At 48.1% G+C, this 72,089-nt stretch overlaps 1 protein-coding gene across 1 annotated transcript; it reads left to right on the plus strand.

The window, feature by feature from the left end:
• Nucleotides 1–18,350: 18,350 nt before the first annotated feature.
• LOC146788798 (putative G protein-coupled receptor 34) lies at nucleotides 18,351–55,484 on the plus strand. The gene is made up of 2 exons (XM_085629937.1): nucleotides 18,351–19,515; nucleotides 51,548–55,484. The coding sequence occupies exon 2, from the start codon at nucleotides 51,556–51,558 to the stop codon at nucleotides 52,576–52,578; it is 1,023 nt and encodes a 340-aa protein (XP_085486063.1). The 5' UTR covers nucleotides 18,351–19,515; nucleotides 51,548–51,555; the 3' UTR covers nucleotides 52,579–55,484.
• Nucleotides 55,485–72,089: the final 16,605 nt, after the last annotated feature.

The following is a 72,089-nucleotide window of genomic DNA, read 5'->3' on the forward strand; positions in this document are numbered from 1 at the left end:
TTATTCGACAGTACATAAATGCAATAAATATACTTTCCCCAACCCATACCGACTCATTCTCCTTTCATCCATTCTCAAAACCATCTCACCTGTTATACTCTTCCCCCATTCACTCGGTGACCTCCTTCCTCTCCCCATCACTTGCCCTCCAAGCATCCTCAGTGTAATTTCCTTCATTGGTCATTGCTTCCCGCGCCCGCTATCAGTCACCTGTGTACCGTTCTCCCCTCCCGAGGGGTGGATCCGCCCGTATGTGACTACCCACCCCTCCAAAGTACCGCCAACCAGGGAAACCCCCGGAGGGCGGTTCCCTGCCCCACCCCCAGTTCTAGTGCGCCTTTCGCCTCCATCCAGTCTACCTTGCGGCACCCTGTGGATGACCCCCCATCCCCTAAAACCTGCATCCCGTACAACGTTCTCTCTCGCCAGGACACCCCAGACTGCGAAAGGCGCGCCTAGTCGAAGTAGGACCACCGGTCCCCCCAGGTTGCCCATCCTAACGCTCCAGACACCAGGTGGATGACCATCCACCCCTGAAACTATGTCCTGCGGCAACCAGCAGCTTTACCCACACGAACCCCGCCCGTGACAAAATTGTACCATCGCAAACAACCACCTGTCTTTCTTCCCTCCGTCTCCTTAACCGCGGACCGTCCCCCTGTAATCCTGGTCCATCGCCCCCAAACTCCCTTCTTGGCAAGGCCCCGTCGGTGGATGACCATCCACCCATACAGCCAGTATCCGTTGTAATCCAGTAACCTTCCAGCCAATCCCCCAACCCTGAAGAGCGTCCCAGCCCCAACAAGACCGCCTGTGCCTCGTCCAATAGTCCTATTACCTGCGGGCCGTACCCCCGTAAGCATTTCCGACAGCCCTCAAAATCCATCCTCTGCCAGGCACCCTCGGTGGCCTACCATGCCCCCATACAGCCAGCACACCTTTCCGACAAGGTACATTTCCAGGGCAATCCAGCCATGAAAAATGCTCCACCCCAAACCCAACCGTCCCCTCAAACAGTCCCCCCGACCTGTGGGCTAGTAGCCGTAAAGCATGTTTAACCGCCCCCACAAAAGTTCCTCCTCTGCAATGCACCATCGGTGGATGCCCATCCACCCTTACTCCAGTGTCCCTCGTAAACCAAGAAACCTGTCCAGGAGCCTTCCCATCCATGAAAGCGCCCCCCCCCTCCCCAACCAGGCCACCAGTGTCCCCCAAACAGCCTCATTCACTGCAGCCTGACTCCTTGTAAGCATGCTAGAAGTCCCCCAGAGACCCGTCATTGCACTGCGCCGTGCTGCTTCCTAACCCGCTTCCCAAGTTCCCCGTCATTGAACCATATCCCTAGCCAAGTCTCTTGGAATAAACCAGACCTGCCCTGTTCCGAATAACCTTCTCCCCAATGCTTTTGCTTGTAGTGGAGCCATTTCCCATATCGTATGGCACAGTCACCCACTGGCCGCCACGCTCACCCCGAGTCAATTCCCCCGTTCCCCCACAATCAAACATACATCCCAAAATGACTGCGTTCCCCCTGCCAGATGACATCCGTACACCCGCTATGTCGCCTCTGGTGCTGCCCAACGTTCGGGAGAGTGTCCGCCTGTCCATGCGTCCACACTGGATCCCAGGCCACTCCCCCTACCTGCAGTAGAAAAATAATAATTAGTCCCGCAAGTATTATGTTTCTGTCCTTTCCATCCCCAATCTCTCCAAAACCCTCGCCCAAACCCTTCTATTCCCTACAACGGCACCACACACCCTCCTATGCCGCCATCTCCCCAATCTCCGACTTCCCCCCGCCACCCCTGAACAGCCCTCCTGCTGACACCTCTGTGCCCGCCCTCAGGCGTAAGATTCGTGCCACTCCGTAAAGGAGCCACTTCCCGTCGGCTCCAGTCCTTGAACGAAACCGAAACAGCCTGTAGCGCCGTTAAACTACCGTCCACTTTTGGCAACCCCAAATCCCCAGCCATAGGCCTCCCTTCGCTTACCACCAATCACTGGTGCCTCATTTCCCCCCTTCCCCCCCCTGCGCTCCCCCTCACCACAGCCACTGCGCCCATGTCCGCTGCCCCACCGGTACCACGTCATCTCGTCTCTTGTGCCCTGCACTACCATACTCCCAGATGCCCCCGACGAAATCGCCATATTGTCAGTGGTGTTACGACACGACCACCGCGTGTTGGCTCCTCGCCCCTGACACGTAACACATCCCCTGATGTGTAAAGAAGAGTGTGACAGTTACCACCTTACAACACCGACAGCGTGTGCGGAACTCGAACCCCAGTCCTGCGAGATCCTTCACAATTGTAGGCTCAAGACTTACCATTGAGACACCGGTCCTGGCCCCCTTACCTAAACTGCGCCCTGCAAGTCCGAATCCCTGCTTCCAACTTATTGCCAGCAACAACCCTGGTGACGATCCCCAAACGCAACGTGCCGTGCCCGAAAAACCCCCGACCCCGTCCGGTTTCCTCACGCAGCGGCCCCAGCCTTCCCCGTCTCCTCCGCTACCCCTCCGGCGCACCCCCGCAGCCCTTTACTGCGACGCCTACCGAGAGGTGAATATCATACCAAGTGGCCCACAAACTACCTCCACCAGTCCCCATGCAAGTCCCCACCAGCAGAAAACTGCCCTCGACACGTTTCGCGACCCTCGCGCGCCAGATACTGCAGCCCCCCAGGCCCCTGCCTACCCTGCATGTATCACCACCGAACTCCCCTGCCGCCTCTGCTGCGCGTCAGTCGGGCCCCGAGTTCACCAGGCCCCTAGCATCGTCCCCCACCGTACTGAAGGACTACCAATGCAGACACTGAGGAAAGAGCACCCGGTGCCAACCAGGGCGTGAAACCTAAGCTTCCAAGTACAACTCCGAGACATTCAACCACCCCCTTCATTTACCTGAGCATCCGTCCAGGACCTCCTCTGCCAAACCGGAGCCGCCATCCCCCTTGGATCTCCTTGCCCCCAGCACCGACTGCGGCCGCACTCGCCTGAAACAAACAACAAAATGGACTGGTTACCTGCCCACACCCCCCCCCCCCCTTCCAGGGCAATCCCCCACTCCAAGGTCCATTGGCGACATACCAACCCTTGCATGTATCACCCCCGAACACCCCTGCGGACCAGCTATGCGTCACGTGGGCCCTGGGTTCCCCAGGCCTCCAGCATTGTCCCAACCTTATTGAAGGAAATACTATTGCCTACACTCAGAAAATGAGCACCCGGTGACAACCATGGCGTGGACACGGTATCGGCAACGTACGACCAAGACTTAAACCCCCCCAGTCATTTACCTGAGCGTCCGTCCAGGACCTCCACCTCCAGCCCGGGGCTTCTTGCCCCTGCGCCGTCGAAAGGCCGCACTCGCCTGAAACAAATAACAAATGGACTGGTTACCTTGCTCCCCCCCCCCCCCGCCCCTGGCAATCCCCCTCTCCAAAGCCCCATTGGAGACGCATGGCGCTCCTTGCACTGACCGAAACATTAGCACCCGGTGCCAACCAGGGCGTGAACACCTAAACCTCACAATATAACGCCCCGCCATCGGACATCCTGCCCATCGCACTGCATCCGGCACACCAACTCCTCTTCCGTCGCACACCGTCACAGGCTTCCATCTGTACCCCCAACCCCAGCCATACCACCCATCACACCGCACATACTCGGAACTCAGTAGGATTCACAAGGTTGTGTTGCTCAATGCGCGAATCCCTCGAAGGAGGGCAGGCCGCCGCGGACCCCCCTACTGCTTCTGGCCAGCGTCTCAGAGCCGTTGTGCGCCCCGCTGGCAACACCCCTCATCTGCCGGCCTTCTCCGCCGGTCCTGGATCCCCCCCCCCACTCGGTCGCTAAACTGAGTGGGTCCCCAGCACCACCGGGTCTCATGCCGTCCTGGCAGTCCCTCATCCGGACTCCGATGACCTCAGCCACCACTGCCTGCTGCTCCCTGACTCCCCTTGCACCTCCTTCCCCGGCAGCAGCCTACGCAACGCCCTGCCCCGCTGCTCCTACACTGCCCAGCTCCCGCCTCCCCCCCCCCCGGAACCTATGCCGGACCCTACCTAGCTGTGGTTAAAGCCGCTGGGGTGAGCCCCACTATCCGCCACCGAGAATAGGCTCCACAAATGCTGGGCAAGCCGAAAAACAACCACCCGTGCCGCCACCCCACCCCGCACCACGTCCCTCTGACCCCCGTGGGCAATGTGCAGAGCCCATGTCGCATATTAATGGATAGCGCGACTCGCCATAAGGTAGTGGGGCGCTTTCCCAGGCCCCGTCCCGCATTGCCCATTCCGTACGGGGGGATGAAGTGATGTGCCCCAGCATCCCAAGGGGGGGGCGCGACCGCGAGGCTCGAACCCATGAGGACTGCGCGCCGGGCGACACACGCATACCCCGCCCTCCCTCGCCTCAGTCCCGCCCTGAGCCGCCTGAGAAGATCGCGCTGCCGAGCGAGCCCCCCTGCCCCCCCGCCCCCTCCTGCATGGATCTCCACAGCACGCTCGCGCAAACGACAGACACGCCCGCATGCAGAGCCCCTCCCCCCCGCCTCCCGGACACCGCGATAGGGCAGCCCCCCCGCCCCCTACCTGAAGAGGACAGTCGACTCCGCCAGCCACGCCGCCCCAGGACGTAGAGTATCCGCCCGGCCGGCCCAGCCAAGACCCCCATGCCGCTCCAACGTCCGCCGCACCGAAATCACCATGCCGTCCAGCCAGTTGTGGCAAATTCACGGTCCCCCGCCCTCCCAACCAGTGTCAGCCCCCCCCGCCGATCGACAAATCGGCAGATGGCCTAACCCGATACTAACTCTCCACAAACTTTTTTCCTCCCCCCGGTGGTGCTCAGGTGTCAGGAAGAGGCCGGATACTCCTCTCCTGACACCTATATACCCTCCCAACTCCCGCCCCTCTCCTTCCTATGATCCCACCATGTCCTTCCGGTCGTTGCGCGAAATCCCCGGGGGAAGACTGGTCTGCGACCTTCACTTCCCCCGGGGCCCGCAGTGCCATGCTGCAGGCGTCTGTAGTACGAGTCACGGTTCCGCTGACCTGCCGCATCGCCGAGACTGCCTCGATCACGGCGGATGGTCCCGGGGGCTGTACAGCTCTGGTTGACTCAGTGGCAGCGGAATTTGCGGAGGTATTAGAACTAGCAAAAACCGCAGGATTGGCGCCGCGGAATCAGAAACCAAGGTAGCACAGCGAGTGGACTATGGTCACCCGGGGGCAGAAGAAACCTAAAACTAAAATGGCCCTGACAGAAGGAGGTGTGGAAAAGACGGATCCCCACTCTAAAGGTAAACAGGAACTTGGGGCCGTAAAGAAGATGACGGGGAAGCTTGGGGGAGGCAGCGCATTGAAAGAGGGTGCTGGGGGTGGAGTGGGTCTATCACCCTCCATCAGCAAACATTTCCCCATAGTTAAGGCACCCTCTATAAAGCCGGAAATAACTTTGCCACCAGTGCTTGATCTTGATAACCCACCAACACCGAGCCAAGTGGAAGGGGCCCCATGGCAGATGGACGCTTCCCAGACGGACCCTCTCGCAGTACCACAGACAGGGGGGGTTACGACACTAAGGGACTTGCATAAGGATCAGGACCGGCAAATGAGAGATAATAGTGGAACTGACAGCCTTGCTTCCCCTGCACCGAGAATAAATAATGCTTTGGGAGATCTCAGGCCGGCAATCACAACATCTCCAGCCCTGGTCCCAGAGCCTCTTGCTTATGTCTCGGCTGCCACTGCTGTCATGGCTGAAACAGACTCCCAGGTTGGCAGGGGTGAGGAAGCTAATCTAGATCTAGAAGCGAACCCTGGGTCCCTGGCCCCTCAGACCCCGGACCCCGCTGGTGAATATTTCCATTCTGTATCCGATGGCTTCATGTCCAGCATTGAGAATGAAATAATCAGCTCAAGCGAAGGTAGCGTCACAAATGAGAATGAATCGGATCCTTCGGTTACCACAGGAACAATCCAGCAGAAGAAGAAATCACACAGTAAAAGGCGTAGTCAGCTCAAATGGGACTACTCAGACTCCTTAACCTCTTTTCCCCTTGGGGAAGAATCCTCCAATATTCATCATGGGAAGAGCCCCACATCGGAACATCTGGCAGAACCCTCTTTAACTTCTATACTGAGGACAATAAAGCAGTTTCAAGAGGAAGTTCGATCGTATGGCTAAAGGGGCTGCAAAAAAACTTCAAGGGGACATAAGGAAGCTGAACAAGATTTGCACAGATATCGGTGACCGGGTTACAGTGGTTGAAGGACGTACAGAGAATTTGGAGACAGAGTTACCATCATAAAAGACCAAGTTGCCTTCCATGCGGCATGCCTAACAGACCCAATGACTAAAATGGAGGAACAAGAAAATAGACAACGGCGGAACAATCTTCGCCTTCTGGCACATCGCTTCGCCTTCGACCTAAGACAGAGGCAAGATGGTAGTAGCTTTGGCAGTGAGAAACCTAGGGTCTTTTTAGTCTTCTTTGGGAACTTTCTCCTTAGGCAGATGGTTTATGATCAGGCGAGACCGAATTCCCAGAAAGAAGTTGATGGAGTAAAGTTTTTCACCAAACCTGATTTCAGCCACGCAACCATGGAGCGTAGGTGGAGACTCCAACAATTGATATCTCCTTTTCATCAGCAAGGTGCCCAGGTGTACCTACTGAACCCAGCCAGATTGAAAGTTATGTTTGATGGGTCCACTTGGGTCTTATTGTCGGAAATAAAGGCTGGAGAATATCTGAAGGACGTCACCGGGAAAAAAGGGTCGAATTAAGCTGGGTCCATTATTTAGGCCAATGTGCCAAGCCTCGTAGTGGTTGTAGTACCAAGATTTGCTATTTTCTTCTCTCTTCTTTTTTCCTCTATTTTCTTTTTTTTCTCACATTCATATTCACTTATTAACTCATGTCTATGTCGCATGGTCATGGTTGCAACGGCATTTTGTACACTGTCTGTAGGCTGGCTAGCCCTTTAGAAATATGCCGACTTGCAGCGAGGATTTACGTGGCCTGGCGGTTGGAACTCACACATGCTCACCATCATTCCCTGATTGCTCTAATTTTGGGAGGGGAGAGGGGAAGAGGGGCAAAAGGTGTGCAGTGGGAGAAAATGTGGTGCTTTTTTTAATCCACGGGTACAATGCAGTCAGGAATAGGGCATGGGAGACCTAGTACAGCTGACACAGAGGCAGCAGGGAGCAAGGAGAAAACCGAGCCAGAAAAAAAAAAAAAGGAGAGTACGAAAAAAATAAAGAAGGGGGGAAAATCAAGTATAAAATATTATGTGGCTGTTAGAAAAGAAAAATGTATTTCTTTGTTGATTCTAAAAGTATGATCTTTTCTATGTTTTGGTCTGCTGCTGAAATCTTTGCTGGACTATTTATAGGTTTTTTTTTTTTTTTTTTTTTTGAAAGACCTTTATTCAGAGATTCACGGTACACAGCAGAGAGCCTACAACCCTTATGGGCCGGCCGCGGAGACTATACTTGCATATGTCTCGGATCACACAGCCCTGTGCCGTCAACCCGGAGGTACGGCGGTGTTGAAGGATGCAGGTGTACCAAGGTGTAACCAGAATGTTGCAGGTCTAGTGTCCCTCAGAACATCCACAAAAGTATGGGCATAGTGCCCCAATAGGCATTAAGGTGCCAAACAATCAAACTCCCCCCCCCCCCCTCCCACCCCTTAACTACCGGTCAACACTACGCTCGTCTTACGTGTCCATGGCTCGGGGCTGCAGCCTCCGCCCCCCTCCCCAGCACCCCAAGCCGCAGCATCAGGATACTAGACATCTCCGGGTTCTTCCTGCGCGATGGCAGGAGGCTCACAAATGCCCCCCCTAAAATCGTTCCACTTGGCCCATACCTCAACCCACTTACGAGGGCACCCTCTCGCCACATACACAGTTCTTTCCTGCAGCATGCACCAATCCATATCGTTGTTCCAATCTGATAGTTTTGGTGGAACAGCGCTTCCACAGAGCCTGGCTATGTTCCTCTTCGCAACCATTTGCCCGAGTGTGACCCAGACCCTCCCTTTTGGCGGCAGGTCAGTTGGTTCCCATATATTGAGGAGGCACCTTTTAGCCTCCGGGCGAATCTCCACTTCCCACACCTCCTCCATACACCGCACCACTCTTCTCCAATACCTCTGAATCTTCGGGCAGCCCCGCACTACGTGGAAAAAGGTTCCCGTGTCCCCACAACCACTCCTACAGAGCGCTGTGTCTGCCCTCCCCATCATGTGTAGTCTCGTGCAAGAGATGTAGACTCTGTGTAGAATCTTCAGTTGAATAAGCCGCAATCGGGCCGATATCGCGACTTCACGCGGGGAAGCCAGGGCATAAAGCCACTCCTCGTCATCTATCTCCAACCCTTCAGCGACCCACTTTTCTTTGAGGGGAAGAAGCATATCTGGGGGGTTATTGATAAGTTTTTTGTAGGTGAGGGATATGGCGCGCTCCGCGAGATGTCCATCCAGCAGCCTATCTTCAAGGGGGGAGGCCGGTGGCAGTTTGGCCTCCGGTGGGATATTGGCCTGCAGGGAGTGACTTATCTGCAAGTACCTAAAATATTCGGTATCCGCCAGCTCGTATGCTTCTCGCATTTGGGCGAACGTGCGGATCCCGGCAGGCCCCCAGATATCTTTGATCTGGGAGATGCCGATCAGGTCCCAGTTGCGGAACCCCTTGGTGCGTCTTAGATTGCCCAATGCTTCGGAGGCCCAAAGTGGCGTGGCCATCGTGAGGACGCCAGACCAACCGAGCTTCTTCTGGGCGATGTGCCATATCTGCACCGAGTGGAGCGTCGGTCCGGTGAGTCGGCTCACCCCTCTTTTAGAGTAGAGTGCTATTTCATAGTCCCCCCCGGGAAGCAACCACCTATCCATACCATATGCTGGGTCGTTCCCGTCCCCGTATGTCCCTTGGTTAATCGCGGACAGGTGGGCCGCCCAGTAGTATTTACGGATGTCGGGGAGAGCAATTCCACCATCGTACCACCCCAGCGTGAGCTTAGCCAGCGAGATACGGGGCATCCCGGCCCAGAGGAGGGTGTGTACCGCGGTCTCGATCGCCAGAAAGTAACTGTTCGGAACCAGGTCTGGGTAGTTTTGCAGCGCGTAGAGGAATCGTGGGAGTGATAGCATCTTAAATAGCGCTGCTCGGCCCAGCAAGGACAGTGGGAGGTTCTGCCAGGATTTCGCCTCCCTTTGGAGCCGGAGCAGCGGCGGCTTGAGGTTGTGCTCGTACAGCAGGGCCTTATTAACGGTGATATACACTCCGAGGTACTTAAACCCGTCCTTCGCCACCCGAATAGGGCAAGTGGCAGGGAGTCTGGGAGGGTCCCCACGCAGGACGTAGAGATGCGATTTAGCCCAGTTGACTCGGAATCCAGAGTTGCGACCAAAACTAGCCAGTATGTCCAGCGCCGCGATCATAGATCCACGCGGCTTAGAGAGGTAAAGAAGTATGTCATCAGCATACAGAGATATTTTATCCTCCCACCCCTCTGCCCATGCTATGCCCTGCACGGTGGCAATCTGTCTTATCCAGGCCGCAAGCGGCTCCAGGGAGAGGGCGAAAAGAAGTGGCAAAAGGGGGCAGCCCTCTCGAGTTCCTCTAGCCAGCGTGAAGACTTCAGACACCTTGTTGTTTACCAGCACCTGCGCCAGGGGTTCCGCGTACATTAAGCGCACCCACGCGATGAAGCGAGGTCCAAAGCCCAGCTTGCGCAAGACTGCGAACATATACGGCCATTCCAAGGTGTCGAAGGCCATGGTGGCATCCAATGAGACCACCACCGCATCCTCCTGCAGCCTATGGCACTGCCCTAGCACCCCATGGAGTCTCCTGATATTGAGGGCCGTGTTGCGGCGAGGCATGAACCCCGATTGGTCGGGGTGGATCAATGAGGATAGCACCGGCTTAAGCCTATTGGCCAACGTTTTAGCCAGTATTTTGGGTTCCGCGTTTAGGAGCGAAATGGGTCTGTATGATGCACATAGGTCTTTAGGTTTTCCCTCTTTCGGTAGTGCCACTATGGTCGCTATGCGCTGATCCCGGGGCAGTAGCCCCACTTCCCTACTACGGTCGAACATAAGTTTAAGGTGCTTACTAGTGACGTCTGGCTGGAGCTTGTAGATCTCTATGGGAATGCCGTTTGGACCGAGCGCCTTACCCGGGCGGAGGTCCATTTATAGGTTTTTTAAATGTCTTTAGAGCTATCACTTTAATAATTCGAATGGTTATTAGACAAGGGCAATCCACCCAGATTATAAAATGAGTATGATGAATATTCTCAGAATTGTATCTGTAAACATCTGTGGCCTAAACGATGCCACAAAGAGGCAAAAAGTAGCACAGGGGTTGCGCTCACTGCAGGCCGACATTGTCTGCCTCCAGTAGACGTACATTGAAGGAGCACAAAAACACCCGCTGAGCTCACTGGGGTACAAAGTCATCGAGGGAACCTCTCAGGGGGCACAGGTTGAGGGAGTTGGGATTATGGCACAGAAAAAACTGCCTATAAAAATTAATAGAGTAAAATCTGATTCCCTCGAGTGGTGGGTGATCGCAGGATGCGCTCTACCCCTTAATCATGTCTTTACTATATGCTCCATTTATGGGAGCAATTTAGACGATCCGGGGATAATCAATTGGGCAAATGGGGAATTAGCACATTCGCCGCTCCCTATAATTTTCTGCGGTGATCTAAACATCAACTTGCCTAGCACTTGGAAAATGAGTGACCAATGGAACTACAGATGCAGGAAACCAAAGGTATTTCAGGCTATACATAACTTAATGAATACTCATGGTCTAAAGGATGTATGGGCCGAATTAAAAACCAAACAAGACAGTTTTACTTTTTTTTTCAGCTCGCCATCTCTCACTGGTAAGACTTGACTACTTTATGGTTCCTTCCTCTCTGGGATTGCTCTATTGACATTGCACCCCGATTCATGTCAGATCATAATCCACTCCTTTTAAATATCGGAGGGCTGGGTTACAGAGGAGAAGGCTTGAACTGGAGTTTTGAAATGGCGCTCCTATTTGACAATGGATACTGGGAACACATGCAGGATTGGATTCAAGAGATTCTGAGTATAAACATTGGGTCAGCCCCGACCATGACGGTGTGGGACGCCTTAAAGGCAGCCATTCGTGGTGAAATGCTGCAATTCTCCATTATGAGAAGCAAGAAAGAGAAAATGCAGGTTTCTGTTCTTCAGGATAAAATGAAAAAGCAGAAGAGAAACTAACACAGGCCATCCAGCTAGGGGAAGAAATTGAAGTCGCACAGATTGAGGTAGTTGCTGCTAAAGCTGAGATTGGTGCTGTATACATGGAGAGAACGGCTGCAAAGTGGGTCTTGGCCCGGGAGAAGATATATGAGTGCAGCGAACTTATTGGTCATCAACTAGCCATCTCTACTAAACAACAGGCTACCGCCAATGTAATATCCTCAATCCAAACTGTTACAGGAGAGATTACCAACGACCCGGATAAGATACAGGTGGCGTTCCGTGAATTTTATAAAATTCTTTACCCAGAGGAGAATACTAGGCCCTTCGAGATTAGAGAAAGAGAAATTGCTGAATACTTTGAGACAATACCACTGGCCCAACTCAGCACGGAGAGTCATGATCAAATGGAAAATCCTCCGACCTGGGAAGAAATCGCAACAGCACTTGCAAGCCTGCCAGATGGCAAACCCGCTGGTATGGATTGCATCCCAGTTGAGTTTTATAAAATCTTCTCCCTGCAAATCAAAGATTTTTTTACGGAAGTGGTAATTTCCATTTTTAACGGGGCTTCTCCATCTCACTTTTGGTCCACAGCAAAAATTTTAATATTTCCTAAAAAAGATAAGTCACCACTAGAGATGATCGCATCTAGACTATCTACCAGCATTGAGTCTCTTGTTTCTAAATGGCAGCATAGGTTTATTTCCAAAAAGGGCACCACAGAACACATTTGCCGGACCATCACTCTATTTGACGCCGCTAAGGTGACGGGAGACCCGATCTCATTAATCTTACTTGATGCTGAAAAAGCCTTTGATCGAGTTTCCTGGAAATTTCTATGGGACGTCATGAGGCGGATGTGCTTTGGTCCTAGGATAATTCAAGCCCTTCAATCCTTATATCAAAATCCCACAGCCAGAATTTCAATCAATGGGCAAATGACGGAGCAAATAGAGATCTCATGTGGGAAGAGACAGGGGTGCCCTTGCTCCTCGCTGCTTTTGACCTTTTATATTGATCCCCTTATTAAAAAAATCGAACTCAATCCTGACGTTTCGGCGTTGAGCAGGTTTGGTATGGACACTAAGATCGTGGCCTATGCTGACAATCTGGCAGCGGGGAACCCGGAACCTGAACCGGGCAATAAGGCCTTGGAACAAGAGGCTCAAAGGTTTGAGAAGCTGTCTGGATACGCGCTTAATGAAACAAAAACACAGATTATTTTAAATGAAGAAATAAACTGGGGAGCTAGCAGAGTAGTCCATAAAGCTAAATATTTAGGGGTCAATATCGTCACCGATATAGACTCAATAGTAAAGGAAAATTTGACTCCGCTAGTGGTTGATACAGAATCAACAATTTACATTTGACCATAGTGGGGCGGCGTAATGTTTTAAAAATGATTTTCTTCCCCAAACTACTTTATTTTTTTAGGGCAATTCCTTTAGAATTCACCACGAGTATGCTCCAAAAGTTGGAACAAATTTTCTCCCAATTTTTCTGGGCCTACTCTCAGGCTTTTAAACTGCTCTCTCCCCCTAGAGATAGAGAAGGGTGGGCGCTCCCTGACCTAAGATTGTACTACGGGGCCGCAGTATTGCAATATTGTACTGAATTATTGCATGAACATCCTGACGTGAGCCTCTCGGGACTTCCATCTCCCTATACATCACTACTTGGGGAGGCAGCGCATGGCTGTCTTTGGAGACAACTAGAATTCGGCTACTATAAGCGGGTCAGATTTAAGACTCTGACGAATGCGTACAGGGTCTTTACCAACATACGCAGACTCTTTGGATTGGGTAGACTAAACTATTATACACCTATTAACAATAATTGTAACTTACCAATCATCTTTGGAAAGACGTATCTTCAAAAGTGGTATCAATCTGGTACTTTAAAGTTGGGGGACTTGGTGACTTCTGAAGGTGTTCGGCTTTTCAATGACCTTAAAACTCATTACAATCTGAATGATAATCAGACCTTTTTATACCATGCTATAAAAGATTTCTTGACCTGCAAATCGGGAGGGCTGGCAGGTTTTGCAAAGCTTGATTTCATCGACTAACTGCAGGGTTTAGCTCCGCCACGGATTGGGTACATCTACTCAATATGAAATAACCCAATGCCCGATGACCTGGGAAAGGTAGATGAAAAATGGCGACAGAAGCTGAATGTCCCCTGTTACACCTTTTGCCTTGCACTGAGCTTCGCTCAGAGCAATCTGCTGTCAGCCAAACTACAGGCACAATTTTATAAGACAGGATTCTTCTTAAATATAACTCCCAGCAGGATTGCTAAATGGGGAACTGGTAGAGGAACATTGTGTTAAACCAGATTGGTCGCACACTGCTACACCTACCAGGCGTGTTCCCCCAATGAAAATGGTCCCTGAAGGTCAGCGTCGGCGGATACACCTATGCTCGAGTGTGAATGCAAGTATGCGTGGCGTGTGCCATCCCTGGACACGTGTTTCGAGGTAGTTGCCTCTCGTCAGCAGGGAGTAGGAAAAAGTGTGGGGTTGCTGTGTAAGCTGCTAAAAACGTTTTCAGGTCTAGTACCTCTCGTAGCGCGCAGGTGCGTAACCATGAGTCCGTCGACTCCACCGGCTCAAGGGAGCCTGAATATAAAGTTAAACCAGATTGGTCGCACACTGCTACACCTACCAGGCGTGTTCCCCCAATGAAAATGGTCCCTGAAGGTCAGCGTCGGCGGATACACCTATGCTCGAGTGTGAATGCAAGTATGCGTGGCGTGTGCCATCCCTGGACACGGCACCCCTACACACTTACCTGCTCCCTGCTGACGAGAGGCAACTACCTCGAAACACGTGTCCAGGGATGTCTAATGCAACACATACTTATTCACACACACCGTGGCATAGGCGTACTCGCCGTCGCCACTACATTGACCACAGTTCCTTGGGGCAACTTGCTGGTGTGACGAGCAGGGTGCGGCCTATTGGATTTGATCTATTACGGCTCCCTTGAGCTATCGGGCTGACGAGCCTTGGACCTGCACCTGCACGCCATGAGAGGTACTCTACCTGTTTTAATTACCTTTTGGCAGTCCACGCGGCACCCCTACACACTTACCTGCTCCATGCTGACGAGAGGCAACTACCTCGAAACACGTGTCCAGGGATGTCTAATGCAACACATACTTATTCACACACACCGTGGCATAGGCGTACTCGCCGTCGCCACTACATTGACCACAGTTCCTTGGGGCAACTTGCTGGTGTGACGAGCAGGGTGCGGCCTATTGGATTTGATCTATTACGGCTCCCTTGAGCTATCGGGCTGACGAGCCTTGGACCTGCACCTGCACGCCATGAGAGGTACTCTACCTGTTTTAATTACTTTTTGGCAGTCCACGCGGTACCCCTACACACTTACCTGCTCCCTGCTGACGAGAGGCAACTACCTCGAAACACGTGTCCAGGGATGTCTAATGCAACACATACTTATTCACACACACCGTGGCATAGGCGTACTCGCCGTCGCCACTACATTGACCACAGTTCCTTGGGGCAACTTGCTGGTGTGACGAGCAGGGTGCGGCCTATTGGATTTGATCTATTACGGCTCCCTTGAGCTATCGGGCTGACGAGCCTTGGACCTGCACCTGCACGCCATGAGAGGTACTCTACCTGTTTTAATTACCTTTTGGCAGTCCACGCGGCACCCCTACACACTTACCTGCTCCATGCTGACGAGAGGCAACTACCTCGAAACACGTGTCCAGGGATGTCTAATGCAACACATACTTATTCACACACACCGTGGCATAGGCGTACTCGCCGTCGCCACTACATTGACCACAGTTCCTTGGGGCAACTTGCTGGTGTGACGAGCAGGGTGCGGCCTATTGGATTTGATCTATTACGGCTCCCTTGAGCTATCGGGCTGACGAGCCTTGGACCTGCACCTGCACACCATGAGAGGTACTCTACCTGTTTTAATTACTTTTTGGCAGTCCACGCGGTACCCCTACACACTTACCTGCTCCCTGCTGACGAGAGGCAACTACCTCGAAACACGTGTCCAGGGATGTCTAATGCAACACATACTTATTCACACACACCGTGGCATAGGCGTACTCGCCGTCGCCACTACATTGACCACAGTTCCTTGGGGCAACTTGCTGGTGTGACGAGCAGGGTGCGGCCTATTGGATTTGATCTATTACGGCTCCCTTGAGCTATCGGGCTGACGAGCCTTGGACCTGCACCTGCACGCCATGAGAGGTACTCTACCTGTTTTAATTACTTTTTGGCAGTCCACGCGGCACCCCTACACACTTACCTGCTCCCTGCTGACGAGAGGCAACTACCTCGAAACACGTGTCCAGGGATGTCTAATGCAACACATACTTATTCACACACACCGTGGCATAGGCGTACTCGCCGTCGCCACTACATTGACCACAGTTCCTTGGGGCAACTTGCTGGTGTGACGAGCAGGGTGCGGCCTATTGGATTTGATCTATTACGGCTCCCTTGAGCTATCGGGCTGACGAGCCTTGGACCTGCACCTGCACGCCATGAGAGGTACTCTACCTGTTTTAATTACTTTTTGGCAGTCCACGCGGTACCCCTACACACTTACCTGCTCCCTGCTGACGAGAGGCAACTACCTCGAAACACGTGTCCAGGGATGTCTAATGCAACACATACTTATTCACACACACCGTGGCATAGGCGTACTCGCCGTCGCCACTACATTGACCACAGTTCCTTGGGGCAACTTGCTGGTGTGACGAGCAGGGTGCGGCCTATTGGATTTGATCTATTACGGCTCCCTTGAGCTATCGGGCTGACGAGCCTTGGACCTGCACCTGCACGCCATGAGAGGTACTCTACCTGTTTTAATTACTTTTTGGCAGTCCACGCGGCACCCCTACACACTTACCTGCTCCCTGCTGACGAGAGGCAACTACCTCGAAACACGTGTCCAGGGATGTCTAATGCAACACATACTTATTCACACACACCGTGGCATAGGCGTACTCGCCGTCGCCACTACATTGACCACAGTTCCTTGGGGCAACTTGCTGGTGTGACGAGCAGGGTGCGGCCTATTGGATTTGATCTATTACGGCTCCCTTGAGCTATCGGGCTGACGAGCCTTGGACCTGCACCTGCACGCCATGAGAGGTACTCTACCTGTTTTAATTACTTTTTGGCAGTCCACGCGGCACCCCTACACACTTACCTGCTCCCTGCTGACGAGAGGCAACTACCTCGAAACACGTGTCCAGGGATGTCTAATGCAACACATACTTATTCACACACACCGTGGCATAGGCGTACTCGCCGTCGCCACTACATTGACCACAGTTCCTTGGGGCAACTTGCTGGTGTGACGAGCAGGGTGCGGCCTATTGGATTTGATCTATTACGGCTCCCTTGAGCTATCGGGCTGACGAGCCTTGGACCTGCACCTGCACGCCATGAGAGGTACTCTACCTGTTTTAATTACTTTTTGGCAGTCCACGCGGCACCCCTACACACTTACCTGCTCCCTGCTGACGAGAGGCAACTACCTCGAAACACGTGTCCAGGGATGTCTAATGCAACACATACTTATTCACACACACCGTGGCATAGGCGTACTCGCCGTCGCCACTACATTGACCACAGTTCCTTGGGGCAACTTGCTGGTGTGACGAGCAGGGTGCGGCCTATTGGATTAGAGGAACATTGTGCCCTGGATGTTCTGAGTTCAGTGCAGACTCGGTACATATGTTCGCCACCTGCTCGAAGTTAGAACCTCTAGTGGATAAAGTACAGCGGCTCCTGGGCAGAGTTTTATCGCGAGACATTCAACGAACTCCTGCAATCATTTTGCTGGGTTTACAAGACACGATGAATAGAAGGAATGGGGGAGCTTTAATATTTGTTGCCATGCCTATTTTTATGATCTGTATTGCTTCCCACTGGATAGTTCTGAATACCCCAATGTTTGCCCAAAAGCTGGCTCGGCTGATAGCAACCTGTAAACTGGAGAGTGCCGCCTACGCCAAAAAAGGCAAGCGGGCTAAAAAAAAGGCTTAGAGATATGGGAGCCCTTAACCAGGTGGATTAGCCAAACGAACTCCTAGGGCTCGCCGAAAGCACTTACTGTGTTTTTTTTATGACCCTATTTTTTTTACTATTGTGTTTTTTTTATTTATTTTCAGTTTTTTACTTAATGTCTGCAAAAGCCAATGATTGCTTAATCAGCTGATTTTTCGTGGGGATGAATATCAACGAAGTGTTAAACTGTTTTTCTCTCTGAATTCCCACTGTTTGTAATATTTACACTGTTTTTGTCACTGGGATTTGGGGTGGGGGGCTAGGGAGGCGTCGTAATGAATTATTCAGATGTTTGAGCCTATGTACTGCATATATATATTTATTTTAAAAAAAGGGAAAAAAATGAAACAGAGATAGAGTCAGAGGGCAACGAAGTGAGGGGCAGGGTGCTACTAAGTGTTAGATATTCAGTGACTGAGAATGAAAAAAATAGAGATAGAATCAGAAGAGAACTGAAAGCTACCTAGGGTCAGCCAAAGAGTGACTGGGAGCGTGAGACACAGAGAAAGAGTCAGGAGCCAAATGAGAGTGAGAGACAGGGCTACTGACAGTGAGAGACCGAGAAGGTACGAATCAGAGATAAGAGTCAGAATGAAACTGAGGGTGAGAGACAGGGCTACTGAGTGTGAGACAGTGAGAGACTGAGAACACAAAAACAGAGAGTCAGAAGGCAACAAAGGGGTTGTGCTTACGAGACATAATAGACTATGAGAGAAAATCAGAATAGTAACAGATATGAGAGAGACAGGGGCTACTTGGGACAGAGGACAACAGAGTGTGTAATAGACAGAGGGATACTGACTATACGTGCGTGGGTGTGCGTGACAGAGGGTTACCAAGCGTGCGGGAGAGAGACATGTTGAGAGTGTCAGAGGGACAAAGGCCACCACGAGGACATGAAAGAGAGGCCAGCATCCAGCCCCCCATGCAAATTCTATGGTCAGGAAATTCCGCTGCGCTCTGTGTTTAAAGGTGACAGATGATGAAAGAAACCTCAGTGAGAAACAGTACGCAGGCAGAGAGGTTCATGTGAGGTACCAGTGCTCGAGGAGAGAGGCTCATGTGAGGTACCAGTGCTCGAGGAGAGAGGCTCATCTGAGGTACCAGTACTCAAACAGAAAGGCTCATCTGAGGTACCAGTGCTCGAGGAGAGAGGTTCATCTGAGCTACCAGTGCTCGAGGAGAGAGGCTCATCTGAGGTACCAGTGCTCGAGGAGAGAGGTTCATCTGAGGTACCAGTGCTCAAGGAGAGAGGCTCATGTGAGGTACTAGTGCTCAAACAGAAAGGCTCATCTGAGGTACCAGTGCTCGAGGAGAGAGGTTCATCTGAGGTACCAGTACTCGAGGAGAGAGGTTCATCTGAGGTACCAGTGCTCGAGGAGAAAGGCTCATCTAAGGTACCAGTGCTCGAGGAGAGAGGCTCATCAGAGGTACCAGTGCTCGAGGAGAGAGGTTCATCTGAGGTACCAGTAGTCGAGGAGAGAGGTTCATCTGAGGTACCAGTGCTCGAGGAGAAAGGCTCATCTAAGGTACCAGTGCTCGAGGAGAGAGGCTCATCAGAGGTACCAGTGCTCAAGGAGAGAGGCTCATGTGAGGTACCAGTGCTCGAGGAGAGAGGCTCATGTGAGGTACCAGTACTCGAGGAGAGAGGTTCATCTGAGGTACCAGTAGTCGAGGAGAGAGGCTTATCTGAGGTACCTCGTACCTCAGAGAGGTTCATCTGAGGTACCAGTACTCGAGAAGAGAGGCTCATCTAAGGTACCAGTGCTCGAGGAGAGAGGCTCATCAGAGGTACCAGTGCTCAAGGAGAGAGGCTCATGTGAGGTACCAGTACTCGAGGAGAGAGGTTCATGTGAGGTACCAGTACTCGAGGAGAGAGGCTTATCTGAGGTACCACTGCTCGAACAGAGAGGTTCATCTGAGGTACCAGCACTCGAGGAGAGCGGCTCATCTGAGGTACCAGTGCTCGAGCAGAGAGGCGCTTCTGAGGTACCAGTACTCGAACAGAGAGGCTCATCTGAGGTACCAATACTCGAGGAGAGAGGTTCATGTGAAGTACCAGTACTTGAGCGGAGAGGAGTCTTTCGGCACCAGCACCTGAGGAAGGAGGAGACCCTTTGGAACCAATACCTTAGCAGAGACCCACATCTGAAGTACCCATACCCAAGCAGAGAGGTAAGTCCGAGGAAGGAGTACCCAAACAAAGAGGTACATCTGAAATACTGATATCCTACCAGAGAGGCCCTTCAGAAGTACCAGCACCCTGGAGGAGAGGGCTATCGCAGGTACTGGCATCTGAGCAGCAGGGAACATCTGAGACCCCAATAACACAACAGGGAGCCATGTATGAGGTACCAGTACAGGGCAAAGAGATATAGCTGAAGTACTGGTACCCAAGCAGAGAGACACATCTGAGGTACTGGTATCAGGGTAGAGGTATATCTGAAGTGCTAGTACTCGAGTAGAGAGACACACCTGAGGTAATAGTATCAGGGTAGAGGTATATCTGAAGTAAGGGTACCAAAGCAGAGAGACACACCTGAGGTATTAGTATCAGGGCAGAGGTATATCTGAAGTAAGGGTACCCAAGCAGAGAGAAGCATCTGAGGGACTAGTATCAGGGCAGAGGTATATCTGAAGTAAGGGTACCCAAGCAGAGAGACACATCTGAGGTACTGGTATCAGGGCAGAGGTATATCTGAAGTAAGGGTACCCAAGCAGAGAGACACATCTGAGGTACTGGTATCAGGGCAGAGGTATATCTGAAGTAAGGGTACCCAAGCAGAGAGACATATCTGAGGTACTGGTATCAGGGCAGAGGTATATCTGAAGTAAGGGTACCCAAGCAGAGAGACACATCTGAGGTACTGGTATCAGGGCAGAGGTATATCTGAAGTAAGGGTACCCAAGCAGAGAGACACATCTGAGGTACTGGTATCAGGGCAGAGGTATATCTGAAGTAAGGGTACCCAAGCAGAGAGACACATCTGAGGTACTGGTATCAGGGCAGAGGTATATCTGAAGTAAGTGTACCCAAGCAGAGAGAAGCATCTGAGGGACTAGTATCAGGGCAGAGGTATATCTGAAGTAAGGGTACCCAAGCAGAGAGACACACCTGAGGTACTAGTATCAGGGCAGAAGTATATCTGAAGTAAGGGTACCCAAGCTGAGAGACACATCTGGAGTACTGGTATCAGGGCAGAGGTATATCTGAAGTAAGGGTACCCAAGCAGAGAGACACACCTGAGGTACTAGTATCAGGGCAGAGGTATATCTGAAGTAAGGGTACCCAAGCAGAGAGACACATCTGGGGTACTGGTATCAGGGCAGAGGTATATCTGAAGTAAGGGTACCCAAGCAGAGAGAAGCATCTGGGGTACTAGTATCAGGGCAGAGGTATATCTGAAGTAAGGGTACCCAAGCAGAGAGACACACCTGAGGTACTAGTATCAGGGCAGAGGTATATCTGAAGTAAGGGTACCCAAGCAGAGAGACACATCTGAGGTACTGGTATCAGGGCAGAGGTATAGCTGAAGTAAGGGTACCCAAGCAGAGAGAAGCATATGAGGGACTAGTATCAGGGCAGAGGTATATCTGAAGTAAGGGTACCCAAGCAGAGAGAAGCATATGAGGGACTAGTATCAGGGTAGAGGTATATCTGAAGTAAGGGTACCCAAGCAGAGAGAAGCATATGAGGGACTAGTATCAGGGTAGAGGTATATCTGAAGTAAGGGTACCCAAGCAGAGAGATACATCTGAGGTACTGGTATCAGGGCAGAGGTAAATCTGAAGTAAGGGTACCCAAGCAGAGAGACACATCTGAGGTACTAGTATCAGGGCAGAGGTATATCTGAAGTAAGGGTACCCAAGCAGAGAGAAGCATCTGGGGTACTAGTATCAGGGCAGAGGTATATCTGAAGTTGTGGTACAGAAGCAGAGAGACAGATCTGAGGTACCAGTATCAGAGCAGAGGTATATCTGAAGTACGAGTGGTACCCAAGCAGAGAGACACATCTGAAGTACCAGTACATGTACAGTGATAACCTGCAATAACCCCATCTACATTGATCACCCTAGTTTGGGGCAACCTACGCCAGGGAGGCCTGTGAGTACTGTTAGACCATGTCTTGTATCACATTATGTCGAAAATGATCACTTTACCATTAACTGAAGATTTCTGTGAACAAACAGATCTAGATGTTTCTGACGATTTGCTCCTATTTTATAGTCACTTAAATTAGAAAAATGCAAAGACGCTTCCAATAACAGCGAAAAGTAAAAAAAAATAAACAAAATCTTATTATCATGAATTAGGTTACTATCATGAGAAATGATCCCCTCTGGCTGGGGGGTGTGCTATGGATCTTGTGACGCTCTCATTGGCTCTGTGTTTGTTCCGCCCCCTACTCGCAGTGTTACCCCTGCAGTAAAATACTGCATCCTCTCTCCCAGCCAGAGACTTTGCGTGGAAACTGTAACCGGCACTGATGAAAGCAGGAATGCTGAAACGCGTCTGCCTGGCGTTTCCAGAACTCTTTGGACTCTCTGCATGCCTTGTGCCTCCGTGAATATGGAATAAATCCTGGTGTTGCCCTAGCATATGTCGGGCTCATTCTTTTCCCTGAGTGGGCGTTGGACTTTATGTTTTGCCGGTTTGGCACCGGCTACCGACATGCCCTCTCGGTCTGGTGTGACACGCGAGCCAGCACCTTTGGACGTTGTATGTTTCTACAGCGTGTCACCCCCCCAAGCGGCTTCAAAAACATTTGTTTGGATGCGCCGCATAAGGGGAGAGAGGATGCAGTATTTTACTGCAGGGGTAACACTGGGTTCCAGTTAGTACATTGACGAAGGTGGGATCGGAAAACTAAAGGTCTACGAGACACACCACTTGGTGTTCGACAGCCCTTCACTTTACGGGTTGCCGCTTGGACTCTATTGACCAGCATGCCTCTGGTCCCATCTTGGAATGCTGGATGCACTACAGCTGCGAGTAGGGGGCGGAACAAACACAGAGCCAATGAGAGCGTCACAAGATCCATAACACACCCCCCAGCCAGAGACTTTGCGTGGAAACTGTAACCGGCACTGATGAAAGCACGAATGCTGAAACGCGTCTGCCTGGCGTTTCCAGAACTCTTTGGACTCTCTGCATGCCTTGTGCCTCCGTGAATATGGAATAAATCCTGGTGTTGCCCTAGCATATGTCGGGCTCATTCTTTTCCCTGAGTGGGCGTTGGACTTTATATATATATATATATATATATATATATATATATAATCTACTGGCGGTCGCCAGTAGATAGTTATAGTTAGGACCGTGTTTCCATAGGAAATCCGCAACATTCTATTTGGAATAACCTTGGCGCCGATTGACGAATCCTCGCGAAATTCTCAAAATAGGTGGGGCGCTCTGCTCCGCTCCTACCCTGAAAGTCTCGGGGGGATTCGTCAAGCGGGGGCTGAGAAAAAGGGGGGGTCCCAAAACGCGTTTTCCCCATGCATTTTTCCATAGGACCTTTAGTCCGAGCTAAAGCCCGAACGGCTGAACAGAATTACTTGAAATTTGGCAGAGAGGTAGCCCTCAGGTCAGGGATGTGCCTTTTGAAGGTCTCGTGTAAATCTGTTCAGTATTTCCTGAGAAAATAGCATTCAAATCAATATATATATCTATGGACGCGCTCCGAGCGCGTACCGTAAGCTTACCGTACGCGCACGCTGCCGTGCGCGAGCGTGATTCTGATTGGTTGTTAGATCTCAGTAAACATTCGAATCCGTCGAAACCAGGAAGTGTCGGCCGCCATTTTGTCTCTCGCAGTCTGAGGGGGTGAAAAACAAAGGTGGATAACGTGAAAAGGGGGCAGGCTGGACAGTTCCTGACCCCCTAGCCTTTGTCAGGGGGTCCCAGAAGGACCCCCAAGGGCAAAAAACATATTTTAATTTTTTTTTCAAAAAATCGCCGAATGCGCGCAGCGTACGCGCACGGCGTAAACGGGGAAATTCCGCGAGGAGGAATTCCGCGAACTTCACGTAACTATTACGCGTACCGTGCGCGCACGGCAAAAAAAAATTTACAAAAAGGAAAGCTTAAAAAAAAATAAAAAAATTGTGAGGTAAGGTTGACTCTTAAAAGAGCCGTTCGGTTAATACAGGGATGGAGGAAAGAAAGAATGGAAATATTATGAGCGTCTACAAACGTGCTGGTCTATCTTATTGTTAATAAGGGAAACACTGGTCTCCCCAAAAACAATAAGACCACAACACGTTGTACACCTCATTGCAACCCTCCCAAATCGAGGGTTAACGTCCAGAGGAGCAGAAGAAGGTGATGCTCCAACCTCAGAGGAAGGGCTCAGCTGAGCTGCCGATGATGTACTCGGCTGAGCTTCTGAGGTTGGGCTCTGGTGACTTACTGAAGAGTTTTCTCCAGTATGTCGAGCAAAGGTCCTGGGATGTTTATCCCTAAGGTGTCTCATCATAGAGTGATTTCCAAAGGAATACTTCTTCCTTGGATTTCCTCTAGATAAAACACGGTCACAAAGTGTGCAAGTGACCAATGGAGCATTGACCTTTTTCTCCCCCTCTGGAAAAGTAAAATACTCCCATACAAAAGAATTCTTTTGTTTCCTCCTTCTCTGGATGATGGTGGTGCTGCTAGCCTCACTCTCAGAAGAGGTCTGCTGTTCTGCCATTGTATCTCAATGTCAATTCAGCTCCTTCTCCTAGGGGATCTCAAGCAGTAATGAGGGGAATGGGTGTGGTGTGGGAAGTTTCTGGAACTGAAAGTAGTTTCAACCAATGAAAAGTGTTCTTTGTGGATCACATGACCTACCGTGCGCGCTCCGTAAGCTTACGGTACGCGCTCGGAAACAAGTACGCATGCGCGAACGTGACGCTTACGGAGCGCTTACGGAGCGCGTACGTAAGACGCACTCGCGCATGCGCATTACACGCCCCTGCGTAACCGCGACGTTGCTTCCGCGTGTACGCGTACGTCACGTACGTATCACGTAAGCGCGCTGTACTTATGACGTACGGAGCGCGTGGCGTCAGCTTACCGTACGCGCATCATATCACGTAAGCGCACCGTACTTATGACGTACGGAGCGCGTAGCGTCAGCTTACCGTACGCGCACGGAAAAAAATGCATAAATTAACCATTCCATAATGCAGGATATAGTACATATATTATTTTATACATAGGTTTACCAAAAATCTCAAAAAAAAATTTGTATTTAAAAAAACCGTACAAATTCACTGAAAAAACCATAGGTTTCACACACGTTATAGTTAGGAATTAGCATTTAAAAAGCCTTGCAAATTCACTGAAAAAACCATAGGTTTCACACATGTTATAGTTAGCTGGACATTTCACTCGTAAAAAACCAATGAAATTCCCCCGTTATAGTTAGTGCAGGCAACTATAACTCACGCGACCGCAATCCTCTGCTGATGATGTCAGATATTACATCACTGATGACATATGTGTCTTTATGAAAAATAAATATTTGTAATATATGTATAGCTAAAGATTAATGGAAGAAGACATGGGTAAATAGGTGTCTAAATACAGTGATGTAATATCTGACGTCATCAGCAGAGGATTGCGGTCGCGTGAGTTATAGTTGCCTGCACTAACTATAACGGGGGAATTTCATTGTTTTTTTACGAGTGAAATGTCCAGCTAACTATAACATGTGTGAAACCTATGGTTTTTTCAGTGAATTATATATATAAATATCTATCTATCTATGTATCTATCTATGTATCTATGTATCTATCTATCTATCTATCTATCTATCTATCTATCTATCTATCTATTCACAGAAAAAAACATAGGTTTCAGGGGTGTTATAGTTAGCTGGCCATTTCACTCGTACAAAACCATAGAAATTCCTCCGTTATAGTTAGTTCTGCTAACTATAACTCGCGCGCCCGCAATGCACTGCTGATGATGTCACATATTGCATCATTCATGACATGGTCAGTGACATCACTGATGACATCACTGATGACATCTCAAATGACATCACTGATGACATCACTGATTACATCATCCAGTGAATGTGGCTTAGTTTGAAATTTAAATATGTATTATATATATGTATACCAATCTGTATTGAAGATTGAGTGGATATATAACTGTCTGGAGGGAGGATTTAGTAGCTGTCTGACTGTCTGTTTAAGTGAGTAATTAAAAGTGTCTCACTTAATACATGGATTTGTAACTATACTATGTGAATGTGTGCAGCACTGTCTCTGTTGTTGTATAACATGCTGCATCAGTTGGTCACTAACTACATGAGTGTGTATATTAGTTATTGATTAGTTGGGTGAGTATTTGTATGGGACACTGAGTTTGTGTGTGGTTGGATGGGGTGTTTGTAACTCTATGCATAGATGTGTGAATGGTTGATTGACTAGGTGTATAGGTTTAAGAGTGCATGTGGAAACAGTTGTTTGGGTGAATGAGTGTATTTATTTGTGTGTTGGTGAGCGAATATATGTTTTAGTTGCACATCTTCAACAAAGTAAAAAAATAAAAGGCATTGTATGTGAGAGTTGGTGTATATAAATAAGTATGTGTAAGTGATTGTGAGAGTAACTATATGAATGAGTGTATAATTGTAATGGTGATTTTTTAACATATTAACTATGAGTTACTATGTGTTGGAATAAATGAGGTGTTGTTGGATAATTGTGTAAGTGAGAAAATGTAAGTGTGATTAATTTTTTTCATGAGTGAGTAGGATGACTGCATTACCGACTAAGATGACTGCTGATGTGTCAATGTCTATACATGTGTATAAGTGCATTTGATAGTGTTCTATTAATTATGTTATGTTATGATACAACAATTTATTATGCGCACTACTACCCGAAGGTGTCTAGGCGCTCACGGTCTCCAAAACTGTGTCCAAATCTGTGTTAGGAAAACTAATATCTAAAAAGCCATGTTTTGAGTAGTTTCCTGAACTCAAACAGGTAGGAGGACTTCCTAAGAGGGAGCGGAAGGGCATTCCACTCCTTAATAGTGTTGTAACTGAAACTCCTTCCCCCCCAATTAGTCCTTTTAATTCTGGGGGTGAGCATCAGGAAGGCCTTGGCTGAGCGAAGCGCTCGGTTAGGAGAGTACCAACTAAAAAGATCCTTCAAAAATCGTGGTCCTTCTCCGTGCAGGACCTTAAAGGCCGTGCAAAGAGTTTTAAATTTGATCCTCTGGCCGACTGGTAGCCAGTGCAATTCCCGAATGCCTTCACTAATAGACTGATATTTAGGGGCATCCAGGACCAGTCTAGCTGCAGCGTTCTGTACTGTCTGCAACCTTCCAAGTAAATTGGATTGCAGATTGATATACAGTCCAATTTAGCTAACACAAGGGAGGTCATCACAATTTTTCTAGTATTTATTGGAATGAAAGGCAGAATTTTCCGTAGCATTTTCATAGTGAGAAATGCGGAAGAGACCACCTTAGAGACTGGGGACTTCATGTTGATTTTATCATCTATAATGACCCCCAAATTCTTGGCCTTAGCCACTGGTGTAGGAGTCATGCCCAATGTGTCTGGCCACCATACTGGTGACCATTGAGGGGAGAGGTTCCCAAATAGCACCACCTCAGTTTTTCCTGAGTTCAGCATGAGGCAGTGCCTGCCCATCCAGTCGCTCAGGGAGACCATACAATCATGGAGTTTGGTTGAATAGTTGATGTCCTTATCCACTGCTGAGATGACCAACTGAGTGTCGTCGGCGTAAGAGGTTGGACATCAATTAAAGCTTCTAATCACAGAGGCCAATTCAGAAACGTAAATATTAAAAAGCGTGGGGCTCAGTGAGGACCCCTACGGCACCCCACACGGCAAGATGAAGGGTGCTGATTTAAAATTGCCCAGTTGCACAGTTTGTGTTCGGTTGAAAGAAATGACTTTAAGAGGGAAAGGGCCCTTCCTCCTATCCCGACGGCTTTTAATCGTTTGACTAAGGTCGAATGGTCCATGGTGTCAAACGCCGCGGACAGGTCAAAGAGAACAAGGGCTGCCGACCTCCCGCCGTCTAATGTTTTTCGAATCTCCTCAGTGGTTTTTATTAACGCCGTCTCTGTGTTGTGTCCCGTTCTGAAATCAAACTGACTCTGATCCAAGATTTCGTTTTCAGTGACAAGGATGGAGAGTTTTGTATTTAGTCGTTTCTCGAAAATGTCAGCGGGAACAGGGAGTCTCGCAATAGGACGGTAGTTAGCAGGATCAGTTATATCCAAATTAACTTTTTTTTAAAGAGGCAGAACACAAGCTTGTTTCCATATTAAAGGAAAGTGCCCTTGCGATAGCATCTGATTAAACACGTCAGTTAGCAATGGACTGATAATGTGACTAATGCCTTTGAGAATCCTGGGGGGACAAGGATCCTCCGGGGATCCTGATTTGGAAGAAGAGAGAAGAGAAGATCGTTGGTCGGAGCAGGCCGGGTAAAAATCTAAGAAAGTCACATTGCCTGAAGGTGCCTGTCGAGCGTTCTTAGTGACTGATCTGTGCGTGGTGAACTGGTCATATATTTGGTCCACCTTGGACTTAAAAAAGTGAGCAAGAGTGTTACAGAAATCTTGGTTCGAGTTGGCAGAGTCGTCCTTGGGTGCTGAGATTAGGTTCTTTATAGTCTTAAAGAGTTCCTTGCTGGACGTGCCAGCCCCTTCAATTTGCGTTGTATAGTACTGACTTTTTTCCGCAATTAACTTTTTCTTATAGTCGGCCAATGTGGCTTTATATAGTTCCTTCTCTGCTATGTCATTAGTGACTGCATGTATAAATGATTCTGTTGTTGAATGGATAGTTGTGTGTGTAGACTTAGGAATCAGTGAGTGGGTATGTAGTAACTAGAATTGGTGTGTCAATGGTTTCAAATATGGTACTCTGTATTTTACAGTGAGTGATGAAAGGTTATACTAGTGTATGATGAGGTGTATCAGATTGTCACGTGGATGATTTAATCAGTGATGTCATTTGAGATGTCATCAGTGATGTCATCAGTGATGTCACTGACCATGTCATGAATGATGCAATATGTGACATCATCAGCAGTGCATTGCGGGCACGCGAGTTATAGTTAGCAGAACTAACTATAACGGAGGATTTTCTATGGTTTTGTACGAGTGAAATGGCCAGCTAACTATAACACCCCTGAAACCTATGTTTTTTTCTGTGAATATCAAAGGTTTTTTAAATGCAAATTTTTAAGTGTGATAGCAGTTATACCTATTTTTTCCCACTGATTTTCTACAGTTTTTTAACTATTTATAAATATTTTATTCATTAAATAACATTATATATTTTTCTGAAAACTGCAAAAAAAATGTAAAAAGAATTCAAACTGAAATATTGATTAATTTTCTTGTCTTCATTTTTTATTTTAATATATTTATATTATTTTCTTTAAAAAAAAATTCCATTTTTTTTTCGGAGTCGCGCTCTCAAAGCGCACACATCACGGTGGGTGCGCGCATTCTAGCCGCCATTTTAGAAAAGTCATGAAGGATCCGCGTACGGTGTGCAACGGCTGTGTGTTTTTCAGTTACATCATATACACTTAATATTACGTGATGTGCGCGATTGGTATGCGACCAGTCCGCGACTCCTGCTCCCGCGCATTCGCGACACATGCACATTACGGTACGAGATGCTTGCGCGGTTGCGGGTCCCGCGTGACCTCATATACATGCTCGGGCGCACTGGGTGCGTGACTCCTGCAAAAAATGATATGTGTGTCTTTAATATACATATTAGGGCAAGAGATTATCTAAGATATTCATAAAAATAATATATTTGTACTTAAAATAAACGTATATTATTTTAAATATATTTTTGCGAAGTCGGGTGTGTGCATCGTGAGTGCAGAGAACCAGGTCAGCAGAGCTGCTGTAGAGCCAGAAAAACCAGGTCAGCAGAGCCGTTGTAGAGCCAGAGAACCAGGTCAGCAGAGCTGCTCTAGAGCCCTAGAAGCAGGTCAGCAGAGCTGCTCCAGAACCAGAGACCCAGGTCAGCAGAGCTGCTCTAGAGCCAGAGACCCAGGTCAGCAGAGCTGCTCTAGCGGCCGAGAACCAGGTCAGCAGAGCTGCTGTAGAGCCAGAGAAACCAGGTCAGCAGAGCTGCTTGAGAGGGAGAGAACCAGGTCAGCAGAACTGCTTATGAGCCAGAGAACAAGATCAGCAGAGCTGCTCTAGAGCCAGAGAACCAGGTCAGCAGAGCTGCTTTAGAGCCATAGAACCAGGTCAGCAGAGCTGCTCTTGAGACAGAGAACCAGGTCAACAGAACTGCTTAAGAGCCAGAGAACTGGGTCAGCAGAGCCCTACTCTCTCTCTACTACTCACTCTCTACTACTCTCTACTACTACTCTCTACTATTCACTCTCTACTACTCACTCTCTACTACTCTCTACTACTCACTGAACTACTCTATACTACTCTCTACCACTCACTCTATACTACTCTACTACTCACTCTCTACTACTCTCTCTCCTGCTCACTCTCTACTACTCACTCTACTACTCTCTACTACTCACTCTCTACTACTCTCTCTCTACTACTCTCTACTACTCACTCTCTACTACTCACTCTCTACTACTCTCTACTGCTCACTCTCCACTACTCACTCTCTACTACTTGCTCTCAACTACTCTCTACTACTCACTCTACTACTCACTCTCTACTACTCTACTACTCTCTCTAATTCACTCTCTACTGCTCTCTCTACTACTCACTCTCTACTACTCACTCTCTACTACACACTCTCTACTACACACTCTCTACTACTCGCTTTCTACTACTCTCTAGTACTCACTCTACTACTCACTATCTACTACTCTCTACAACTCAATCTCTACTACTCTACTACTCTCTACTACTCACTTTCTACCACTCTACTACTCTCTACTACTCTCTCTCTACTACTCACTCTCTACTACTCACTCTCTACTGCTCTCTACTACTCACTCTCTACTATCGCTACTACTCACTCTCTACTACTCTCTCTCTACTACTCACTTTCTACTACTCTCTACTACTCACTCTCTACTACTCTCTCTCTGCTACTCTCTACTGCTCTCTTCTACACACTCTCTACTCTCTATTACTCACTCTCTACTCTCTACCTCTCTTTCTACTACCCTCTACCTCTCTACCTCTACCTCTCTACCTCTACACCTCTACCTCTACACCTCTACCTCTCTCTACTTCTCTCTACACACACATATATGCACATATATATATGCATATGCATTTATATATATGTATGTGTATATATATATATACATATATAAACATATATATATAATCTGCATATCTATATAAATACAAATGTAAATGCATGCATACATATACATATACATATATGCATACATATGCATGTTATGTACATGAAAGTTTGAAAAACACTTATACAAGCAAAGCTAAAAAGCCCCCTAATTACAAATAGAATTGCTTTAACTTAAACAAGAGCGAGACCTATTGCATTTTCAATGCTTGTTTATTTTGGTTCCATCAAGAAGGCATTCAGATGTGTCACACATTTGCCATAAATTCTGAATGGTAGCACTCTAGTTGCTCATTAGATCACTGTAGTAAAGCTACTGCTCACCATCGAAGTCTGCTGCGGCTATTCAAACTGCATGTTTCAGTCTGCATGTCAGAATTTTTTAATGAAATAGGAGAGGATTTGAGAAGTCAAAATGTGCCCTAATTTTCTTTCTGCAGCATGACGTCAAATTAAATGAATGAAGCTTACTCACTTCTCGTGGCCTCATTTCGAATGGGTTCCTATATTTTGTGGATATATATATATATATATATATATATATATATATATATCCAGAAAAGCTCGCCCAATGCTTCTCACTTGAAGAACGAGGGTAGACCCAATTTCAGTGCAATTAGTGTTTATTCAGTACAACACCATGCCGCCATGACGCGTTTCGGCCGATTTCCGGCCTTGATCACATGACAGCGCCTGGGGGTAAAGGCTCCTCTTTTAAAGTGACAGTGCAAAATAGCAGCAATGATAAACATGGAAAACATACTATACTGTTTCCTGCAATGTATGCTTAAATGCATTAATATTGTCCAATAAAAACATACAATGATATTTTAATTAAAACAATATTGAGTCAACATGGTAAAAATCACCTAATTGTGTAATTATATCTGTATAGATACATAAAGTAATTAATTACCCTATTGACTGGTTTTGTAATCGTCGTTCATACATATGCAATGCTATTATTGAAATAAAGGGCAAAGTGCGTGAGTACTCTCTATCTGAGTGCGTCTATAAAACTATATATGTGTAAATGTGCAACATTATGTGCAATATTAATTTCGAAGGGTATAGCAGCAATTTTCTATTTTGTGTTAGACTAATGCAACTATATTGGTCCTATGTAGGACCCTTTAATTTGTTGTCACGGCAGGGAAGAAAGCCAAAGCCATTAAACAGTGGTACCTATCCGTTATATACAGTTGATTCCCACAAATGAGGATATACAATATAATATATTATATAATATCATTTCAACTGGATAAAACAGATAAATTAATAAAATGGCTAAAATCAGGTAATTAAGAATCATGATAGAAAAATATTTTTGGAAAATTGTTTAAGAATTGGTTGGAGAATTCATTTTTATGTAAAATTCCCCCCACTTTCTACAACTTAAAACTTATAGAAGAAGAAATTGATGTTCAATATATTTACAGATTAGAGATAAAGGTGCAATAGGTCCATGTCGCCCTGTGGACTACTATAAATAAGTGTACATGTCCTCGCTTGTGTTGAGTCCCCCCGGATGTTTTGTATCCATCTCAAGTATATATCTCATTTCTAGGCACCTTAGTTTTGCCTCCTCTTTTGTGTGGTGGTACTGCGTCTAAAACAAAGTAATTAAAATGTTTCAGACTGCATTTATGTATTTCTTTAAAATGCCTGGCCACAGGATAACTAGGGTCGTTGCTCACAATGGCTCTGGTGTGCTGTAATATCCTTTTATGGACCGCCAATTTTGTGCTGCCTATGTAATACAAGTTGCAACTTCAAACTAGTGCATAAACCGCATATTCAGTTTTACAGGACAGATGTTGGCTAATCATTTGGGTATGATCACTAAAAGCTGTTTTATATGAGATCTTATTTATTTCGAGCTGGCAAGCTTTACAGCTCGAACACTTGAAAAAACCCTTTCTAGCTGTTAACCAAGAGCCTATTTCTAGATCTTCTGGGCTATTTTTAACCAAAGCATTTCCCATTGACGCTGTTCTTCTATATGTTATTGATGGCTTTTTGGGAAGTAAGCCCCCAATTATTCGGTCTCCCAATATTAAAGGCCAGTTACGTCTTATAATAGATCTTATCTGTCCTTCCTGTTTTGCATATGAGAGTATTAACCGTGTGGACTCATTTAGTGAGTTATCTTTTGCACATTGAGTGTGCGACCTATACTTGAGTAAATCCTGTCTGGCTTGGCTTTTTGATTTTGAAATTGCTGCATCTATGGTTCTAGACCTGTAACCCCTTTGAAGGAATCTATTTTTGCATTCCCTTTGTTTTTGTTCTGTGTCATTTTCCTCACTGCAAATGCGTCTTATCCTCAGCATCTCCCCGTAGGGGATGCTTTGTATACGATGAGGCGGATGGGAGCTTGATGCATGCAATACTGCATTGCCAGCAGTTTGTTTACGAAAGAGAGAAGTTGCTAGTTTGTTGTCCATTATGTACACTTGAACATCCAAAAATGTTATATTTTCACAGCTGATAGAAAAGGTAAAATTCAAATTCACATTGTTGTTTTTGATTTGTGCTATATATATATATATATATATATATATATATATATATATATATATATATATATATATATATATATATAAATACATACACGCACATATATACGCCAATGTTTGTTCCCAATCTCTTGCCTCTTCTTTGTCCAGAAAGAGGCACTCAATAAAACACGGCGCCCCCCCAGCGGTACAGATTGCCATTAAGGTTTGAGATGCGGCGAGGGGAGAGAGGAGGTGATATTCATCGCCTGAGTTAAGGGGCTGACAAAAAGGCTTTGTTTTCATCCTGCTGAGCACCTGAGCTGGCGTGTGGCCCATAACCAGCCAGTTGGGACATCACTTGATGTTGGGAGTAATGCTGTCACTGTACAGACACTCTGTGTGGACTACACTTACCAGCATGCATCTGCTCGGCGAGGTGTGAGCGCGAGGGGCCAGCACACCTTCCATTGGAGGAGGAGCGCGATGTCATCAAAATGGGAGCGGTCTAAATTCACAGCTGCATCTCGTTTAATCCCCTGAGAGCGCGGAGTTCGTGGAACCGGCACTGAAGAGAGCCATTGGAGGCTTGAAACGCGTCTGCCTGAGCGTTTCAGGGACTAACAGCACCACACGCTTTTTAATCAATAAAGCTACTTGTCAGTTACCCCGGAGTTGTATCGTGCCTTTCCTGTCCTGGGAGCAGGCGTTGGTTCATATATATATATATATATATATAAATACATACACGCACATATATACGCCAATGTTTGTTCCCAATCTCTTGCCTCTTCTTTGTCCAGAAAGAGGCACTCAATAAAAGTAGAGGTACAGCTCCAGTTGAATCAGGGTTTATTTACTTGATTTTTGTAATTAGTGAAGGATAAAAAATAAAGCCAACGCGTTTCAACACTGTGCTAGAGTGCATGTGGACAGACTGTCCCTTTTGAAGGAATCACCACGCTCCCAATACCGTCCAATTTAAAAACAACGGGCCCCTAGCTTTAAAGTCCATCTCTCACCATATTACATCTGCCATGGTCGTGTTATGTATGGGATTAGTTTGAATTGTAATTTAACATTTACAAACACATGATGACATATCGGCGAGAAAGCGGGCATGTCAGTACAGTAATACATTTCAATTTAAAAACGCATGTGGTTGTCTAAGCTTTAGAAGCTTCCCTTAAGTTACGTCATGAGATCTAGAGACATCTTTGGATTTTAGCTACATAATGGTAACTATCATTTTCAGTCTGCCCAGGTAGTCTTCAATAAATCATTTAAGTAATTTCAATGTGAAAGCACCTATTAAACATTATAGCCAGGTAAATTGATGACTGTATTCCAAATTAGTAAACCTGTGCAAAGTAGCATAAAAAATTGCAAAGTGCAACTTTGCAAAATAGCAGGCTTTGAATGCTAGTACTCCATATATTTTTAGGTCTCGCCTGACCCAGCGCATCGGTGCCCACCGACAAGGGCAACACCCCCCCCTTTCCTAACCATGGAAGAACTGCTGCTATTTGAGAGGCTAATTCGAGCGGCACCTGCCCACCCCCTGCTGGTGATAATACCGGGGCCACAGGGTTCAAAACTGGCACATTGGGGCCTGTTTGGGGCACAACTGGTATGATACTTGGCACTACCGGTTCAGTCACAGGGGCAGTAACTGGTGTAGGTACTGGCACTGCTGACCCTGGGACGTTGGGCACTAAATCCGGAGTCTCTGGCACTGCTGGGAGCCCGGACGGACCACCCCCACCCGGTGTCTCTAAAGGTTCCACTATTTTGGGATCCTGGATCTTACCCTTCTTATGTCTAACCCTCTTAGGGACAGCCTCCAATTCCCCCCTCGGTTTTGGGGGTACTATTGTCCGCTTAGGCCTCCCGGACGGCCCACCCTGCTCCTCAACCTTCTGCCTAAGCTCAGCCAGGCTATGGCCCATTTGCTCCACCTTGCCCCATCTCCTATCCATAGTCGCCATCCTACGCATCATTGCCTCCAGCATACGCTCCATGCGCGAACGCTTGGTTCCCCGCTTCCCTGACATGCTATGCTATGACCCACACGCCTGTCCTTCAATACCCCCTGCCCAACCTCAATTCAACCAGCTCTTTACCTCGAAAAACACAAGCGACACAGGCTTAGCGCAATATAACAATCACAATATTGCAGACACAATACCTGCCCCCCTTAAAAACACACACATGAAAATCGGCACACTGCAGTTTCGTGGAAATGCTCACCAAACAAACAATTATAGCGAAATACTAAACACTGTTTCACCAAAAAAGATGATTGTATTCCAATGCAGTCATTTGTATGCCCCAAGATGCGATGCAGAGGCCCACAAAAATGCCTTGACTGTACCCACACAAGCGCAGGAGTTTTTTGAAGAAAACCACCAGAACAGAATCAATGGGGAATTAAACCTGTAACCTGAAAATAAGAGCACCCAGACTGTAACTATCAGGCCACAATGACTGAGTATCCCCACTAAATGTTTATATAAAAAGGAGGTTCAATGTCACTCACTCCCAGTAGCCTTCTGTCACACACAGTTGCTCCCCCCAACACAACTAGCACCTTCGGTGCTTAAAAACATCAAAAACGAGCTCCAGACCCACCGCTCAGCCCCCTGGGCCCCCCCCCTTGACGGCTACTGAATCGGCGCGTGCGCGCGCCCTGCAAACCTCACGAGCTTCCCAGACCACGATGCCAGAGAGCTCCACCGAATCGCCGTACTCGCGCTGCCCAGGAAGATCGAATAATCCAGGTCTCCTCTCCGTATCAGCGGAACGGCGCGACTTCAAGACCTCAAGAACCGGAACCACGCTGCCCAGGAAGATCGTATAATCCAGGTCTCTTCTCCGTATCAGCGAACCACGAAGCAAAACACTGGCGCTGCACGGGAGTCCTCGTCCCGGGACACGAACCTGCAATAAAAAAGAAACAAAGAAGTTAAGCAGCCTCCTAAGGGCTGCGACCAGATGCTGGGAGAGCGCGGGACAAAGAGATCGAGTCCCACGCTCCCCAGCCTTTTATCAGGATACATGGGGGCAGACCAGTTCTAACTGGTCTGTCCCCAGCCCCCCCTGACCTGGAAGCGCATTAATCGCTTCCGGGCCATGGGGGTCACCGCCGCGAGCCAATCCCGGACATGGCGCGCCCACCGCGTCATGATGACGCGGTGGCACGCGCCGCCGGGTGGACAGGCGAGGGCGGTGAGGGGGTCGGTGCCCCGCCATATTTGCAGTGGGGCCGATCCCGGCCCCGCCTTTCTCCAATATTCACACTGTTAGAACAGCATTTTCACGACAAAGCATCATTCAAAAGACATAAGCCCAATGCATTTCGGGACTTCTGTAGTCCCTTCTTCAGGGGCGTCTCTGCAAAACAAAACAAGCAGCGAGATCCTATAAATGTCCCTCCTCGCAGACCTGTTAGTCCCCATTGTGCTTCATTCATTCATACAATGTGTGCTCCTGCCCCAAAAACGATGAGAACCGTCTGGGGCCACCATTCACATCGAAGCAACCAAAGTATGCGTGGGTGTGAAGAAATACGGGACACTAAAACCAACGGAAGTAACACAGACATGCAGCAAGAGAAAACACACAGAAAGAAAGAAAGGTTTCCCAGTCAAACCAGGTTCAAACGCAATCCAGAGGGACCCCACTCACTAAACGGAGAATATGCTGTTCTCTGAAAGAAATGAGGTTTAACTGGCCCACGGAACTTGCACGCACTGCAGAAAATCGAGATTATAATAGATAATAATAGAGCAACGTTGCAGTCTATTAAATCAAACCCAATAGGTTGTTTTGCAGCTGGTTCTGAACTCGGATATTTGAAAATGCTTCGAAATAAAGTATTCGCTAAAATTACACAATTAACGCGGCTAGCAACAATTTATCCAGGTCTTCGATTTTCACTTTTTACAAACCAGTCTCTAAATGGGCAGCTAGTTGTCTTTTTTATGTGAAGGCTTTGTTTTTAAATAGTTTGAAGCCCACCCACAGATATTGAAGTTCTTTATATGAGCGTCATTTACATCACACAAGTTCACGTTCATTTTTTAAAGGCACTGGTGGATTTGCCCAGAATCACAGGATGTTGATGCGACGCTGAGACTCGAACCCGGTTTCCCAGTTTCAAAGCCGGCAGCTCTCGCTGTAACGCGCACCTTAGGTACAGCGAAGGAGGCAGGCAAAAGCCTCTTGAAAGCTCGGCTCGTGATGGGCTCGAGGTTCCAACAGGACCTCGAGCTGAGCCAGAGCCAGACTTCAGGCTCGAGCTCTCAGCGGCTCGCTCACCTCCTATAAATACTTCTAAATGGGGCTGGCGGTTTAGGGAAATGTAAGGATGAGTTTAGAGAGGGGTATGCTAACACAAAAACACCCCCCCCCCCCATATGATTAACACCATTGATATTCAGAAGCTATGGGGCCTGTTCAAGTGTAAATGCACGTGTGCATTAACTCACATGCATGTTTATTACTACACCTAGGTGTAAATCTACACTCGCAATGTACAGTTACATCTAGGCATACACTTACATGTCTCCGCCCCCTCAAATAAGGGGTGGAGCCTCCTACAACAGGATTTATGAGTGATAAGTTACTACCAGTAACCTTGGACATGTATGTGGAGATCAACACCACCAACGGGAAAGTTTAGGGAAAACAATTAAAGTTCATTTTTCTATTAAAAATATTAAAAACACCTTAATGCAAAATCTAAATGTAAATTATCTCTAAATATTTACTGGCGAGCTGATGTTTGTATCGGTGATATGTGTTTGTAAAAACTATGAATAAACACATTAAAAAAGAAACAAATACATTTATTTTTAACCTGGAACATCTAAAATGAAATGTTGCAGCACATTCTCTTCTAATTAAATGTGTATTAAATAATCAATACAACAATTAGTAATTTATAAATAGTCATTTTGTTAAAAAATATATGTCTAATTAACTTAACATATATTAAAAAAATTATACACGTTTGACAGTTCCATATATTTTTTAATTATGACTAATACTAACTTTTAAATAATAACATAACTGTTTAATAATTATATATTTGTATATATATGTATATATATATAAAAATACACACACACACACACCACACACACAACCACACACACACAACCACATGCACACACACACACGCACACACACACACACACACACACACACACACACACACACACACACACACACACACACCACACGCACACACACCACACACACACACACACACCACACACACACTCATATTTACATTCACTGAAGAAACCAACAACATTATCGTTAGGTGAGATGTTCAGTAACAATGGAACATTTTAACCTCTAAAAACCACTGAAACTCACCAGTTATATTTATAGTTCTCAAGTAACTATAACTCGTGCCCTATTGTAAGTATAACTCGCTCCCCTGTCATGCACAGTTTTCCCATCAGTATTTTAACTGCACCTGTTGCTGTGATATTATCAATGATGTCATAGAAGATGTCATCAGTGATGTAATATGTGGGGTAATTAGCATTGCAGGGCAGGGCGTGAGTTATAGTTACCTCAAGGCATGAGTTATAGTTACTGGAGATAAGTGTAACTATGACTGGTGGATTTCGGTGGCGGTTTTTGAACACGCTTCCTTTTAAGTAGTTTAGCTGCCCAGGATGGTGTCCCTGGGGCCTTTAGAGGCTTGGGGAGGGGGGCCTCACTGACCCCTTCCCTTCATAAATACAATGGGCACAAAGCATGGGGTCCCAGGGGCTGAATACGGCTTGAGGAGTGGGGCTGTGCGCCCCCTTCCCTAAAAAACACTTCAAGCCCTGGGCGATGGGGTTCCTGTGGCCAAAAGCGGCTCAGGGAGGGGTTCCGAGTCCCCTTAGCCCGAGTCCTAAAATGGCTGCCACCACTTCCTGGTTGAGGTTGTGCAGCCAAACAGATCTCACTTTGAGATCTTTGGGATCTGAGGCATGAAATACACACATTTTTTCAACCTTAATTTCTCCAAAACTACAGATTGGATTTACACCAAAACACAAAAAGCACTCTTTTGTCCCAAGATCTAGGTGTCTGTCAAATTTAGTGTAAATCAACGTTTTTGGCTGTAGCGGTGTCTAAACTTCCTATGGGAAAATGAATGGAGAAAACACGTTCTGGGATGCCCCCTTGTTCTTGGACCTCGCTTGACAGATCACCCCTAAACGTTTCATGTGCAAACTAGTCGAAAACAAGCATTACTTTTATGTGGATTCGTCAAACAGGACCAAAGTTATTAGCAACACAAAAAATGCATTTCTTCTGAAAACACGATTTTAAGTATTACTACCCAGTAACGATGGCCGCTGGAGAGTACCTATGTGTTCAATGAAAAAAACAAAGGCTAAACCTTAGTTGTAGTTAGAAAACTTCAATTATTCTTTGTATACAAACCAAACTTAAACTATACCAACATTAGAAATTCTGAAATGTATGCTTTCACCTCCATTTTATAATTTACGCAACACCTTCAAATAATTGGAACTGGTGCCCCTCCATACACAATGCAGTGCACTTGGTCGCCACACTGTGTTAACTGTAACCATAGACTGTGCAGTGACAAATGTTTCGTTTGAAATGTCTTAAGTGCTGTTGTAAACGCTATGATGTCAGCGGGTGTAAGTGATGGAGAAGGCGCGAGTTAGAGTTAACGTAGTGTGCGTACGTGGAGTGAGACGCGCAGTGAATCGTTCAGATCCAACAACATTTGGGAGATTAAGTGGAAGGTGCCGTAAAATGATCCTGCCACGCTGACATTTTGTAACTTTTGTGTTTATATAACTGCAAGAGCAAAATATCCTGGCAAGTTTTACAGTTTCAGGGTCCGGTTTGAAGAAGGGGGGGTCATTTCACTATCTCTCTCACTTAGTCGATTAGGTAGCATCACAGTCGTTCATGGGAACAGCCAACACACAATACATTGTCCGCTCTGACTCGACTATGAAGCACACGGGAAGTACGAATGTGCCCTTGTTTGAACGGCAGTAAATGGCTGCTGAGGAATAGAATTCCGAGCAGTAAAGTGCAGATCGACTCTTCTCCATAGACGATACTGAAAGAACTAATTTGATTAAATCTGGGTTGAATTAAAAATCAGAAAGCAAAATAGAAAATGGTGTTCAGAGAAAAAAAGTTTGCCTTATTTCCTAGGAAGCAAAGACCAGGGTATTTTGAGGAGTGAACCTGAAATAAATCTGGAAAATGGGAAATAGATGCTGCAGTCCAAATGCCATCTGCTTAAAATGTTCTCTCTCAGAGTCCCCATGGATTGAATATTTGACTCGTTTATAAGATTATGTGAGTTCCCTTTTTTTGTAATGTGGGTCATGAGTGATAGATTATTGAAGTAGAATTAGTAATGTTAATGATTGCTGAGAATATAAAAAGAAAAAATCTCACAGATGAAATGTGGCGCGGCAGAGTCTGACAACCTACCCTTTGGCATGATACCCAGTGATGGCGACTGGTGGGTGCCCAATCACCGGTGTTTGTTCGCTGTTATTTCAGAGAGCTGGCGTGGAGCCATGAGTAACCCAATCCATTGGTGAGCCGACAATCATGGCGACTATCACACCATGGGCAGATGCACATACAATCATTCTGTATGGACCAGGAGCGGAGCACCGCACACTTGATGGGGCCGCACTTCAGGCGGCAGCGATGAGTCTATGGAGCTTCTTGAGCAGCTGCGTTCTTGCTTCCTCAACTTGGCGAATCACAGGGTGGTGTGGGTGAAACTCTGGAGGGTGGATACTCTAGAGGGAGGGCTGGGTGAAACTCTGGAGGGTGGATGCTCTAGAGGGAGGGCTGGGTGAAACTCTGGAGGGTGGATGCTCTAGAGGGAGGGCTGGGTGAAACACTGGAGGGCAGATACTCTAGAGGGAGGGCTGGGTGAAACTCTGGAGGGTAGATACTCTAGAGGGAGGGCTGGGTGAAACTCTGGGGGGTAGATACTCTAGAGGGAGGGCTGGGTGAAACTCTGGAGGGTGGATGCTCTAGAAGGAGGGCTGGGTGAAACTCTGGAGGGTGGATGCTCTAGAGGGAGGGCTGGATGAAACTCTGGAGGGTGGATACTCCAGAGGGAGGTCTGGGTGAAACTCTGGAGGGCAGATACTCTAGAGGGAGGGCTGGGTGAAACTCTGGATGGTAGATACTCTAGAGGGAGGGCTGGGTGAAACTCTGGGGGGTAGATACTCTAGAGGGAGGGCTGGGTGAAACTCTGGAGGGTGGATGCTCTAGAAGGAGGGCTGGGTGAAACTCTGGAGGGTGGATGCTCTAGAGGGAGGGCTGGGTGAAACTCTGGAGGGTGGATACTCCAGAGGGAGGTCTGGGTGAAACCCTGGAGGGTGGATGCTCTAGAGGGAGGGCTGGGTGAAACTCTGGAGGGTGGATGCTCTAGAGGGAGGGCTGGGTGAAACTCTGGAGGGTGGATACTCTAGAGGGAGGGCTGGGTGAAACTCTGGAGGGTGGATACTCTAGAGGGAGTGCAGCATCTCATCGAACGTTGGGCACAAACTGAGCTTGATTTGTCTGAGCGAAGAGCAATATAACAATGGCCTAAGACAGGTGTGAGCTGGATTCAGTCCTGTTAGCTCTACCTTTGTCAGGGAAACCAAAGGGGCAGGGCAAAATGAATGGGTTTTCTCCCAAATTTGAGGCACGGCTGCTCTCTGTATACAATGCAGTCCTTGGGCATGATAACTCTGGGTCGACAAAAAACTCAGTGCTCTGAACACTTGCTGTGAGAAGAATGAGCTCACAGTGATTACAGACAAAACCCAAGTGTTGGTGTTTGGAGGTTGTAAAAACAAGCAAAGCTCCTCTCCAGTTTAGGAGTAAAATGTAAATGTAAATTGATACTTGTATAGCGCACTACTCACCCGCAAGGGTCTCAAGGCGCTTGTACGAATACCGCTGTGGAACCCATCCTGGCTTTCCCTGTGAGGCGTCCACTCCTGGGCACCCCCAAGGTGGAGGCCAGGCATCCTTTTTTTTTGTAAATCTGTTTATTCAGGTTAGCAAATCAATGACATTACAGTTATGGGCCTATAGAGCCTCAGCAAAAGCAGGCAAGTTCTGAACCAATCAGTCACTGTAAAGCAGCATGTAAACAATTATTGTTTTTCGTTTACCCCCAAATCCACTTTTACGAAACCATAACCAAAACAACCAATGGTACAAACGGAAAGCAGCAGAGATAAAACATAGTACTCCAGCAATTGAGGAGCAAAACCTTCGAAGGAAGCATCACATATGCAGTAGTTGTATACAGCAGCAGAAATCACACTTATAGATCGGACCACGGCACAGAGTAATAGGCGCGGGCTTACGCCCTGTAGTATATGGACTCCAGGACTAGCTATTCGCGGCATGCCACCCCTCAGACGACGGGGCCCTGCCTCAATACCACCACCCACAGCCAGCTGCATCAAACTGCAAAATCGCCCAAAGTTCAGCAGCACGGGCGAGCACCTCCCCTCAATCAACAGTGTCAACCCATATCGTCAGAGACCTCTCCAGACATCGAACGCGTAGAGCTGGGGGAGCCAGCCCTCTCCCGGGCCCACTGCAGAAAGGGCTCCCAGATGTCCCTGGGCCGGGAAGCAACTGGCATCGTTTCCCAATAGCGTTCAAGTTGCGTGTTACCATATGTTCCATCCTTCACCCACTCCGTAAATTTGGGCAGGGATCTGCGACCCCAGCGCACCGCCACCTGTCTCTTAGCATAGAGGAGCAATAGCGCATGTAATTTCCTAGTCTTTGGTGGGGTATCTTTAACATAACCTAGCAGCCCTCGGTGTGGAGACGGCGTATCGGCTCTAAGTAGAATTTGATTAATAGCAGTGAAGATGTTTAACCAGTATTCCTCTAGCCGCGGGCAGCTCCACGCCACGTGCATAAAAGAAGCATTTTCGGCCCCACATTTCCAGCATGTATCATCCTCCCTGAGACCCATGCGGTGTAGCGATCGTGGTGTACGATAGTACCTGTGTAAGAACTTGAAATGCACCAGGCGCAACCTATAATTAGGCGATAGTTCCTTCAGTTGCCCACAGCAGAAGGCCCACTGTTCTTCAGACAAAGGGGCCTCCAACTCCTCATTCCATGCATGCAGGGAGGGAGGCACAACGACAGGGGACTGTTCCTGCATACAGTTGTATAACCTGGACACAAGTTTTTTGGGAGATGCTTTCGAGAGTAAGTTTTGTAATGCCTGGAGTTGTGGGGGCTCGTCCGGAAACTGAGGCCACAGTGCTTTACAGGATTCTTTAATCTTATGGAGAATAAAAAGGTCAGCGAAGGACTCAGGTGGGTCAACCTCTCCAACCGCGGGAGCCCTGAAGGTGCCATTGGGGTAAATGTCGGCGAAAGTATGCAGGGGCTTCCCTCTAATCACGACGTCCCCTCCTCTGTCCTGCAGGCAGGGCAACAATGGATTGCCCCGCAGGGGAATGGCTGGCGCATAAAGAAGAGGGAGTTTTGCCCTCCTCTGCAATTCCCGCCACGTCCATCTGAGCAGGGCCACCGTGTCCACATCTTTAGAGGGACGAGGCGACTTTCCGTACAACGCTACACTTAGGGGCAAGGGAGCCGCCACCGCCAACTCCACTGCAACATGCGGCTGATAAGGAGTGGGAAAAACCCAGAAGTGCAGAAATTGTGCTTGCGCACACAGCGAGTATAGCGTCATATCCGGGGCCCCCAGTCTGCCCTGCCTCAACGGGAGTGTAAGCAGCGCCCAGGATGATCTCGCCTGGCCCCCAGCCCAAACCAGCGTCAACAGCAGTGACCGCACCCGAGCGTGGAAATGTGCAGTCAGGGGCAACGGGAGATTTACGAATAGGTATAAAAATTTTGGAAGGACCACCATTTTTGGTAGGGCTATCCTTGCAACCAAAGACAGGGGGAGCTTGTTCCAAATTTCGATCTTCCCTTCCAGCCAGTCCACCGCCCTACCATAATTCAGAGTCCACAAATCGCTCAGGTTTCGGCTGATCCAGACCCCCAGGTACTTGACTGAGTCAGTTTCCCAGCGAAGGGGATAGTCTGACATCACCTCCGATGTGGCATCCGTCAAAGGGAACGCGACTAAATTGGACCAGTTGATAGATACCCTTGCCAGGCCCTCGAAGCAGACGAACTCCCTCAGCAGTGGGTTCAAGTTCTCAGCGGGGTTAGTTACATACAGTGTGACATCATCCGCATACAGGGAAATCAGCAGACTGCGAGAACTGAAGCCAATGCCCCTTGCTGTGTGATGCTGCCGGACCCGAGCCGCGAGAGGTTCCATGGCAATAGCAAATAGCAGTGGGGACAAAGGGCACCCCTGTCTGGTCCCGCGGGAGATGTCGAATGGCTGGGAAATTAGCCCATTCACCCGCACTCGCGCCCTGGGAGCGGCGTATAGTAGCCTTATCAAGTTTATAAAGAGGGGGCTAAAACCCATCCTGCCAAGAATCCTAAACAGGTAGGGCCATTCCAGCGAATCAAACGCTTTCGTGGCGTCCAAGAAAATGACCGCCGCCTGTATGGAAGGGTGTAAATAGTGTAATACTGAAAAGATCGTTCTTAGGTTGTGCGATGTGGCTCGGCCAAGGATAAACCCCGATTGATCGGGTAGCGCCACCATCGGCAACAAGGGCTGAAGCCTGTCTGCGATTAGTTTAGCGTAGATTTTTACATCTACGTTAAGGAGGGATAGTGGACGGTACTAATCCAGCAGCTGGCAATCTTTGTCCGGCTTTAGCAGCGTTATTATTAGTGCCTCGCGCATCGAGTCGGGTAGGGAGCCAGTCTCCAGGGCCTCAGCAAAGACAGAGTGGAGTCTGGGGGCCAGTTCTCCGACATAGGTCTTGTAAAAGACTGTCGACAGCCCATCTGGGCCAGGGGCCTTGTGCGCGGGCATACTTTTTATCACCTGTGCGATATCCCGGGCAGTGAATGGGACATCCATATACCGATGGTGGTGGTCATTAAACCAGACGATGGCGATCGAATCTAGGAAGGCGTCCAGGGATGCCGGAGCAGTAGTCTGTCTGGAGGTATAGAGGGTCGAATAAAACTTGGCAAAAGTAGTAAGAACTGCTTCGTGCCCCAGCATGAGCGCCCCCTCACTATTTTTTATGGAAGATATAAAGTTGGACTGTGCGCTCGGAGATATGAGCCGCGCTAGGGTTCTACTAGGTCTATCCCCCTCTCCATATCTGCGGGCCTCCGCTTGCTTGCCCAGGAATTTCACCTCTCGCTGCGCCTCCTCGCTGAACTCCAGCAACTTGGCCTTCATCTGTACCGCCAGCTCGGGTGAAGGGTCATTGCAGAACCGCACGTCCAGCTCCCTTAATTCCCCCTCCAATTTGCTGAGAATACCACGGATTGCTTTTAGGACACCTACCTGTCTAGAGATGCACTGGCCGCGGATCACCGCCTTAAATGAGGACGGCCTCAGTAGTCACTGACCCCGTGTTGTTGTCGAAATATTTCACGATGTCCGCCCTAATTTCCTCAGTGAAAGCAGAGTCGGTAAGCGCATGAGGGGGCAAACGACAGGAGAACGCACGTGCAAGGGGCATCAGGTACTTTTGCCACCAACAGGCAAGGGGCATGATCGGAGAGCGACCTGGCCTGAATGTCCACCCCCTCCACCCAGGATGCCACATCTGGCGAGACCAGCCAGTAATCCAGGCGGGACCAAGCCGCATGCTGACTCGTTATGCACGTCCCCACGGTATCAGTTGGGTGCCTTGATCTCCATACATCTGATAGCAACCCCTCCTCCATGATATCCAAGACGGCCTGACGAGCTCTAGTGTGTGTGGGCCCTCCTGCACCTCTACGATCCAACGCAACAGCAAGTACAACATTAAAATCTCCACCCAGGATGATTGTGGAACAATCCATTAACATGATCTGTGCCCATAGCGCTCTGAAGAAGTCGGGGTCATCCACGTTAGGTCCGTAAACGGCCGCCAACACCAGCTCCCTCCCCTGAAGCACGCCATGTGTAATAACGTATCGGCCCTCTTTGTCTAATAGAGTGTGGTGTTCCTTCTAGTCCAGCCCATTGCGTATGAGGATCGCCACCCCTCTAGCGTAATTAGAATAAATGGCGGAATACACCCGTGCCCAACGCGAGTGCTTCAGTCTGGGTGAAGGAGTGGAGTTGACGTGCGTCTCCTGTAGAAAGCATATATCCACCCTATGTCGAGAGAGATACCCATGCATTAGCCGAGCCTTTTTGTAGTTCCCGAGTCCTCTAATGTTCCACGTTAATAACCTAACGCCTACCATCCCGCTGTTCGTTCCGTGTCATATCCACCCTGCCGCTGTGTCGCATAATGTATAGCCTCCCTAGTGTACATCCTGTGCACAAAATAGCGCAGTTCCCTGTTAATCTGTGAGAGAACACATCCATCGTACCAATACATAAATAACATTAAACGTCTCAACTCCCTCCCCCACCCCCCGCCCTCACCAACCCCCCAATCAGGTTGTGACAAAGCCCCACCATAGACACGCAAACCGTGTTGGCAACTTAAACACAAAAACAATGGGAGACACCCCATGGGGCGTGGTGCTCCAAGCGTACCCCCCTGTTTGCACAGGGTGGCTGCACTATAACAGTCCCTTCACAACACCAGCGTCGACCACCTCACCCAGTTCACAGCCCACACCACGGAGGGACAGTACGATGTAAGTTCATCCCAGCAACAAAGCGCAAATGCCAGGGGCAGTTACCCCGCGCCCTCCCATAAACTAAAAACAGGGCCTCAAGAGCAACTGTGGGTGGGAAGAGGCTGGTAATGAACTAACAGTGGAAGATGCCCTATGAGGATATGACATGCCGCACATTCTCAACTGGGTCAGTCATTGTCACTCAGACGTCCGCCTTCCACCTCCACACGTGGCGACGTCCGTCTCGCTCCAGCACCACCAAGATGTTTAGCAAACTTCAACACCGCCTTGGCATCCATGAAGTGATGTGTGGTACCCTCGTGCGTCACCCTCAGCTTCGCTGGATATAACAATGCATATTGGACGTTAGCCTGAAGCAGCAGTTTTTTAGCAGGTAAAAATTCCTTCCGGGCGGCCTGCACCGAGGGAGTGAAGTCAGGGTAAAAGGAGATGTTATTACCTTTGTGCGTGATTTTACCCTTTTCACGAGCCAGGCGTAAGATGAGGTCTCAGTCCTGGAAATTCAGGATCTTAACTAGAATGGGGCGCGGTGCCGCCCCCACCGGCGGTTTTTTCCCAAGCGATCTGTGCGCCCTTTCAACAGCGAACACCAGGGAGAGCGCGGGGTCAAAGATTTCGTGGAGCATTTCAGACACGTACACTTCCATTCTGCCAGTGTTCGTCGTCTCCGGGATGCCCGTAATGCGGATGTTGGATCTTCGAGACCGTGCTTCTAAATCATCTGTTTTGGCCCGGAGGAACTCCAGTTCTTTTTCTACAGACGTAAGTTGTTTCTTGGTGTCTTGCTGGAACTCGCAGCATTCTGTATGCTTGATCTCTAGGCAGTCCAGCCTGGTTTCGTGCGAGTCCACTTGCTGTTTGACAGACTCCAGCTGTAAGGACATGGCGTCGAGTTTGGCATCAATGCTCTTGAGGCTCGATCGAACCTCCATCATCAGTGCCCGGTAATCGCCATCCGACCCTGCCCCCTGCGAGGAAGACTCCGCCGACTCCAGGTCCGCCGCTTTTTGTTTAGCCTGGCGCTTGTGGTCGAAAGTGAGCTTAGACTGTTTCGCATCATTTTTCCCCCCATGTCGACGGCCCAGGCTCGTTCACATATGGGGAGGTCGCCTCAAGCACAGCCACGCAGCAATGCCAGGAATTTGCTTATCTAGTCGGTAGTGCCAAAGGCAGCGGCTGGGACCCCAGGGGTCCAACTCCCACTTCTCCCGGTCGCTGCCCAGTCGTCACCAGGCCACCAGGGGCACAGCGTGGAGCCACAGGCGTCACCGGAGTCGGCGATGAGGGTATTGCAGCAGCGAAGTTCTCACGCAAGCAGGCCCCAATCGCCAGCGGGGCCGCCGCAGACGCCCCAACGCTGAGTGTCTTAGGGTCGGCTACGTGTAGAGCCACCTTCTCTCGGCCTCCACACCCCTGCAAGCTCGTGGATTCAGGTACAATGCTGCCGCACCCCCGCCGGTCGACCTCCACATAGGTACCGCCGCCCCAGCGCAGCCGCTCCCCGGTGCTTCAACTCACAGTGGTGTCCTCAGCCGTGCAGCCTGCAGCCTGTAGATGTGTCCGTCAGGCCCCCCCGTGGCCAGCACCGGGATTCTGTACAGCGCAGCACACGAGCCACACGCTCGAACCTCCGCACTCAGGATGGGGCCAGGAGTGTCACCTCACCATCAAGCCCAAGCCGGGCGTCCACAAGGTTCAGTCCCAAGTCCACATAGAGCCGGTACCAGGGTCGTGTGTTACACCAATTGCGCAGCCGGCGCGAGCCTCAGCAGAGCACCGTCAGCACAGCTATTGTTTGCAGTGCACAGTTCCGACAGCCACCAGGAGCGCTTAATATGGGCGTTGCGGTCTCTTGGCGCCCCGTAGTCTCACCCACATCTGCGCCGCGTCTCAGGGCCAGCCGCCAGCCAAGGGGGGCGAGCCGCATCCACGCAACTGTCTCCCCTCACCCGTCCGTGGGCTGCAGATCGCGCGCGGTGGCCCCCCCGGCAGCAGCCGCCCTCACGAGCTCACCTCCGGTGGTCACCGACTCCCTCCGCAGTGTGTCCGCTTCGACGTGGGGTCGCCTCTAGGCCAGCTTGGTGCGGATCTCCACCGCAGCCAGCCGCCATCTCATCGCCAACGGTGCACACAAAATGGCGTCTGCGTCGTCCGGGTCTCCCCTACCCTGGCTAGATGTATGCAGTCGCGCTCGTGGCTCTTCCAGTCGGGAATGCAGAGATCAATGCTTCAGCCCCAGCGCATAATAGTTCCAACGGTTCCGTTCTCTTCCGACTCGCGTTTATGGCTCAGCCTGTAGACTGCGGCGCTATGATTCTCTTCCGGCCTGGTCAACCCCGGACCACAGTATCCGTTCCCGCCCGCCTCCGGCAGCCATGGAGGCGGGCTTCCGCTGCAGTATTCACTCGGGCAGGGCGTCCGGGTTCACAGCTCGGTTCTCTGTCCTCCGGCAGCCACCAGAGTCCGAGTGATGAGGCACTGGGGCTCCCGCTTCCAACTGGTGTGCGAATCGAGGCGCTGAGTGCGTCCAGAGCAGGATTTTGACAGGATTAATAAGTGCAGCCGGCGGAGCTCACTCACAGAGCGGCCATCTCGCTGCCCGGTTGGCCACGCCCCCTGGAGGCCAGGCATCCTTAGCGTTGTGGGGGCCGTTGTGGAGATTAAGCAAGCTATTGCCCAGAGTTGCAGAGTGGGACTCCATGATTGGAATGGCACCGAGGCGAGAATTATCAGGTCCGTGGAATTTTGAGCCCAAGACCCGCCGAGGCGGGGAATTGAGCCCTGGTCCCGGGCTAGACTTCTGCATCAGGGTCTGCCGCTCTAATCATTGAGCCACACTTCTCCAGGAGTGGAATAGGTGGAGACCAGTAAACATTTTGAAATATGTGTTTCACTCAGAAACAATTGGATTCATCAGAATAGTATGAAGCAGAGAGTATTGTTGGTGGAGGGGGGACCCTACATAGTGACTGCACCTTGGTGGGTGTCACTGACCCTCTGCTCACAGCCTGCAGAGTTAAACTAACTCCATTGGTTTTGAACCCTGCAGAATGTGTCACATTCGAGAAGAGAGTTTATTAGTCTCGAATGGAAGGTTTTATCCAAGAACAATTATTGGTTAATCGTCCTAAAACCATCTTGCAATTTGGAATAAAGCGGAACTTCATGACGGTCCTCAGCTCAAAGGAGCTCGACTAGATGTTCTACCCCATAAAAGGACGAAAATCAGGTGCAATTGTCAACAATTTGTTTGCAGACTTTATTTCTGCGGAAACAAAAGCGGAAAGGACATTGGTCTCATGTGTCACACGGGGGTCGATTGTCCCTCTAGCACTGGAAAAGGGATGGACCGAAGCAACGCTTCATGTTCTGAAAAGGTTCTAGAACTCTCAGGATATTAGCTAAGCACAACATGAGATGGGAAATGTTTATGAAACCGCGAGTGCTTCTTTGACTGAAGGCTGGCTGGGGTGGCCCGTGTTTCAGCAGCTCTGTAACCTGGCAGCTGGACAGCTGAACTCCAGATACTGAGGCTCGGTGTTGGGATGAATCTCTCACCGCATGCTCAAGGGCCAATGGCTTGATTCAAGGAATGTGTGTCTGTTATCGCGACACATCAAGGCTCTTACGGAAATATGAAAAAGAAACTCAAGCTGCCACAATATCATTGTTTTGCCATATCTGTTCTGGTGAGACAGGTTTTAATTTAGGAGTAGTTTTTAAGAAAACTATTATAGAAAGTAAGATGTGACATTTTATGTTCTGTGTACCCCTAATTGTGGTGAATGTGAAATCTGCATTTAAAATACTTTACAAAAAGGGTTGAATTAACTCATGGTCACAAGCATGTGGGTGCTGAGACCTTTAGTGGGAAGTGCCTGACAGAGGCTGGTGGCTCAGTAGAGTCTGGTGTTTCTTCAAAGGTTGGGAAAGTGAACATTGACGGTTGTTTGCATGGTATGTGCAGGTGTTCAGGTCTTTAGAAATGTCCCACCGGACACCAGTAGACAGGTCTTAGGAGCCAGAAGATGAGGGACTTTTCCTACGAGTCCTCCGTTATCCCCCCAGCCAGGATTTGGCCTGTCTTGGGGTGGTTGGAGCTCCCCATGCTTGTGTTCAGGGAGTTTCTAATTATGTTGATCAAAGTGTCTATGAAAGAGATTTAGGTTTGGGAATGAAATTAGAAGAGGTTTTTGGAATTCTGAAAAGTGACCTTCATGGGCATGGGCCATTGAGTTTCACCAGTCTGTGCAGATCTTCTGTGGCAGATTGGCTGACACCATCGCAAAGTGTCAGACACCATTGAAAAGTGCCAGACACCATCACAAAGTGCCAGACACCAACGCAAAGTTCCAGAACAGAGTGCGCTACTTAATTGGGGAGATGATTGAGGGAAGACGCACGTCTTAGGTGCTCTGAACCCACTGGTTATGGGAAATCACTTTAGTCCATTACATAACTTCTTCCGTAAGGTAACATTATACTGGCCTTATGCCCAAACAGGAGAATACATGTTTAAACTATGTCAGCTTTAAATTTGTGTCCCACACAGACATGACCGGTCCTGTGTGCCATGCCATGGGATATTGGATTACAGGAGTAACACTGTTGGGGATTTTAAAAATACTCATGCGCTCACCTTTGTCTTTACAGAAGGTCCTATGGCTAATGAGACGTCGCCGCTGCCTCTTCTGACGGAGCTGCCTTCAGTGTGGACTGGAAATCTCACAACCTGTGAGATCCATGATGGCTTCCTGGCCCTCCTGCTTCCAGTGATCTATTCTCTGATCTTCTGCACGGGTCTTCTGGGCAACGGCTTGGCCCTGTGGGTGTTCCAGTACAGATCGCACAGGAAGTCATCTACAGCTGTGTACTTGTGGAACGTGGCGGCGTCTGACCTGCTGCTCGTGCTCTGCCTGCCACTGAGGGTGGCCTATCAAAGCCACCCGGGCCCTCTGCTGCTTTGCAAGACTGTGGGCGCCTTGTTCTACCTCAACATGTATGTCAGTATCACCTTCCTCAGCCTGATCAGCTTGGACCGCTACCTGAAGATCATCAGACCCCTCCAGCGGTACCGAATGCACAGCATCCCCTGGAGCAGGGCAGCCTCCATGGGGGTCTGGCTCTTCAGCCTGGTCTGCATGACGCCCTTCTTCTTTGAAGACCGGAGGCCGGACCCTTGCAGTGAGAAGTGCTTCCACTTCCGCAGCAAAGGTCTCTTGGCGGCCGCCATCAACATTGCCGCGGTGGTTGCCTTCTTTGTTGTTCTGGTGCTGTTTATCTGCTCCTACACCAGGATATCCAAGAAGCTCTGTAGACTCCCGCCCGGGAGGACAGAGCAGCCGGGCCGGAGCAGCAGCTCTGCAGCCATCTCCAAGACCTTGGTGGTCCTCGTCATTTTCATAGTGTCCTTTGTTCCGTATCACACGGTCCGCGTGCCTTATGTCCTGGCCCAGCTGGACGTCATCTCCAGAGTATCGTGGAAACAGGCGCTGCACACAGCAAACGAAGTGGTGCTCTGCATCTCAGCGCTCAACAGCTGCATGGACCCTGTGATTTACTTCTTCTTGTCCAACTGCTTCAGGAAAGCCATGCTGTGCACTCTTCAAGGGAAGTTTAAGATGGTATTTTTGAAAGAGTCTTGGACAAATGCAAGCAGGAACAGATCCATCACAGATCTCTGAGCCTACACTTCAGTCTTACTTTTTGTTAAAGATTACATTACAAATAACTCCTTCCCTCTACTCTCTTCTCTGCATGTCAAGGTCAGCTGCGTGTTCTTCAGGCTTGGCCATCGGCTGAGGCATCTCGTAGAGGGTTGGGTTGGTGATATCTAGAGTAAACCTAGTTTTTTATTCTAAAACCGAACACTGATGATCAAGAGAAGGTTGAGGCTCTTGTAGTTTTTAAGATGACATAGAAGGGACGCGAACCCATCTTCTAGAGAGATATTTTGATGTTCAGGATTGTCTATGTTATGACTCACCAGCCATTTCCTTTACTCTGAGTTGCAGTTACTACACGGAGATGCCTCAGTCCTGTTCTTTCTTATAGTAAGTCTCAAGAAGGCAAGTGCAGAAGGTAAGCAGACATCAGCATGTTGCACGTGAGTAGCTCACACCAACAAGTGCGGCAAGTCCCAACTTTCTAAGAAACTGCTTAGGGTGGATCAAACCACATAGTGCGACTTCTGCCATAACACCCAAGTTGATGGTACATTCTGAAGTATCTACTCCGCATGGAATACAAGACCACTACTCCAAAGAAAAACAATTAGATTAGAGTATCACAGGGCAAAAGACACGCAATACAGAACAACCAGCAATAACAAACTCAAATGCAAATCTATGTATAATCTAAGAAACAAGAGAACTAAACAGTTCATCAAAGCAATGTCCACACAACAGCATATCTAATGACCAGTTTGCACTTCCTCTGCCTGCTTGGTCATCAACAGACGACCTTCTACATTAACGCCACACAAGATCTACACACTTAAGATACTCTCTCATGAGTCCATCACTTACCTCCCTCAACGTGCAGAGCATTAACCACCCAGGACTCAAACTGGTCACAGCCTGTCCAGCAGTCAACAATGGAAAAGCGGTACGCCAATCACAGCGTGAACATCACTGCGATTAAAGTGCGTAAAGTGTTGCCTCAACCAATGGGACGCTACCAGTCCCAGCCCATTGGACTGACAAACTTACCTCTTCCCAGTGGCAGGGTGCAGCTCTGCCTTTAGTACTTTTTCTCTGGGAGATATTTGAGGGCTGTCATGGACGCACCCTGTATTATGGTGAAGTGGATATAAGACAAAAGCTAGTAACGCTTTTCCTGAAAATACAGATAACGACAGACGTTAACCTTGATTATTTATTTTTAAAAAAGTGACTGTATGGGCTTTGCATTTTGGATATTTATGACTCATTTATATGTACTTGTTGGAAATTTACATCTGCTTCATTATGTCCTGACAAAGGCTCGTTTAAAAGGGTGTACGCGGAAACGCCAATGGCTTTCATACCAAACTTTTTGACAAATGGATTTTTAAAACTGTTAAGAGACAACTAACAACGCAGCAAAACAAGAGGCTTGGATAATGGACAAAGCTGCCCTAGCGAAGAAAAAACATGGCTGGATGGTTTTATCCACATACGAGATTCGATTGCCTCAGCCGTATCTTGTCCAGCATATCACTCCATCAATCCAGCATTGGCTACTTTTGATCCGGTTGGGAGCCTTCACCTCAAAAGATCAGGTCCCAACATGGAAACAATCATGGCCAACTATGCTTTGCAGACTTTGCAGCCAGGCTAAAGAGACTCTCATTCACCTTTTGTGTATTTGACCGGCTGTGAACAATATGAGGCGGTATTATTTGCTTCATGTATTCCGTTCTTTTCAAGTTAGATCATGCCGACTGACCGTAATGTTACTACTGAATAGCTATTCGCTACAGACCTCATGCAGGGCCGCCAGGTTGTTGCAGAAAGTTAGCTCATTATTATCAAAATCAAATACATAATGTTCATATGAGTGTTTCCTAGCACATTGGACCAACACATTGCATCTGCACACCTAGTATATCTAGTATCCTGGTGGTTGGTATAAAAGGCCCAGGATACGCCCACCGTGTTTACTTGCTTCATACCAACCAGGAAGCACACCATACCATACAACCTAAGGTTCTTGGGGCTGGGCTCTTTGAAGACATCATCATAGATACAGTGACACGCATTTTACTCTGACATCAAACTATGTAACACACCATGCTATATGTCTGAATGCCAGTAGAGCCAAGTCCACTTCAGGTACCACCATTGCAGTAGTGATATGCATATATGCTTTTTGCTCATGGCTTTTACCATGAAAGTGACGACTGTTAACATCTAGTAATTAATTTGTTTACAGTTCATATTGCAACTTTTGCACATGACAGCGGACAGGAATTTGAGGACTTGTAATACTCACTTTACATTTGCACTTTACACACAATTTTAGTTATGCATTTGAGGATTCAGGCATATTTGCATTTTTTTGTATACAATTACTGTGATGAAATCTGATACTATTGTCACCTTGTACAGTTTATATTGCACTTTTGCCCATGATCTCAGTCATGAAGTAGAAGACCAGCAATATTTAGTCACTATTTGTGTTTTGCACATGATTTTAGACACAGGACAAAGGATGGTCAAAATCAAGAAATAACTTGCATACTGATTAGCGCCGATTAATGCTGATTAATGTGGAACTCTGTAAAAAGGAAATCTTGTTTTATTCTATATTTTTTGGTTGATAAATTGATGTTTTTAGCTTAAAATTGTAAAGGTTTTAATTAACTATATGCAATAAAATATTTACTTACTGTTAAGAGACAGGATTCATGTAAATGTTTTGAATTTTAAAGCACTGTGAATGCATATTGTATGGGGCCAATGGGGTATAAGCGGGACTGATGCCATATATGATTGTATCTCTATTACCCAGGGTGAGCTTCACAACTTTTGTTTTATGAATATGCAATATTTGAGAACATTTTAAATTGAAAAATAAATAAAAAAATAAAAATATTTTCTGAAACCAATTTAAAGATTCATGTTTGTCACTTAGTGTGATAAAGGGTCTTCGAGGCACTTCACTCTCTCCGTCCATTGGAAGCTCAGGCGTTGGCGCCCACTCATTAACTGCTAATTGGTAGGTGGCAGTGTCGGGGGTGATACGACTACAACTGGGCGATTATATCACAATGACGAATGCATCGATGTGCGTAGGTCAAGAGTGCTGCTGCCCTGAGGATGGTACTGGGCGATCCTACAGTGATGCACCCGCTCTGCCTAAAGAGCTCACTCATCTCAACAGACACAAAGTGCATGCCACCCAGTGCAAATATATCAGAATATAATTTGCTAACTCCACCACCAAAGAGTAGTGTTGAACATGTTACTTGCCTTTGGTGGTGCTCTTTCTGGTGGAAACGCTATCCAACCACAGATTCCTCACCTTCAAATACACCCCGGGGTCAGGTTGGACACAGAAACATTTTTCCGGCAATGATCCTACATGCTGCTAGGTGGCAATCTATAGCTCTGCGTTGGCTCCATACCGCCCTGGAAGTGACGGAGCAGACTTGCATATAGTCACAACCCCTGCATGATGATGACAGTTTCCTATTTTTTTCCTTGCCACTGCCTCAAATGCGAAGCGTTAATAATTGTCGTCACCAGTGTGTGGCTTGCTAAATTGAGACCAATTTATATGTTAAATGGAGGCCACTTCAAAAACATGGGAGGTGGGAGGGTGGTGAGGAATCTGCAGCGAAATAGAGAATACACAAGAAACCACATTACCGAAGGCAAGTAACTTGCTCGTCTGATGGATGCTTCTAACCGCCCACACCTCACCTTGCAATAGACACCAAAGCAGGACCTCGCCCAGGTGGATGGTCTGTGGAGAGGACTCAGACCAAGAGTCCTGCGGGACCGAGTGGGCGAAATGCCTTTCCCATTGCACATGACTGTCAAGGCAGTAGTGCTTCGGGAACATATGTAGCGAAGCCCATGTTGCAGTCTAGCAGATGGCAAAGATGGGCACTGCACCTGTTAAAGTAATGGTAGTAGCCTTAGCCGTGGGGTTTCAAACCCTCTAGCAGCTGCTTCTTGGCCAGTGCGTAGCAGAGCATAATGCAGAGGAGTATCCACCTTGACAGCGTCTTCTTCTGCACAGCTGTCCCTTTATTCGTTACGGGGAACCCCACAAAATGCTGATCTCCCACACAGCGGTCTTTTTTACGATAAGTATAAAAGCTTTCAAACCATGAAATCCCTCCTCCTTTTTTCAAAAGGTGAGGAGGTGGCAGAGAACGCTGGCAGGGTGCTAGACAACATGGAAAGTGTTATAACTTTGGCTAAGAAGGCTGACCAAGTCCTCAGCGCCAGTTTTTCTGTGGAAAAAGTGGTGTAGGGTAGTTTCACCGACAGTGATTGAGGCTCCCTCACACGAGAAGCTGAAGCAATCATGAGGCTGAAGACGGCCTTCAAAGTCAGGAGACGCAACAAGCAGCTGTGGATTGGCTTGAAAGGCGTACACATAAGAAATGTCAAAAACAATGAAAGTTCCACTGTGGCATAACAAATAGTCTTGGAGGAAACATATGTCAACACTTTTACAACCCTCATCATAACAGGGGATTTAAACACGCATGGTATCACCAATAAACTGAGAAAAAAGCTGAAAATAATCTTCGAAGATGCCCACTCCACGGCTTTGCTGGGCCAAAGACAAAATGGACAAAAAACATCTTGGCTTGTAAAGGGTCAATCTTGCAGATACAATAATAGGCCACAAATGTGACCCAGCACCCGTCATAAATAGACTTTGTGGAAGGGCGCCTGGCAGCAAGAAAGGCATCTGCCTCTTCAGGCAGCAGATTCAATGTAGTCAACTGACGCCGCTCAATCCCCACAAATGTTTAGACTGCGCTTGTTCTAGCGAAGGACTCTGCCCTGCTGCTGCTACAGAGATCCTACCGAAGTGGACGCCTGAATGGAGGACGGCTGCTCATGCCCAGACTCTGAAGGTACTACACTCTCCTGACCCAATCAGGAGCCACCAGAGTGACTTGGGCTCAGTCGTTTCTGATTTTCTTCAAAACGTGGGGCAGGGGTTTCAGAGGTGGGAAGGTGTACAGGAGTCCCAAGTTCCATTCCACCTGGCACGTACCTGTGATTGAGATCCAGCCATGGGTCTCCCCACTGCTGCAAGATGCCCTCTGCCACCACCTCGAGAGGTCGTCACCATTCAAGATCTGCTAGAGGTCTTCTGCTGAGCTTGCCCGCTCTGGCATTCAAAGACTTTGCCAGTTGGTTTGTTAAGAGAAAGAAGCTCTGTTGCTTCAACAAACTTCAGAGGTGCTGACCCCGACTCTGCCCTTTTCGCTGCAATACCATATGGAAGTGGTGTCGTCCTTGAGAACCTGCACCATCCTGCCTTTGACGGTAGGAAGGCCTTCGGGGTCAACCAAGCAGCTTGTAACTCCAGCAAGCTGGTATGGAGTCGGGCTTCCATCGAGACCAGAACCCGTCGATCTTCATCTCCCCAACACAGCAGGGATATATCCGCCACCACTGTCAGCTATTGGTGGCGAAGAGAGAGGGGCCTGGTGCTGGTCCACTTGCTGTCAGCGACCCACCAGTGCAAATCATGCACGGCCTCCTTCGAGGTCTGAATGGTGTCCGATAGGTTTCCTTGGTGCTGGGCCGACTGAAATTTTATATTTCATAGCAGAGTCTCCATACGTCACCTGGCAGGGTGGATAAGGATGGTGCAGAAGGATAAGAGGTGACAAAGCCTCACAGCTGCTCTCACGGAGATTCAGAACCGAGGCTCAAATATCAAGACCTGAGGCTGAATGTCCTGTCCTGTCCTGTGTTTGTTGCGAAGGAGGGAAGTCTGTGAACTGTACAGGATCCAAGACTGCTCCAATGAAAGGAAGCCTCTGCAAAGGAGTCTCGATCACTTTCAGCTTGTAGGTCGTAAACCCCAAAGATGTCGGGAGCTTTGCAGTCGTCTGGTGTTGGTCTACAATGGACTATGGCGATCCTGCCTTCAACAGCCAGTAGTCAAGGTAGGGGGAAATCGGATCTCTGACTTCAGAAGATGGGCTGCAGCCACTGCCATCACTTTTGTGAACACCCGAGAGTCACTGATGAGACCAAAGCCTACTTTGAACCGCAGGAAATGTCTGATAGGTAAATGGAAATACATGTCCTGCAGGTCCAAGGACGCCATCCCGTCGCTCCAGTCCAGTGCAGACAGGATATGGGTCAGCGTGAGGATTTTTATATTGTTCTTGTGCTATAAGTCATTCAGAGATCGAAAGTCTAAAATGGGTTGAAGTCCACATGTGCGGGGAAGAGGTCAGTGGAGCAGAATGAAAGCGTAGGGCATAGTCATGCTGAATGACTTGAAGGGCCCATCTGTTGAACGGGACGGATTGGCACCCTGGGATAAACCGCTGCATCCCGCCTCCCACGGGTGGTTGTGCACCACTAATGACAAGCTACAGTGGCCCGGTGACTGCTGCTGCCGGGGAAAAGGACTGGGAGGATTCATGCAATTGTTGGCCTGCATATTGCCTTCCAGATCCATGTTGAAAGGGCTGAGGTGATTGTAACAGTGGCTGGGGAGATGAACATGGTCTATATGCTAGCCCCCTGGAGTAGCCTCAGAATTTTCTTTACTGGTGGGCAAACTGCTTGGCAGGGGTCAAAGGCCAAGAGAGCCTGCTGGGCTCAGCTTTAAGGAAAGCGTTCCAAGGCAGAATTGGCTGTTTCACTGAACAACCACCAGTCATCTGAAGGCGTATCCATGAAAGAGGCCTGTCTGTCTCCAGAAAACCCTGTGGAGTGCAATCATGAACAGCGGCAGAGCACCGCACTGGCGCCACCCACCCTTCCCAGACACTCAGAAGCACGACGACCAGTAACAATCATGCTCTTGGCCAAGTCTTAACCACCCTGAACAATCCTTCAGCAAGTGAGGCCCTAAGGTCTTCGAGGCCTGGTGGCGAGATCTCGCCGGAGAAATCCCAGCAGACATGTGTATATCAGCCCAATATCCAGACTGCAGTCCTCTCGGACTCTCTATCCAGACAAGTCATGGGGAGTGAACTGGGGATCACCTTGCTGGTTGAAGTCTGAACAACCAGACTCTCTGGATTAGGATGTTTAGACAGAAAATCACGGTCGCTAGGGGCCGGTCTGTGACGTCTGGCCACCTGTCTATTCACCGAGGGGCAAGAACAGGTTTTGACCAGGTGCCCACTAGGGTGTCAGTGAGGGCCGCATTGAGGGCGAGCAAGGGCTCAGATGTGGCTGGCCAGGTTGTAAGATTTCTGTAAGGACATTAGTCTTAGTCTTAGTTTTCCTAGAGGGCTGTTGTAGGTCCAAGACCTGAGCTGCTTGTCGGACCACTCCTGCAAATGCTGCACTCCATGTAAAAGGTATCATAATAATAAAGGGGGTGAATCCTCCCCATCATAATCATCTCTGGGCGGTGGCCAGGTTTGGTCAGAATCTGAGTCAAACAGATATGAGAGCATTCGATGGCTCGTTTGCCTTAGTACGGGCGTGGGATCGGCTGTATGGCGGCCACTTTCACATTTTGTAGTGTGATATTGGTTGGAATCAGGTTGAAGTCGAGTCTGGCCAGACATCAGAACCAGCAGCGATCCCCCTCCAGTGCAGTCGGTGCTGTGGGCGACGAGGGAGGGACTGGCGTAGGTCGAGGCTGGGGGGGGGTTGGGGCTAGATGGTGCTGAGGGCAGATGTGCCCATGATAATCCAAAAGAGAAACCCTGGGGAGCCTTGGGGCCTGAAGGCGAGCTGGAGCACCCCGAATATCTGCAGCATGGCCTGCTCAAGGGTGCTAATTGGCTGTGTTGTTGCCGATGGCCCTGGAAATCCGAGGCGCACCGGGACCAACTGTAGAACTGGTTCCGCAACTAGAGCCCTTGAAGGAGGTTAACACTGCGATGCCCTCGCGTCGTCTCTTTGGATAGAGAGGTGTGGGATGGGCCCAGTCACATTTTGCATTCTTGTGCTTGTGTTTAGACGTCGATTTTGGCTTACAGGAGAACATCAAACGCAAAGATGATCTCTCGCTGGAGCGACCTTAGGAGCTCTCTGGATTTCGTTCTGGTTTCTGGAGTCATTGGAAGGCCAGAGAAATTATGAGGGTTTCGCTCTGGACACGCGTCATAAGGCGCAGATAGAAAGGAAGAGACGTCAGCGCTCAGGGGTGACGCTTATACGCAGCTCCGCATCACTTGTGAGGGAGTGGAACCGCACAGTGCCACCTGGTGGCATGCAGGACCATTGCTGGAGACAACTTTTCCAGAGCCAGCCTTGCGCCTGGGAGTATTCTAAGGTGATGAATCCGTGGCTAGAAGTATCCATCAGAAGTTCAATGAATTTACAGTAAAATTCAGACTGCTCCAGGAACAACACTGCTGTTCCATGTCCTCTGGTGGTAGCAAGGTGGCAACCAAACCTGGGGCAGTTTTGACACCATTGTCTGCAGAATCTTCCAGGTACTCCACTCCATAGTTTTAAAGTCCATATCTTACCCCTCTTTTGGGTTGTGCCTTTCTTCGTCACAGCCATAAACATGCTGTCGAGGAGGGCCCTGGGCTCTTCACAAAAACCACTGGAACACAATCACTCCCTTGATTCTCTCAAACAAATACAACATGATCCACTGACCGGCTGAAGATGCTGAAGCCAGAACATCCTACAAAACTAGAAAGCACCGTGAAGAGAGACAAATAGAGACGGAAGACCTGTCAGGCTGCAGTGTGGTACCTGCCGGGATATTGCTGGGAGATCCAGTTGTGAGAAGGAACAGGCACCACTTAGCGAGACCTTGGCCGGCTCACCTACAAGACTAACTATCCATTATTCAAACTACTGAGGCTGATGTACAGATGCAACTCGCCATTTCATGTACGGGCAACCACAACAGGAGACAGGCAAATGGATGACATCATTGGCTTTATGTTTTCAGGACTTAAAGGTGTGCGAATGTTAAAATACCCTCTATCTTCACATGTTGCTGAGCATGTATGACTACTACCCCTAACAGGTATGTTTCTCAGCCAATATTACCATGTATCACACATTCTTTTGCTTATACGACATGAGAAAAGCCTTCAGACGGTGCAAAAGTAAGCGCAGCGCTCCTTTGCACACTTTCCAAAGTTTTCTTCCTGTTTAATCCGGATCCGCTGCCTAGTAGGCAGCTTCTCTGCCATGCTGAATTAATTCTAGTGTTTTCACCGGACAGTATGTGGTGTGCCCTGTGTTTGTGTGCATGAGGCGTCTAGTGGTCCTCAGAAGACTCCTTTCAAGTATGACATATTCTGGTGGGTGTGACTGGGTGTGGTTAATAAAGTTTGTGACGCAGTGCGTTCAGCTAATGGCTGCTTGCTGAAGAATAAAGACGTGCAAATCAGAGCTCCATGTGTGGCTTTGTCTGTTACCTGCTCGTTGTCTGTTGCATGCTCCCTGGGGAGGACGCCATCTTCTTCATGTGCACACACCTTCACAACTTTGCACACAATACATGCCCACGAGAGACCCAACAGGACAATTCCTTGTTCATCACTGGACCCAGAGGTCACTTACAGATTATTGTCATACCATTTATAGTAGTCAAAGCCTTGCAATCACTTTTAGATACCTGCCTCTTCACTCATCCGAGGCGACCCTGACTATCTCATTTCTAGTGAGCTCCAGCGAAACACCCCTCCTTGGCGTGCGCCTCTCACCCTCATTAGGGTGGTTCATACTTTGTTTTTCCCAGTCCATTTTCCAGTTCTTAAGTTTGCTCATTACATTTTTAAAGAACAAAGTTTATTCAAGCAAGGGATCTTTTGCAAGTAAACAAATAGACTCTATGATGCCACACACCCATCAATGGCTTTGTTGCCTTTCTGACCTATAGTATATACTGATCTCTAGTATGTCCCGGCCTCTAGTATGTCCCAGCCTCTAGTATATCCTGGCCTCTAGTACATCCTGACCTCTAGTATATCCTGGCTTCTATGGCCTCTAGTTTATCGTTGCCTCTATGGCCTCTAGTATATCCTGGCCTCTATGGCCTCTAGTATATCCCGGCCTCTATTATATCGTGACCTCTAGTATATCTAGGACTCTAGTATATCCTGGCCTCTAGTATATCCTGGCCTCTATGGCCTCTAGCATAGCCTGGCCTCTATGGCCTCTAGTATATCCTGGTCTCTAGTATGTCCTGGCCTCTAGTATATCTCAGACTCTAGAATATCCTGAACTCTAGTATATCCTGGCCTCTAGTATAACCTGACCTCTATGGCCTCTTGTATATCCTGGCCTTTATGGCCTCTAGTAAATCTTGGTCTCTAGTATATCCTGGTCTCTAGTATATCCTGGCCTCTAGTATATCCTGGCTTCTATGGCCTCTAGTTTATCGTTGCCTCTATGGCCTCTAGTATATCCTGGCCTCTATGGCTTCTAGTATATCCCGGCCTCTATTATATCGTGACCTCTAGTATATCTAGGACTCTAGTATATCCTGGCCTCTAGAATATCCTGGCCTCTATGGCCTCTAGTATATCCTGGTCTCTAGCATATCCTGACCTCTAGTATATCATGACCTTTAGTATATCCCGGCCTCTAGTATATCCTGGTCTCTAGTATATCCTGGCCTCTAGTTTACCGTTGCCTCTATAGCCACTAGAATATCTTGGCCTCTAGTATATCTTGATCTCTAGTATATCCTGGCCTCTATGGCCTCTAGTATATCTGGCCTCTAGTATATCTTGATCTCTAATATATCCTGGCCTCTATGGCCTCTAGTATATCCTGGCCTCTATGGCCTCTAGTATATCCTAGCCTCTATATCCTGGCCTCTAGTATATCGTGACCTCTAGTATATCTTGGTCTCTAGTATACCCTAACCTGTAGTATATCCTGGCCTCTAGTATTGCCTGGCCTCTATGGCCTCTAGTCTATCTTGTCCTCTAGAATATCCTGGCCTATAGTATATCCTGGCCTCTAGCATATCCTGGCCTCTACTATATCGTCGCCTCTTTTGCCTCTAGTATATCCTGGCCTCTATGGCCTCTAGTATATCTTGGCCTCTAGTATATTGTGACCTCTAGTAGATCTTGGTCTATAGTATACCCTAACCTGTAGTATATCCTGGCCTCTATGGCCTCTAGTCTATCTTGGCCTCTCGTATATCCGGGCCTATAGTATATCTCGGCCTATAGAATATCCTGGCCTATAGTATATCCTGGCTTCTAGTATAGCCTGGCCTCTAGTATAGCCTGACCTCTATTGCCTCTAGTATATCCTGGCCTTTAGTATAACCTGGCCTCTATGGCCTCTAGTATATACTGGCCTCTAGTATATCCTGGCTTCTATGGCCTCTAGTATAACCTGGGCTCTATGGCCTCTAGAATAGCCTGGCCTCTATTGCCTCTAGTATTTCCTGTTCTCTAGTATATCCTGGCCTCTATGGTATCTAGTATATCCTGGCCTCTATGGCCTCGAGTATATTGGGGCTCTAGTGTATCCTGACCTCTAGTACAGACTGGCCTCCAGTATATCCTGGTCTCTAGTATAGCCTGGCCTCTATGGCCTCTAGTATATCCTGCACTCTAGTATATCCTGGCTTCTATGGTCTCTAGTATATCTTGGCCTCTAGTATATGTCGGCCTGTAGTGTATCCTGGGTTCTGGTATATCCTGGCCTCTAGTATATCCTGGCCTCTATGGCCTCTAGTATATCGTGGCCTCTAGTATATCTTGGTCGCTAGTATATCCTGGCCTCTATGGCCTCTAGTATAATCCTGGCCTCTTTGGCCTCTAGTATATCCTGGCCTCTTTGGCCTCTAGTATATCCTGGCCTCTATGGCTTCTAGTATATCCTTGCCTCTAGTATATCCTGGCCCCTAGTTTATCTTTGCCTCTATGGCCTCTAGTATATCCTGGCCTCTAGTATATCGTGACCTCTAGTATATCTTGGTCTCTAGTATACCCTGACCTGTAGTATATCCTGGCCTCTAGTATATCCTGGCCTCTAGTATATCCTGGCCTCTATGGCCTCTAGTCTATCTTGGCCACTAGTATAGCCCGGCCTATAGTATATCTCGGCCTATAGAATATCCTGGCCTATAGTATATCCTGGCTTCTAGTATAGCCTGGCCTCTAGTATAGCCTGACCTCTATTGCCTCTAGTATATCCTGGCCTTTAGTATAACCTGGCCTCTATGGCCTCTAGTATATACTGGCCTCTAGTATATCCTGGCTTCTATGGCCTCTAGTATAACCTGGGCTCTATGGCCTCTAGAATAGCCTGGCCTCTATTGCCTCTAGTATTTCCTGTTCTCTAGTATATCCTGGCCTCTATGGTATCTAGTATATCCTGGCCTCTATGGCCTCGAGTATATTGGGGCTCTAGTGTATCCTGACCTCTAGTACAGACTGGCCTCCAGTATATCCTGGTCTCTAGTATAGCCTGGCCTCTATGGCCTCTAGTATATCCTGCACTCTAGTATATCCTGGCTTCTATGGTCTCTAGTATATCTTGGCCTCTAGTATATGTCGGCCTGTAGTGTATCCTGGGTTCTGGTATATCCTGGCCTCTAGTATATCCTGGCCTCTATGGCCTCTAGTATATCGTGGCCTCTAGTATATCTTGGTCGCTAGTATATCCTGGCCTCTATGGCCTCTAGTATAATCCTGGCCTCTTTGGCCTCTAGTATATCCTGGCCTCTTTGGCCTCTAGTATATCCTGGCCTCTATGGCTTCTAGTATATCCTTGCCTCTAGTATATCCTGGCCCCTAGTTTATCTTTGCCTCTATGGCCTCTAGTATATCCTGGCCTCTAGTATATCGTGACCTCTAGTATATCTTGGTCTCTAGTATACCCTGACCTGTAGTATATCCTGGCCTCTAGTATATCCTGGCCTCTATGGCCTCTAGTCTATCTTGGCCTCTAGTATAGCCCGGCCTATAGTATATCCTGGCCTCTAGTATATCCTGGCCTCTATGGCCTCTAGTATATCCTGACCTCTAGTATATCCTGGCCTCTAGTATATCCTGGAAGGAGTGGATCCAGTTACAGGCCTTGTCTTGGATCCCTGCGTCGTGGAGTCTGCGTATTAGGGTGTGGTGAGAGACTGTGTCGAACGCCGATGAAAGGTCGAGGAGGATGAGCGCTGCTGTTCCTCTTTTGTCCAGTAGGGTGCGGATGTCATCTGTTGCGGCGAGGAGGGCGGTTTCCGTACTGTGGTTATCCTGGCCTCTATAGCCTCTAGTGTATCCTGGCCTCTAGTACATCCTGTCCTCTAGTGTATCTGGTAGTGAGTGAGTCTGTCCTCGAGGAGTGACATTCACACCAAGTGAGTGAGTCTGTTTCTCGAGACGTAACATTCACAACAAATGAGTGAGTCTGTTCCTCGAGGGGTAACATTCACAACAAATGAGTGAGCCTGTTCCTCAAGGCATAACATTCACAACAAATAAGTGAGTCTGTTCCTCGAGGAGTAACATTCACAACAAATGAGTGAGTCTGGTCCTCGAGGAGTAACATTCGCAACAAATGAGTGAGTCTGTTCCTCAAGGTGTAATATTCACACCAAGTGAGTGAGTCTGCGCATTAATTTTCTCCAAGAAGTGACTCTTCTCTAAAATAACAGACTCCCACCCAGTCTTGCAGCAAATAGTGGCTCTTACGCCCAGAGCAAGACACTGTGTACCAAGTTGAGGGACTTCATGGCCATTATCTTGAAACTGGGCAGTAGCACATTAGTGTTTAATCAGCCCCTGGGGCAATTGGATGTCCACAGATTTGTATCCTGAATGTGGTGGTAGTGGTTGAAATATTTGGGTGGCCTGAGAGTGTAGCGTTTCTTGTGGGCTGTTATTTTCAGAAACCAGCCGTCAACAGTTATTCAGTCAATACATCTGTAGGAGTTTCAGAGAACATTTTTAGTTGGGTTCAGTGGCTCCCAAAACTGGGGTAGCCGGACACACCATAAGGGAATCCAACTTCTCTTGTTAAAGGCTTGCAGGGCATCACCAGTGTGAGAAATTCTAAATTTTGAAAATCTTTACAAAATTCCAGATATTTGCGGACACTCCCAAAGCTCACCAGTTCTTGACCTAAGCAGGGTGGAGGGAGGTGGGAATCCTATGATACAAAACATAAACCCCCCAGATGTAAAATTCAGCTTAAACTTTAAAATACTGTTCCATGCTATAGCACCTATTTACGATCATTATTTAAAACACCCACCACAATCTGACCTCCTCGTTAACCCCACATAACGCATATATGTTCGGTCTAAACCTCCAAATGCTGTTTAGTATCCTGAAACCTTTTATTTAATTTCTGTTCCAACAATGGTGTAAATACTCTGAAGTACACTCGTAACCCCATGATTTCCACGTATTATTATCGCTACTCCTATGAAACACAATCGTGACACGGAAACATTTTGACTCTCCTGTGTTTATGTGAAAAACGTCAACGAATAAAAGAATGTGTAAAATGAATTGAGCAAAAAAGTATGGATAAAAATAGAAGAAAATAATAGAGTAAAAGTGGATTAACTGAAGAGTTGAAGATGTATTTGATTTATTGGATTAATTCGAGAATAACGGCTGTGCTGCTTGAATGGAGTCAGAATTGGTTCCATCGTGTATGTTCTTATGATTGCAGCGTAATTGGATGGAGCGTGGACCAAGCATGCACACTGAATAAAGATTGAAGCTAGCGTAAAGATGGAGTATAAAGTAGTAATGGCATAAAAAAAGGTGTGCGGTAAATTGCGGTCCTGCACCTTTGACAAAGTTTGATTAGCCTGATGTTTTATTATATGAATCTCATCCATGCTGCAGTCAGTGAGAGGTTCACTTCTGCTGAAGTTGTCATTGAAAGCTGCTAAAAGATGCAGACCCGCTTCATCCTGAGGAGGACGATAGCTGTACCCTCGGAGGTGCATCTGTGGATGCACTGATCCTGGCTTCCTGGCATACAGCAACAAGGTATGGAGTTCCAATAGACCATGCGGGTGGGTACTCCAGATATGCTCTCATTAGCATAGAGAGGAGTAATGTTAGCAACATTAGCAACGTTATGAACAATTACCATGATTGAACTGTTTGTCTTTTTCACTGTTCTAATAGTGTTTGCTGCAATAATATGTCTAATCTTTCTTACAATCGCAGTTCATGTTTATTTGCAAAGATTAAAGCTTTTCAATAAATCTTTGAAAATGCAATATTGTATCTTTTCTTTGTGAAACTTTGGACGTGCATGAGTGACAAATGAAAGAGTAAGGACCGTTTCCGTGATTTCCGTGGGAATCTGAGAGTCATGTTCTAGGTTACTGACAACAGCCTTAAAGCTGGTATGAAGTAAAAGGGTCACATGAGAGCAGGGTCAAGTGGGTGTGACGCCCTGTCAGAAGCGGATTAGATTGCTGTAATATCACATGGGCATAAAGGCATGCAGATACTAGGCCTTGCCTCCTCTTGAGGGCAGACCCACAAAACCTGCTGAGTAAAAGTCAAACTCAAACGAAAAGACACTGATACCAACAAATTAAGCACAACTTTAAATGAGTTAGGTCAGAAAGAAATTAGAAAAGTATTTTGTAAGTGTTTCAAAGCTCAGAGCGTTTCTGTTGTATTCAACGTTCACATTGCATCTTTGTAGGTCCTGCAACTGAGGCGAAAGGAGATACGAGAGTTATCCAAGATCACACATGGGAAACCAAGAACACAACCCGAGTCGCTTGGTTCGGTTCCACAAACAAAATGTTAGCACACCCCTTCCCTGTGGCGCGCCTACCTACCTATAAATACATTCCTGTAAAGGCAATGTAAGACTTTGCCTCAGGCTACGTCCTGGCTCCCCATGCTTGACATGTGCTTTCTGCCGTGATCAGTGTGCATTGAGGGAACTGACAGTGCCGCTGTCCCAAGGGCACGGGGGTGGGGGCACCTTAGCAACAAGAGCTTAACTTGTGTAGTGGGGGGGGCAAGGAGGGTGCGGGGGGTAGTGCAGAGCCGGAATCTGCACACTTGGAAATACAAACAAAACAAGATCTCTTCAAGGTGGTTTGCATTTGAAGAGCGAGAAGTGAAAAAAAAAGACAACAAAAGTGAAAGCAGGGGTGCGCGCGTGCGCCGGCAAACACGCAAGTGGTGCGCGCGCAGCAGCGCCAAAAGTGAAAGTAATCACGCTCCAGATGGCGCCTCGGGCGCTGAAAGCTGGCAGCTGTGCACGTTCGCAAGCTTCAGGCCAGCAAAAGCCGGTGGGAAGCACTTTGAAAACCCACTTACGAAATGTCTCGCAGAGTAGCGCATGCGCTGGCTCAGGCGAGACCCAAAAATGAGGCTCGGTGACAAAGTATTTGCCTAGGATCACACAATTTCAAGCATTGATGCTGGGATTGATACTCAATTCAGCCACTAGATAGCACTTACAGCGACTCGCACACCTCTAGGCATCATCGAGGTGAGCTCTGAGTGCCCAGCACATGATCACTTAAGGATACTTTAAAAATATAGCTGCGGGTGAAGTGCTGAGGCCTGTGGTATTCCGTACTTACTCCATGCCAGTAAAAAAATGCTACTTTTATTTACTCTCATGTAAAAATGACATTTTAACCTTCATTGTAGTCAAGCTCTTAAGGAAACTGACAGAGGTAAAATAGCATCATCTTTTAACAATCACATTACAGGCGTGTAGGAAAGTAGGATCTGCCTCTTATGTTGCCCCCACTTTTTTTCTGATGTTTACACTGGTTTCTGGCTATAGTCTGGCTGGGACCCTGCTAATCAGGGCCCCAGCCTCTCTGTTCTCTCTAAACAACATGGAGTGCATATTAGGTACACTAGTGATTGGATGCTGTGGTGCCTTTTGAGTCCCTAGTATATGGTACCTTCGGTACCAAGGGCATAGGTACTTCACAGGCCTACCAGGGGTTGAAGCATGTATTATGCCACCCCTGGGAAGCATACTAAATCTGACACCAAAAGCCTGCTACTGCAGCCTGGGTGAGGTGGTGTTAGCACTCCTCACTGAGAAATAGGTTCACTATATCTCTCCCTGTACACACATTTAAACCTATCACTCACCCCTAAGGCAGGCCCTATCAATCCTGAGGGCAGTGTGCCTGGTTTCCATGTGAGGGGGTGCCTCTGTCTGCGCAGGGCCCCTCTGCAGCTCTCAGAGTCCATTCTCTGGGGCTGTTTGTGAATGCGGTCAAACCATATACTCTTAAGTGCATTATAACCTCGCGGTAAATGCTAACTTTGAAGTGGCTGCCTGAAAACATGTTTTGTTTGGTGTCAAACGCTTTGGAATCATACCCCACACCAGTAACTGGTGTGGGAGTATGATCCCACCCTTCTAGAGGGATAGACATGTACCTGCTGTGGAAACACGGTAGAATCCAGAAGAGCCCTGGCATCACCAAATGGATGCCACCAGTCACAGACACTGGGCTGCCCTCCTGCTTATGACCGAAACTTGCAGTGAAGGAGGTCCAACAGTAGGCATCCTGTCACAGGGAGGTGTGACAACCTCCCAGACAGGGTTTAGTGTATTGGGCAGGCGCGGTGCGTCCATTGGGACGTGGGGGTGTAGCCCCCCCGCCCGCGCCCGCAGCTCCCTCCTAGCCTCGCAGCTCGCTCCCTCCTCTGTGAATGTCAGTCAGCATGACGTCGGACCGTGGGCGGTCCGGCGTCATGTTGACTGACATCATTGTCAGACGCCTTTGGGAAAGGCAGCACAAGTGCGCATGAGTGGGCATGGAGCTTAATTTTTACTCCGTGCCCAGTCATGCGTACTTGAGTTTTTGCTGCCTTGCGCATGCCCATTAGGAGCCCCTCGGTCTCCTAATGGGCAGGCGGCGGGCGAGGAGTAGGCGGTGCCGTCAGCCAATCCTGGCGCTGCTGCAGCGCCAGGATTGGCTGAGGGCCGGGTTGCAGTCACTTGACTTAACAGTTACACCCTTTTCTTAGATAGAATGTGGAGGTGAGCTGGTGTCAGCAGTTCGACTTCATTGTTGTAGTACTTTTATAGCGCGCGCTTTCCACCCCTCGTGAGGCCATGACGCTCTGTGAGGATGAGATGCACACTACATGCTGGCAGAGTGCTTGGAAGGGTTTTGTGGGAGCCGATGTGGGAAGCATTTTGGTTATTGAACGTACGAGACCAGAGTGCGGCTCTTACCGCGTCTTGAGACGACCCCGAAGACGCCGTGAGTAACACGCTTCGATCCTAGTTGTTTCCAATTCAACAATACAGTTTTCAGTGTTTTAAAAGGAACCGTTCTTTGTGTAACTTGCTGTGAATCATTTTCATGATGACTTTATCAACAGCAATCTACAGTAAGACAGCATTGCTGTCGTCATGGGTAATCGCATATTTCTCGGTTTGAGGGCCTGAGTTTGCAATGAACAGAAAACGAATTTCACGCTTTGAGCCCTGTCCATTTTATCTTTTTTTTTTTTTAGATGTTTACTCGTTCCTGCGAGGCTTTGAAATCTTTTGTGAGCGGGGTTTTAAAGCGTAAATGATTATGTGGGAAATATCATAGTACCATAGGAAAGTCATGGTGGTATTGCTACGAGGAAGCCTATTTGAACATGACTGTTGCATGCTCTTACGCTGAAACATGATGTGTAATACGAGTGACGAAGTTGCACGGATTGGCTCCATATTTCAAAAACAGGAAATGAGGGGCAAGCGTTATTCAAGTTTTCAGATGGATTTGGGCTCTGAGTTGCTTTCCTCCTGGGACATGTCTCCAGCTTCTAGAAGAATCAGTGCTTCGCCTACAGCTAAGTTTTGTGCTTGTGCGGTTGATTTTCACTGCGATACGTGTCATGTTGTTCTAAATAAGTAGTGTCTGTCACTCTCTCTGGGATCTTGCAGGACAGAAATCAATTAATTAAACATTTCCAGTATAATTAACGGCAATGTACCTGCATAGCAGTGGCCAATAACTGCTTTGTCATTCTTTAATACCCCGCGCACTGCTGTCTCACTGCCATAGATACATTCTGTACCCAAGAGTATTGCCGATGATTGGTTGAGATTTGAACAGGCACCTTTCAATGATTGTTCTTCCTGGTTCAGTTCTCAGCATACCTTCTTGATTAAACTACCTTCTAAACCCATCGTTACTTTAGCTAGGACAGTTTCTCAGTGAAAGGTAGTTATCACATTTAGATCAAAAATAGTGACTGTTAGTCGGGAGTCGGGACATTACAGTGTTTTTTTATGTCAGCATGTTATGTCAGCATCATGTCTAGGTACAAATCATACAAAATATGAATGTCGCAATCATTTTTTTTCTTCGTCAGTGGCAGTGAGTGATTGGTAGTAGTGTGGCTAGGTTTAGGTGAGTGGGTGACTCTATAAAAGTGATAACTTGGGTGGCTTTGGAGAAGTAGTGGTCTGAGTGGCGATATATGAGTTGAGTGAAAGTGGCAGAGGGGAGGTCATGGTGTCAGGAGAAAGCATAGTGTGTGTAATAGTGAAAGTGGCCCTCGGTAAGAGGCGGTGTTAGTGGTTTAGTGCTAATGAGTCTCTAATTGTGTCAATTATAATTGGCAGTAGATGACTAT

Source organism: Triturus cristatus, chromosome 10, assembly GCF_964204655.1.
Source record: "Triturus cristatus chromosome 10, aTriCri1.1, whole genome shotgun sequence".
Lineage (NCBI taxonomy): Eukaryota > Metazoa > Chordata > Amphibia > Caudata > Salamandridae > Triturus > Triturus cristatus.

Bases quoted from the DNA above. Each gene is read 5' to 3' on its own strand.
- LOC146788798 (XM_085629937.1), top strand. From the start codon at position 51,556: ATGGCTAATGAGACGTCGCCGCTGCCTCTTCTGACGGAGCTGCCTTCA.